Below are 72,089 nucleotides of genomic sequence, written 5' to 3'. Positions count from 1 at the left end.
GTCCAAGTGCATTGCATTGCCCGGGGCCCATTAATGCTCTTAAGATGGCACTGGCCAGGAGCAGGAATGAGGGACCAGAAAAGATGAGGATTGGGGCTGCCCTGTGCAAAAACCAACTGCACAGAGCAGGTAAGTATAACATGTATGGACACACAGTATAACATGTAAGGACACACAGTATAACACGTTCTGTATGGACACACAGAACTGTAGCTTGGCTCGGGTGCTGCCATAGCAAGCCTTGCTGTGGGGGCACTCGATAGGAGGGAGTCTCAGCCAATCAGGAGGGAGGGTCCTGGACAGCCGAGGGACTTATGGACATCGCTAGACAGAGATGGGGCTCAGGTAAGTATTAGGGGGTGCTGGGGGGCTGCTACACACAAAAGGCTTTTTATCTTAATGCACAGAATGCGTTAGGATAAAAAACCTTCTGACTTTACAACTCCTTTAATTGTTAGTCTCACAACCAATATTGATGTCTCAATAGCAGTAGGATAGAAACAATGTTTCTCTTGATAATTGCTAGAGATTATCTAACTAAATGAAGATTTTAAAGAAAAACTCCACTTTTGTTGGGAAAAAAAAACATTCCCTGAGCGATATCGATTCGTGGGAAAATTCATCATCAGATACGGAAAGTGATGACAGCGACGATTCTGATGTCTTTCTGGCACATCGCTCCGTTGGAAATTCTGAAGAATCATTTGATATACTTCCCAAATTCCACAAGCTATGTGCCAGAAAGAGACATCAGAATCATCGCTGTCGTCACTTTCCGTACCGGATGACAAATTTTCCCATGAATCGCTATCGCTGAGTTCTTCAAGTAACTCTGTTTCGCTGTCGCTGTTTTCCAGATCGTCTAAAAGCGCTTTTGCGCAAAAAGAACGCTTTTTGGACGCCATGGTCGGTCAAATTTTTCCAGGCACAAAGAACTGGAAAAGCACAGGCAGGGCACTGGGAAAGTCACCAGGTGAATCCTGTGGTTAAATGCCATGATACAGTGTAATCCGTTAGGATCACAACTTTGTATCATGTAATTTGTGTATTTACACTTTTGAATTTGCCGCCTTCCCCCCCCCCCCCCCCCACATCACAACGCTCGCAGGGAAGGGAACCGGAAGGCAGGTGCCGGCAATCGGCCGTGCACAGAATGGGGAGAGAAGGTGAGGACGGCGGGGAGGATGGCAGGGGATCGCAGGGAAGGTGAGTAACATTGCGGGGTAATCCCGAGTGTGGCTCGGGGTTACCCCTTTTTCCTGAAAGTTAACCGCAAGCCACACTCGGGAATACCGCCAGGGAGATTAAAGGCAACTCCACTTTTGTGAAAAAAGGGGCATTTGCGTCTTGGCTACTTTTTCGTTGGTTACTAATGGTTAGATACTTCTAAAGGGATGCCAACACTGCAGTTTTTCTCATCAGGACACTGAAAGTGCACCAGGTGATTATAATGAACCATATTCTCCCTTTCAGAATCAGTATCCAAAGCAACAAAGTTTCCTTTGCAAAAAATCCTTGCAATGTACAGTTCTTTTTTTTTTAACAAAAGTGAAATTACTCTTTTAAGCCCCATTTAAACTAGCTTGATTTTTCCTGCATCTGCTGTCACGCTGAAATGCATGATAATGGAAATCACAATGTTCTCTATGATGTCTGTTCACATCAATGTAACATGCTTCAGTGTGATTTTTGAAAAGGTTCATGTGCTTCTTGGGTGCATTTTTGGCCCTATAGAACTCAATAGGAGCCCATATAAAGTGCAATGAAAAACCCATGTGCATTTTTGGTGTGTTTTTTTGGGTTAACAACCAGTCCTCTCCTCCTACAAAAAAAGAATAAAGCATGAAAATGCATCAAAAACACATAAAAATGCGTTACAAAAATGCATGATTGTGCAGGAGCTTTGTGTATGAAGCTAGGCTAAGTCTTTGCAGCATTGTCGATCTCCAGGCAGGTGGTCCATCTACTTTCCGAAATTTCCTAAAGAATATGTTCTTTCATTCCTGCTATGAAATACAAAGGAACATTACCTTGCTCGGTTAGAAGAGGACTTTGCACTAACAAAGTATTTGTGTAATTACTGGCATGTTAAAAACTTGGCACAAAAACTTGCTACAGCCATGTGCCAAAAAAATTAAAACAGCGCCATGTGTCACAAACATTAACGCACGTGTAACATCACATACTCACTCTTCCATTGGTGGATGTACAACTCTGCTTGCATTTCAGTACTTGTAACATAGCTCCCAAGTGTCCCTGATTTCGGGGGACTGCCCCTGATTTAGAAAAAAGTCCCTCTGTCCCTCTTTCCTCCTCATTTGTCTCTCATTTTGGTTTGATCTATATACTTGTATATAAAATGCACTTTCTATATTTCAAAAAGTGTTTCCCAGTACTAAAACTTTCATCCAGTATAAAGGAATAGTAGTGGTAAAAAAACATCTGTGGGTTTAACAAATCTTTTTTTTTTTGGCAAATTTCTCCTTTAACCACTTTACCACCGGAGGATTTTGCTGTCTTACGTCTGGGCCACTTTTTGCGATTCGGCACTGTGCGACTTTAACTGACAATTGTGCGGTCATGCAACGCCGTACCCAAACGAAATTTACGTCCTTTTTTCCCCACAAACAGAGCTTTCTTTTGGTGGTATTTGATCACCTGTACGATTTTTACTTTTTGTGCTATAAACAAAAAAAGAGCGACAATTTAGAAAAAATAATAATATCTTTCACATTTTTTATATGAAATTCCCCCCCAAAAAAAATTTAAAAATCAAAATTTTTTTATCATTTTAGGCCAATTTGTTTTCTGCTACATATTTTTGGTAAAAAAAAAAATTGCAATAAGCGTATTTTGATTGGTTTGCGCAAAAGTTATTGCGTTTACTAACTAAGGGAAAGATTTCTGTCGTTTTTGGTGGGTTTTTTTTAACGAGTAATGGCGGGGATCTGCGATTTTTTTTGCAGGACTGCGACATTGCAGCGGACAGATCGGACCCTTGACTGACATTTTTGACACTTTTGGGGGTACCAGTGACATTACTGCAGTAATCAGTGCTATAAATATGCACTGTTACTGTAAAAATGACAGTGGCAGGGAAGGGGTTAATTTTTATTGGTGATTAAGGGGTTAATGTATGCCTGGTGCTTACTGACGTGTGTGGGGGGAGGGGACTATGTGACACAAGGACAGATCGCAGGTTCAGCTATGCTGAACCCTGCAATCTGACCCTGCCTGTCACTTAGGAGATCCGCCCGCTTGTGTTTACACAAGCAAGCGGATCTCCACACTCGATTCCCCGACGATCGGGGAAGAGCAGCGGCGATCGCCGCTGCTCCTCCCCTGGCCCGACTCCCGCTGTGACTGAATACAGCGGGAGCGAGCCTCCGACGGCGGGCGCGCGCCACAGAGAGAGGGGAATGTCTGGCGACGTATCGAGCCACTTTGCCGCAGTAGAGCTCTAGTGAGCAGCGGCAAAGTGGTTAAGGGGGTGTGGCAGGGGGTGTGTCCTATGCCTACATGCTTTTGCTAGTAGGTGTCCCTTGTTCCCATCTCAAAAATTTGGGAGGTATGCTTGTATCTATATTGTTGAGGTAAGCTGCTGCCCTAGGAATATACTCCATGGCTAATAATTAATTGGCTCAGCTTTAGTTTTTGTCTATAGATGAACAGTGTGGAGAGGTGGATTTGTCATGCATTTCAATAAACCGCTGACCAAAGACATGTGAGGTGGCAGAGAGTCACAGAGCAGCAGATGTATCGCTGGGAGGATTCATGGAGTCTGCATACATTACTTCCTCACATGTCTCATTATAGATCAACAGTAAATTTCAGAAAATCTTCACCTGTATCATTCCATGAACTCCAGACAAGTGACTTTGCCTAGGTTGAGATGAGGCGATCCGGGAGAATTCCTCAAGGAACAATGTGAAAGGCTCTATCAGGGGCTGATCTGTTTAACCACTTGAGCCCTTTCATGACCGGGCCATTTTTTGCTATTTAGCACTGCGCTACTTTAACTGGTAATTTCTCGGTCATGCAATGCTGTACCCATATGAAATTTATATTATTTTTTTTCACACAAATAGAGCTTTTACTTTCGGCTTTAAAACATATCCAATAAAAAATAAAACAAATTCCTTTATAAATTTAAGCTAAAATGTATGTCTTTGGGAAAAAATACCAATACGTGTATATTAATTGGTTTGCGTGAAAGTTATAGTGTCTACAAATGATGGTATTTATGCTGGAATTATTATTTTTTATTATTATTATATAGGATTTATATAGAGCCAACAGTTTGCACAGCACTTTACAACGTTCGGGCAAACAGTACAGTTACAATGCAATTCAATACAGAAAGAATCAGAGGAATCTGCTCATTTAAAGCTTACAATCTAAAAGGGAGGTCAAGTGATACAACAGGTAATACCTGTGGGGGATGAGCTGATGGAGAAAATAAAAGTACAGCTGTGGGGGCAGGATAGGCTTCTCTAAAGAGAGATGAGTTTTCAGGGATTGCCTAAAAGTGGATAGAGTTGGAGATAGTCAGACAGATTGGGGTAGGGAATTCCAAAGGATAGAAGAGGCCCGGGAGAAGTCCTGGAGGCGATCATGGTAGGAGATAATAAGGGAACTAGAGAGCAGGAGGTGAAACAAAGAGAACAGTTTGGTTGGTATTTATGAGACTAGGTTAGTGATGGGGGGGGGGGGGCAGAGTTGTGGATGGCTTTGTAAGGTATTGTTAGTATTATGAATTTAATTTGTTGATTGAGTGTCAGTCAATGGATGGGCAGAGAGGGGTAGCAGAGGCTGAGCAGTTTGTAAGGATTAGGAGCTATGTGGTGTCATTGGTTAGGAAGGGGCATTTTGGAGATGTTGCGGGGGTTGAGGCAACAAGCTTTGCAAGGTGATTGGATGTGGGGCCAAAAGGAGAGTTTAGAGTCCCCGATAACACCTAGCATCCTGGCATGCGGCGATGGGTTGATGGTAGTGACATTGATCTTGACAGAGAAGTCAGGGGTAGGGGCACGTGGGGGAGGAAATATTATGAGCTTGGTTTTGGACAGGTTGCGTTTGAGGAAGTGGTGTGACATCCAGACTGATATGTGATGCATGAAAAGAATAATGGAGTGCGCTGAGGGGTAGAGAGATAGATTTGGGTGTCATCAGCCTAGAAATTATATTGAAAGCCATGGGAGGCTGACCCAGGGAGGAGGTGCAGATTAAAAATAGGAGAGGTCCAAGAACAAGAACGATGGAGAAAGGAAGAGGAGAGGGAAGTAGAATTGTAAGTGACACTAGAGGTGCAGTGGGATAGGTAGGATGAGAGCCAGCAAAGAACAAAGTCACGGAGATCAAAGGAGTGACGTTTTTTTTTTAGGAGGGTGTGGTCAACCGTATCAAAGGTCCAGAAGTAGGAGTACAGAATAGTGTCCATTGGCTTTTGTTGTTAGTAAGTCGTTTGTGAGTCTTAGGAGAGCTGTTTCTGTGGAGTGTTGGGGGCAAAATCCAGACTGAAGGGGATCAAGAAGTTTATTCCTAAGGAGGTGGTCACTAAGTTGGTTATAGACTAGGCGTTCAAGGAGTTGAGGAAAAGGGGAGCAAGGAGATGGGGCATAGATTGTTAAGATTGGTGAGGTCCAAGGAAGGATTTTTAAGTATGGGGGTGATTAGTGCATGTTTTAGAGCAGTGGTCCTCAACCCTGGACTACAGGGCCCACTAACAGGCCAGATTTGCAAGATAACTGAAATACATCCCAGGTGATATCATTTGCTGCTCAGTGATTGCAGTACTCTAGTCTGCATCTCCCCAAGGTAATACTTAAAATCTGGCCTGTTAGTGGGCCCTGAGGACCGGAGTTGAGGACCACTGTTTTAGAGAGTTGGGGAAGATGCCAGAAGAGAGGGAGAGATTGAAGATGTGGGTTAGAGAGTATAGATGTGATGGCTGCATTATTTTCTTTTTTAAGTTTGCTTTTCTTCTATTTTCATCTGGTGAACCAACCAGCAAGCTCTCCAGCAGACTGTATCAGTTTACACAGATGAGACAAACCACTTAAAACTGGCAGGGGTCATTAAAATGATCAGCTTTTTTTTTATTCATGTAAAGCCATTATCCCAAAAGGAAAAAAAAAACTGTAACCGATCATAAAGTTTGAGATGGAGTTTCATTCAGTACTTCCCATCGAATGCAATGGGGGATAATTTTTGCTACACCATGATGCAAAGCAGTGGGGCACTGGCATGTGGTGCACCCCATTTGCTGCCTTTAGATGGGAGATGAGAGTTAAAAACGCATCTCAACCATGCGTTTTTTTACCACTTCCCAACTGCAAGAGGCAGTACTGCCTATCAAACTCAGCAAGCCAAGTTAAATTTGCCACGCCATGGGTACAACCCCCTCCAGTTGGCTATTATAGGAGATGCCTAAAATTGGACTATATTGCTTTGAGTTTTACAGAAAATTACAGCAGCTGCAGATTGAAAAGGAAAGGTATTTTTTTTTTAATTTTCAGTATGGCTTGTAAAGCAATTATATATGCTATAATATATTTTTTTAATTTGCTGAATACTTTAGATTATTGCTCAGCATGAAAAGTAGTCAGGCTTCTTCAGACCATAAAACCACATGGACCTGCAGTCCCCTAGTATATCTGAGGATACTCAGTGGAAATTTTCCAAAAAAAAAAAAAAGAGGAATAGGGAAGGAACGAATGACTTTCTAGCCATACATAAAGAAGAATTTTGGTATAGATATTTTATAGATATTTATACATATTTATCTCCGGTCGCTTCTGGGTCCCGTGCCGAGGGGCTTGACCGTTTGGCATGGGCACCATTCAGAGAATGCTCTGTATTTTCTAAATTAATGCAAAGCGTTCTCTGATTGGATGTGGTGAAGACATCATGTGATACTATCTAGCATACCAAAAACATTTTTTAAATTGTCAAAAACTTACAAACTTAAGGTAGCTTTGGTGGTTTTTTAAGGTGTGCAGCAGGCTCTAGATGGCCACTTAAGGGCTACATAAACTCCTTTAATGTATCCTGGACCTGTTCTTGTGCCAACACAACATCTCATTAGTCTCATTATTGTAATTTATTTTCAAAGAAGGATGCAAGAGTTTTTATTTTTCTTGTTTTTTTTTTTTTTTGAGGCAATAGGTAAAAGAAGCTGTTCCTATGTAATTGATAAGGCAAAATTGGCCATTTGAGTAGAGAAGGAGAAAGAATTCAGGAGACAGCAGAGAACAAGAGGAGAAACAGGGCTGAGCTCCCAATGGAAGGGAGTCAGAACAATAGTACTATGAGTAAATATATAAGATGTAAGATAAGATTGCAAAGATATGTAAAATCCCAAGAATTTGTAGTTGCTTCTGTGGTTAACTTTCCTTTTGGTGTCAATGAGAATCCATATTTTGATAAAGCCAAAAGGGAATACTGAGAACTTCCATGCTGTGGCTTTGGCTTGCCTGGTCACTGTAAAGTTTTAATTTATACATATATGTAAAATATTGTTCAAGCTAATCAATCTTTCTAAGAATATTTTCCTTTCGACTCCATGTAAGATGACAAAAAATGATACATTAATCAATAAATAACTTGACTTTAGAATGTGAACGCCAGATATACAAACCAAGCTGTTATCTTGGAACCTTTGGTAGCTCAATTTGGTGTCTAGAAGCAGACTTGGAGATCCTGTTTGGAATAAATACTAACCAAACAGAACCATACAGAACTCAAGGACAATAATGGCGTTGTTAGTGAATGGAGACCAAGCCTGGGCTCGGTCCTCTTCATCTTTATCAACTTTTCTATTGCCAACATATTTATGAGGCTCATAATGCGGTTAATATAATATCTTATAAATAAATAGTTTGTATGTACTAAAACAATAAATAGCTGTGCACTATGAGCTTTAATCACAAATTCGAACCAAGAATTTTGTACGGCCTTAGAACAAAATAATTTCACTACATAAATGCATTGATAGCAACCATTACTCATCCTACCATTTAAATAAAGATTGATGAATATGTTTGCCAGGTGCATAGTAACTGAAGAACTTCGTTTTGGGCTATATAGAAACCCATTGAGGGAAGTAAATGTGCTCATATGTTTACTCTATATATGAGAAATTCTGCTTTACTAATATTTTATAAGAAAACAGTGTTCCCCACCAAATTGTGCCACCCTAGGTTACAGTATTTGTGCCCTCTCTGCAAATCTAAGCATCAGTGTTCCAAACAAAAAAGCAATATAATAATAATAACTACAATTGTATATAGAAGTTCTTAGTGTTGGAACCAATACAATTTTGCTGGGACCAGGTAAACGTTTTTTCTTGTTCTGTTTGGCTGTAGTAAGCTTATTAAAAAGACAAAATAATTAGTGCCTGTAAAAGCAGTATGAACTATTCAAGGGGTACCATCATCCAGAAAATACCAAAAAAAAACAACAAAAAGAATGGTGTGGCCTCTATTGATGGACTATCTCAGTACCCAAAAGACAAGGATTTCACACATAAATTTTTGTTTTAAAAAATTAAAAAGTGAATTTTAGTACAATCAGCCCATTACAACCCCAGCAGAAAAATATAAAAAAAACAGAATATCATAATAACAGCTACAGTACCAGGCTCAAGATTGGCTGCACCATTTTCCATGGAATGGAAAAAAATGACTAGCATCTAGAGATAGCATATGAATTCCAAATAGTGTGCAATGGAGAATGCGGTTGCGGCTTCTCCTCCTCATGTTTCGCAACATACGTTGAAGGACTATGAGCTAATAATTGTCTAATATAAAACATAAATAATTGTTACATACACTTGAACATCCAAATGTAAAAAAATATGCATATAATGAGATACCAATGCAATCAGCAAATTTAAGTCAACACTTGCCTATAACCAAGGGGAAGAAGCATCGAGAAGCTGGATAAGTGCACCAAGAAGAGGCACCAAGAACCCTCCTGGGGCAAGCATGGGAGGCACAAAGGGAGGGGAACAAGCAAGATATAGTGATAAGATTGTAATAAAATTCACTTTTTAATTTTTTTTAACAAAAATATATTTATGTGTAAAATCCCTGTCTTTGGGTACCGGTATAGCCCATCAATTGAGGCCACACCTCTCTTTTTGTTGTTTAGACAGAAAATTAAAAAAATGCCTCTGCTTTTCTGACATGACTATTATAACACATTTACACAAAAATACTTGATAATAGTAACCTACCATAATATATTATATATTATATATTACTATGCAATGTAATAGCGTAACAGATGAGGTAATTATTGGTGGAAGTCAAATGAAGGTCTGGGGAGCTGTATGATAGAATGTGTGCTGAACACCTGACCAATGTAATGCTAGCTTCATATTCCTTCCAAGATTGACAATCAACAGAAACTAGCGCTGGTAAGACTTGTTTTTCCCAACATTGTCACAAGAAGTCTTGTGATGTGATCACGCTCAACAAAGATCATTCCGTCCTTCTTTTGTTTGTTTATCCTGCATGGAATTGTCTAGCTATGTTCCAATAAAGGAGCCTACATTTCTGCAATATTGTTTATTGAAGATCCATGCTGCATCACATTTTAAAGCTAATGTTAATAAAGAATACTTTTACCTGGCAGGGGAGATACCATGATCACAAAGGTGGTTCTTCCAGGGCGAGGCTCAGCCATTGCACTCCGGCTGTGCTGACCCCTGCAATTTCCCCAAATGCGGGAAACTCGACTGCATAATATGTGGTAGTGGGGGACTGCGTCCGCGCTTTCCCCTGATCATAACAAAAAAAAAAATACTTTTCTAAGTATCTAAACGAAAAATGGCCCCAGTATGTATTGCTTCAAGGCAGCCAATCAGATTGATGTTCACTCTCCAACTGTTACTTTCTTGAAACATGAATCCCATTGGCTAATATATGGCTCTGATACAGTTTTTCATTTAGGTACTGGGAAAAAAAATAATAGTGCAAAACAGAAAGAGGAAACCTGTTCTGGTTTAACAACGGTTAGATAATTCCTTGTCCTAGTTCCCTCCATATGTATCTATTCTAAACCAACCAAGGTGGGAGCTGCACAGCTCAGGCATTTCCATCGCCACAGCTTGCCTCCTGCCCCTGGCAATTAACTGACAGGCCATAGTAGAGAGAGAGGAGGAATGTGATTGACCAATGTGAATTAGCTCTGCCCATTAAACATGGAAAAGTCAGAAGACCAAGCCAAGGACAGTGTGTAACAGGGGTAAAGATTAGGCCACCTGCAGCTCAGAGACCCAACAGGCTTCAGCCCCAGGACATGAGCCAGAGGAATATCAAAGCTACCAGCTGGAGGGATTGCACCAAGACCGGAAACTTTGAGCAAGAAAAAGACAGAGAAAACAAAGAGAGAGAAATTGTTCCTCCTGTTTGCCCTACTACAGAATATTTGTTGAAGGTTTCAAACCCGCAATGGACTCTTGAGGAATGAGGGAGAGAAAGATGATCCATCCGACAAGACTTAGCAAGCAAAATAGCCTAGAACATCTTGAGATTTGATAAAACAAGAGTGGTATGACCAATGTGAACATACCTTCCAGAAGCTAAAGTGGAATTTAACTCACAACCCTGTCTTAGCCAATGCCAATCCTGCTCGACTGTATGAAATGCATGCGGATGTGAGTAGAAAGGGACTTGGTGAAGTGCCGTATAAAGAGCATGATGGATATCTGAGACTTGTTAATGTGAGCCGGAATTTCACCCCCACCAAGAAGAAATATCTTACCCCACATGGTGACATTCTTGAATCTGAAATTGGGGGCTGTAGAAAAGCTGAAAGATTATCTGTATAGGGCAGAGTTCAAGGCCATGTTATATGCCACTGGACACTGTCATCGGCTTGAAATATTGACCTGGAGTTGAGAACAGGGATACTGATGACGTGTCCCAAAGTCCACACAAGGCTGAAGCTTCAGCAGGAAAATGGACTCAATGAACACCAGAAAGGATCCAAGATTTGTGTTAGGGAGTCAAGTATCAAACCCATGGAGTGACAGGGTCAAGGCCATCAGGGTTACTCCTGTGGGAGTCCTGAAGTTTTACTGTAAACTGACCGAAATGAGAGAGGGAGGCCTACCCACCCTTAGCAAGAAAGATCTAAGGAGGGATGTAGAAGAAGATCCCCTCTGTTGTCTGATTTTAAAAGCTCTAGAAAACTGCTGCCCAGAGCTTCTGCTGACTGAACAGCCAGAGGAAGCCTAGTTGATTCACAGAAAGTGGAATCCACTAGTTTACAAAAGTGCCCCTGCTGATGATCCAGAGAAAAAGTGTCAGCCGTTCTTTTCTGAAAAACACAGGGATACAGTGTTAGTGGCTGTGCATGATGAACACTGGGATCAGAGAGGACTTTAGCCTAGTCAGAAGTAATTTTTAGTGGCCTTGTATGAAAACAGAGGTGTAGAGCTATTGCCACTCATATTTTTGATGCGTACAGCAGATGCCTTTACCCACTAGAGCTGCCCCATTGGGCCATCTGTAGAGTCATAGTCCCATGGAGCTGGTGTGCATAGACTTCTTGTGCTTGGAGCCTGATACAACTGGACAAGGGAGCATCTTGGTGGTGACCACTCACTTCACCTGATGTGCAGAAGCTTTCCTGACAAAAGATCAAAACACTTCTACTGTAGCCAAAGCCCTAGTGGAAAGTTCTCTGTTTATTGTGGGTTACCTCAGAAGGTTAACTCAGACAAAGGCAGAGATTTTCAGACTCACACTTAAAGAGCTATTAAACACAAAAAGCAAAGAAACCTTTTATCCTGTGGATTACAAATATCCACAGGTTGGGTGCTCCATTATGGAGTTTAAGGGCCCCACCGCTAGCAGATTTTGTGTAGATTTACCCTCTGGCCGGTGCTTAGCCGGGCCCCATGGTCAGCCTCATGTTTTTTACTCTGAATTAGGGAAATTTGTGTTATATTGATTGTTATAATTTACTGCATGCAGTGTTTTTCTCCACTTGCCCAGTGTGTTTCAGGGAGGGTTTTTCGTTGGTGGCAAAAAAAAAACTAACAACAGACCTATTTAGCTTATTGTGTTATTGACTTGTTCTATTATTAACAATCTATTGCCTTTACTGCTGTTCATTTAATCTAGCCACTTCGGTTCATTAAGGGTTATTGCTGCTTTTTGTTTTTTAAAGCTGAATTCAACTCTATCTGAGCATCACAAACTGAAAATTCTATATGATTCATTTTTAATACATGCAGAGATGTATAGTAACGAAGTAGAACTACTTAAGTACTGTACTTAAGTACCGAAATGCGGTATCTGTACTTTCCTAGAGTAGAATTTTTTTCTCCTACTTCTACTTTTACTTCACTACATTTTTTCGATGATTTCGATACTTCTACTCAAGTGTTTTTTTTTTGTGCTGCATAGTTACTCGTTACTTTTAAAAAAATTACCACTGCCAGAACAGTAGATGGCAGGTTGCATAAAGCTCAAAAAAATGTGTATAATGTAATTTGTAAATCAGCGCATACGAAAATAAAGGCTGTGTATAATAAAAGCTGCTATACCAAATCTTTCCAATAAAAAGAAAATATGAAACAAACAAATAAATGGTGCTACAGCGCTTAAAGTGCATCAAGAAACTACTAACAAACACAGGTTAATCATTTGAATAAATCATTTGAAATAATAAAAAACATTATGATGTTCAAACTTTTGACTTCTTTCTTTAATAACTACATAACACAGTACTTGTACTTCTACTTTCAGTACTTGAGTAGAAATTTTTTTTCAAAACTACTGGTACTTTTTACTTTTAGTACTTAAGTAGCAAATTTTTTGAAAAAACTACTTGCAATACTTAAGTAAAAAAAATGTTGAATACTTTAGTACTTCCACTTAAGTAACTTTTTCTGCGAGCACTTCCACTTCTACTCAAGTCACTTTTTGATCAAGCACTTGTACTTTTACTCAAGTAGAAATTTCGAGTACTTTATACAAGTCTGAATACATGTAGTAGGGATACACCAATATAATTTTTTTAGGAACAAATGCGAATACCAATACTTTCAACCAAGTACTCGCCGATACCAATTATACCTATATTTATCGTGTGGTGCAGTGCAATTTGAGCCCATACAAAGTGAATAGGCTCAAATCGCAATGTAAAGAATCTCACGTGATTTGAACAGGAATGTGGCGCCATTCCTGTCCGAATCACATGCTGTTTCCTGCGCCGCTCATGTGTGAACCCAGGCTGAAGTCACTATGAGAAACCTGGGTTCATGCATGAGCCATGTGGGAAACCGCATGTGCTTTTGGACACAAATCGCACCGCGTTTCTTTGCAGTGTGATTTGGGCCCATTAATTTTGTATCGGTTTTAGTATCTGAGCATTAGCATAAGTACAAGTATTCATGTAAATGCTTAGTATAGCCGCTGATACCAGTGTCGATGCAACCCTAACTCAAAGCGAACTCACCCATCCATGTCTCCATGCTTTCTTTGGTAAGAAATCATTTTGAAAAACACCACCCTAGCATTTATAGTCATGGCCATCTTGAGTAACTGCAGATGATTCCTGTAGCATTTACTTCCTGGAATCCATCTGCCTTTAGGTCAAGTACGCAGGCAGGAGGGAGTGCTTAGCTGAGAAAGCTCCTGTCCCGCTCCTCCAGATGAAAGAAAAAAATGCACATGAAGACTCCTGGGATGTAAGACATCATTATAGCCTAGGCCAGAAACAGGGAAGCAACTGAAGAAATGTGAAAAAAATTGAAAACAAGTAAATACAATATACCTTTCTATCTATTTACTAATATTAGCAGCACAAAGATTAAAAAATAGGTAATGGTGATTGAGGGAGTTTAGTTCTGCTTTAAAAAGCCCATGCACCACCATCGGTGTGTTGCTGGATCCAATTTCCCCTCAACTCCTATTGGGGTAGGGCTACACTATCATGTGGCACTGGTAAGATGTTGGACTTCCCCCTCCCCCCCACAATATAAAAAAATAAAGTCATACATTTTAAATTCAGCCTGAACAATGGGATCTTATTGTGTATTTTTTTTTCCCGGCTGGGACTCCCTGTGGCTTCACAGCTGGCTTCCCACTGCACATGGCTGAGCCGTGCTGAACTTTGCTGCAGCCTCCTGGGACATTGTGGGCGGTGAGTGGCAACTTTGGCCAAAGTGGGAAGTGGGAACGGGTACCTGTGAAAACGAGGTACTCACTCCATAAAAAAAAAAAAAAAAATTGTTTTTATTAGTGGTAGTGGAGGGGAAGGAGGAGGAACAGAGGAACTTCCCATTGTAAGGCCCCTTGCACACTGCAGCTTAAAAATGCTCAGTACAGCTTTTTTTTTTATGAGCTAAAATACAGCCAATTAATTGTAATGTGCCTATGCACACAGGCGCGTAAATGAGCGCCGCGTATTCTTCAGTAAGAACAAAATAGAAAATTCTGCATTTTTGGACAGTAATTTATGCCTAATGCGCGCATTTGCGCGCAAATACGATCAAATGAACGCACACGATCCCATACTGTTGATGTGAAAAAAAAATTTGCATATTCAGAGGCGTAAATTTGCACGAATGAGACAATGAGACTAAAATTACGGCTGAAAAAGGAGATGCTCAAATAGGAGTATCGTGTGCAAGAGGCCTAAGTGAAATTCTACTTTATTCCAACCTACCTTTACAGTATTAACAAACGGTTTTAATAAAGCCTTTCTCAAATTTTTTTTTAACAAGAAGTGCTTACAATTGGGATCCATGTATGCTTCAAAAGCCTTTTTGATTAGATAACAACAGTAATTGCTAATTAATGTTATCTTAGTGTCCTGCTTTGGAATATTTATTGTTCTACAGTTAAACTCTGTTAGGATTTATTACTAACTTTGGTGAAATTTTCCTTTCATTCTTTTCTTCATGATAATGTTTTCACAGGGGCAGGGAACTTGGGAAATTCCCAGTGGGGACAAAGACAGCGGTAAATTACTAGGCTTCCCCTACTTTATTAATATATAGTACTTTTTTTTTGTCATATTGTGCAATTTAGTAAGAAAAGAAATGTAATGTAAACCATTGAACAGTATCTGCGGTGGCAATGAAATGTATGACACCATCATCAGTAGACCTCCAATATTGCAAAGCTTCACCAGCACACGCTTATGAGCTAGAGGGAAAATGTTATTGTCACAAAACTTGAATGTACTATTTATTGTTTTGTGACCACAAAAGGTTTGCCATTAGCTCATGATGGTGTGCTGGTAACTCTTTGCAACATGTAACTAGCTAGAGAGATTTCCTTTCACTTACTGTTTTGGTGACAATGTCCTTCTGAAAATACATTTGAGCTAGAGATTAAATTCAGGGCACTGGTATTTGGTCACTGAATGAGAAGACCCTTCTAATTTAGATTTTTTCTTAGATAGTAAGGAAGGTAGGTAGGGACCATAGGGTGAGTACCTGGATAGAGAACTGGCTCCAGGGGAGAGTCCAGAGGGTGGTGAATAATGGGGAGTACTCGGATTGGGCGGGTGTGGAAAGTGGGGTCCCCCAGGGTTCTGTCCTTGGACCAATCCTGTTTAATTTATTCATAAATGATTTAGAGGAGGGGATATCGAGTAAAATCGCAGTATTTGCAGATGATACTAAACTAAGCATGCCAATATCTTCTATGCAGGATGTGGAAACCTTACAAGCGGACCTGAACAAAATAATGGGGTGGGCAACTACATGGCAGATGAGGTTTAATGTTGAAAAATGTAAAGTAATGCACTTGGGTGCCAGAAATCAGAAAGCAAGCTACTCACTAGGGGGGGAACCTCTGGGTGAGTCTAGGATGGAAAAGGACCTGGGGGCAGGGCCGGTGCTTCCACTAGGCAAACTAGGCAGCCGCCTAGGGCGCATTGCCACCTAGGGGCGCAGCCACGAGTCAACACTCTCTCTCAATCATAAATGATCCTTGTGAGCTGAGGGGAGGGATGGCAGTGGGGGAGGAAGAAGGGACAGAGGAAGATGCCATGTGTCTTGGGCAGTGGCGGAACTACCAGGCCCTGGCTTTCCACCACTGTTGGGGGGCACAAGTAGCTGGTCTTGCCTAGGGCGTAAAATAGTCCAGCAACGGCCCTGCCTGGGGGTACTGGTAGACAACAGGCTTTCAAAAAAGTTTTAAGGTGCAAAGCACCAGTTCCCTGCGCTCAGAGAGGTGTAATTTCTAGTCCACCTCATTAATGTCTTTCCACTGTTTCTGGAGCTGTGGATGCAACAACCCAGGAAAAAATGCTGCGGCCTTGCTGCCCTTTACACGACCAGGGAAGTCTGGAAATACTGTAAACAACAAACAAACACAGGGGCGCACATGCCTAGTGCATTATCCTTTGGTTGGTTTATTTAAAAGTAAGAAGATTAAAAATACTCACAAACGAGTTTCTTGGTTAAAAGCATATCACTTAAGGAACGCAGTCCTCAGTAGTAGGATCCGAGGGTAAGTTGTCCCTTGAGTTTGTAGTGGCTAACGCGTTTCAAGGCTTAGCCTCTTCCTCAGAGCCGCTTTTAACCAGAAACTCGTTTGTGAGTATTTTTAATCTTCTTACTTTTAAATAAACCAACCAAAGCATAATGCACTAGGCCTGTGCGCCCCTGTGTTTGTTTGTTGTTTACAGACAACAGGCTTGGCAGTGGCATGCAATGCCAAGCCGCTGCAAGCAAAGCCAACAGAATACTGGGATGCATAAAAAAGGGGATTCACTCCAGAAATAAAGAGATTATTCTCCCGCTCTACAAGACTCTGGTCCGGCCACATCTGGAGTATGCTGTCCAGTTCTGGGCAGCGGTCCTCAGGAAGGATGTGCTGGAACTGGAAAGAGTCCAGAGAAGGGCAACAAAAATAATTAGGGGAATGGAGGACATCAGCTATGAGGAAAGACTACAAGCACTGAACCTATTCTATCTGGAGAAGAGACGATTGAGGGGGGATACAATATCAATGTACAAATATTGTACTGGCGACCCTAGCATAAGGAACAAACTATTCAGAGAAAGAGAATACAATAAGACATGTGGCCACTCACTAAAACTAGAGGAAAGGCGGTTTAACCTTAAAGTACGTAAGGGGTTCTTCACTGTAAGAGTGGTAAGGATGTGGAATTCTCTTCCACAAGCAGTGATATCAGCAGGGAGCATCGATAGTTTCAAAAAACTATTAGATGGGCACCTTAAAGACCACAACATACAGGGGTATACAATGTACGGTTAACAGCAAACACACACACACATCATAGGTTGAACTGGATGGACTGATGTCTTTTTTCAACCTCACAAACTATGTAACTATGTATGATCAAGTAACTAGGATTTTAGATAGGTGGCACAGAGAAATGTTTTCTGCAGAAAAGATTTGTATTTCAGATTTTCTGATACTCATTATTTATGAAATCTAGCAAAACTATTAACATGGCCACATGATCACAATAAAAAACTCTCTCATTGACTTTTACATCTTCATTTCATTTTATTCCTTCTCCTTCTTTTATCAAACTGCTAAACTGCAAAACTGCAATCTTTTATTTATTATTTTCTGTGGAGCACAATCTGCACTTCCGCCTCTCTACCCTGCCCAAGGCCTTTAGGGATACCCATGTGACACACCCCAGGAGTCTTTGGAGTTATGCAGAACACACTGCGCATGCACAGGGGGCCGGCTGCTAGGACTCAGAGGGGAATAAACCGATGTGCGGTGGCTTTTGAGGAATCATAGCAGGACAACACTGGATATGCTGGATTGGTGAGATTGTTATTTCAGCTCATTCCAGCAGACAGGTTAAGAGTTAGGATTAAAACTAACTACTTGGGGGGGGGGGTGAAGTTCCCCTTTAAATAAATGCCCGATTTATGCATTAAAGTATTTTTAGTATGAGTAATGTCATGGATCATATGCATTAGCAAACAATAAATGACACGTCCTGAATTTGCTGCCAATATTGTAGTATAATTCAGCAAATTTTGTGAAGCATATAAATAAAAGCAGAGTGCCTCATCTAGCTCTTAGGTCTCATTTGAAATGTGCTGTTCTAAACCTGTGTTGTAAGCCCCCGTTCACACTAAGGCGACCTGTGAGGCGACCTGGTCGCCTCACAGGTCGCCGTAGGTCGCCTTCCATAGGGAAGCTGCGGACCCGTTCTAATAGGAGCTACACAAGTCGCTCGGACTTAGAAAAGGGTCCGGAGCTTCTTTGGGGCGACCCGGAGGCGACCGCCATAGACTTAAATGTTATGAAGTCCGTGGCGGCCGCTCCGAGGTCGCCACCCGAAGTCGGATCGCCCCTATGTGAACGGGGCCTAAGAGTGTGCTCAACTATTAAAGTAACCTTTTTTTTACAATATATATATATATATATTGTATATATATATATCACCCATTAGCCAAAAAGAACAAAAAGCAGATGTTAGCCAACAAACAAGACTTTGAGAGCCGGTTCACACTACCACAACCAGAAAGTCGCCCCATGACTTGAAGAGACTTGTTTAGAGACTTGTTTAGAGACTTGTTTAGAGACTTGGAAGAGACTTGGAAGAGACGTGGAAGAGACTTGTGCACTACTTTGAAGAGACAGGCGACTTTGTCTGTGGGGAATGCCTGGCTAATCTCTCTCTTCTTCCTGGAAAGTCTGATAACAAGTCGTGTCAATTAAGATAAGGAGGCGACTCCCATTGAAGTATATGGGACAGTCGGATCACAGGTCGCCTCAAAGTAGTACAGGACCCTTTTCTGAAGTCGGAGCGACTTCAGTAGTGCCAATTAAGACGGCACTGATTGATTAACATTGCTTTTGTTATGTCAAGCGACCTGGGGCTACACAAGTCGTCTCACAAGTCGTGCTAGTGTGAATGGGCTCTTACACCAATCAATATCAGTCTATTATTGCAGACATCAAGTGGAGACATAGTAGCAACGTACAGTTTCAGGTATCCCCGCCCTTTGTCAAGTTCAGGATACATTTTTTGTAGCCACCTGTGCCTTGTTGATGTCTACAACATTAGACTATTATTCTTTGGTCCAATTTGAGTGGCGTTGCATCTTTTTTGGTACTATATTTATATATTATATAAATGCTGTTTCAGCTACCTTAACAATGTTTTGCTATGGGACAAAAAAGAACATAATACCTTTCCCTTCCCTCCTATCTGCCTCATTCAATTAGAGGACACTTTTTAAGAGAAAAATGCAAGCTATTAATGGTGGCCAATGCAGAAGAGCAGCTACTTGGTGTGACACCACTTGGAGGATCGTGGCTGTCACTGTAGTAGCTCAGTCATTTGCAGCTTCTACAGAGGTAGATCAGTAATCACATATGCACACTTACATTGTGCCAAACAGGCCTAATCTAAGTATGCAAATACTGTATATCATACCTGGAGTTCAGCTTTAAAGTATATGCCCACAAAAAAACCCTATACTCTCCTTTTAAAAAGATTTAGTCATGAGATAACATATTAAGTTTTCTTTATGCATTATTAGCTAGGTGACTCATTTGTTCTGCTAGTGATCTCATTTTGAACCTATTAAACTTATTACTAACTTAATTATATCTTCCATGTCTGGGCATTGATGGGCATACATGAATCACCAGCTCTGTGTTCACGTCAAACAACCTTTGTCAAAAGCCCCTTTTGGTATTTTGAGAAGAATATGCTCACAATTACAACTATACTTTTACAGTTATTTATATATAAAAAAAGGTTCTCCGGTTCTACAGAAGATGAGTTCCTTCTATAGCAAGAAGCAAATAACGGTAGTGTAGATATTATATCTTTTGAATCTCCACGATGCAGTGTTCAGGTTTATATGGGATTACAGTTTTGTGAAAATTAACTACAGAAAAACACAAAGAGGGCCATGGCTGGACCAAGAAGCCAGTGAGACACTGAGACTTATGCCCCATACACACGTGCAGATTATCTGCAGACTTTTGTCTGCAGACTTACCAAAACCATATAATATGAGGTCAAACCTAAACACTTTCAATTTGTATGCAATCCGGCAGGCCCTTGCACTACATAGAAAAGGTAAGTCTGCAGACAAAAGTCTGCAGATAATCTGCACGTGTGTATGGGGCATAAGAGCTCCCATTCCAGCACCTGACTCAATACACTAAGGAACTGCTCACAGCCAATGAAACAATCCAATTGACAACCACAAGAACCAGGATCATAAGGTAGCATAGCCAGACTCGGATAGCGAAGAGCCACTAAAACTGAAAGTAACCCAAGACGGAGTTCCCCCAGATCCTTATCACTGCAAAAACCCCATATGGATCTTGTCTTCTGAAATTGTGGTGACTATGATCCTTCTACTAAGCCTACCCTACTCCCCCACCCATCTCCCTCTCTCATTCCTTCCTCCTATTTCCCCCTGTTCAGTGTTGCACCAAAGCTATGACAATTTCTCTTCCTTAAACCTAGACCAGCCAATGGTATATAATACCAATATGCCTCAGTCTGTTATTAATTTGCTACTGGTTCTTTGTTATCTTTGGAGCTCTTCCTAGCCACACTACACTAAAACAATGGTATTGCAGAAATATGCATAGGACAAATTGGCCAAAATATTGGATGCCTTTACAGGTGATGTTTTACCATGTACGCAACCTCAAGATAACTCTCCCAATACTCATCCATAAATTCCATATATTCAGCCACCTCTAAAATCTTTAAGTAAATTCAGCAAGAAAATATACCATGAGACTGTGGACACCTGTTGACACTGTGGAGAGGCTGGTGGGCACTATGTTGCATATCTTCTGGAATTGTAAGAAACTGGACGGGTATTGGTCTCAGGTTGGACAGACTATTCGGCAGTTTACAGATTTTGACCTGTGCTCGGATCCCATCAGATACCTTTTGCACCACTCTGATCTCCCGAGACACAGATATAAAAAGTCTTTGCTCACTCACTTGGTAAATGAGGCCAAGGCCTGTATACCGGCATTAAGGAAGCAGGAGTCACCCCGTACTCACTCGTTATGGCTGTCCAAAGTGGTTGACATCTACTCCATGGAATCTACCACTGCTGCCCATTTTCCCTCCCCTTCACAAATTAATTTTTTCTTCGCAACCTTGTTTCCTGTTTTAATAAAGAGCTCAAACAGGATGTGGAAGACATTATTTTATCCCTGATACTTTTCAGGTCTTTAGCATTAATGTGAATTGTATAACTGGTTATTGTATTTTTTTTATCTCATTTTGGCATTCGTGGACTGCCTTTCTATGCCCTTAGGCTCTGTTCACATGTAGGCGTTTTGGGGCGTTTTTGGGGAGTTTTTCTGCTCCAGGATCAGCTCTCAAAACGCCCAACAAGGCAATTCCTATTCATTTCAATGGCCCCTGTTCACATTGACGCTGTGAGCAAAACGCCCAACGCTCAAAAAAGTACATGAGCTTCTTTTTGGGCAGATTACAGGTGTTTTACATTGGTCTCTATTCAATCTGAAAACGCCTGCACAAAAAACGCCTGTAAATCGTGGTAAAATCGTGGTAAAATCACGGTAAAAAACGCGCGAAAACGCTACGCTCAGGTGTGAATGTAGCCTTATGTACTGCCGCCATTTACTCCTGTCTGTATGCTAAATTTATAAATAAAGGATAAAAATAAATAAACAAATTCAGCAAAATCCAAACTTTTTAATAAAATTAAATTTTTAGGTCACCCCAAGGTTTCCCATTTACCAATGCAGTTTCTGCTTACCTGCCAGGAATACACATTAAAAAACTTTAGGTATCGATCTAGCAATACAGTAGACCGATCTTTTTAGACATAACTTCCAGTCTCTTTACGACCAGATTGTAAGCTATTTGTGCAGATAGGACAGCCCTAAATGCTTCTGGTCTGGCCATAAAGGATATTCCGAAATGATTAATCTACCTCATATCTTGTTTGTTTCAAACATTTATGGTCATATAAACAGCCCAGAATCCAATTTCTAGGTACTAACTAGTCCTAAAACTAACAGAAGCATGGGTTTCGCAGGCATTAAAAAATACTATGAAACCTCATTACTCAAAAAGACTGTGGAATAAACCTATAAGAAATCTAAGAAAAAAATCTGTGGATGGAAAGGAAGCTCTTTGGAGCCAAAAAGTTAACACAATGCTCTGGAGACATAAGTCACTTTGAATCTGGCGAACACCTGCTTCCACAACTAACATTACACGTAGAATTTGGGATCTGGTATGGACATGCCATAACTGGCAGCAAAATTCCTTCATATCAGTCAACAATTATTTTAGACAAATCGTATTTCACGTTGTGAGAGCTGCCTGTCAGTTGCTGGCCATCTCTTTCCACAACTTCCCGGATCCTATTCATGCTGCGCAGCTTCTCCTCTGCTGTTTACTTTCAGTTTCTAAGGACTATATATCCCATGGTACCGTTCTGCCGGTGTTCTAAAATATAATCGGACACGTGAAAATTCCGGACCCTCGTCACTTCCGGTGATGCTCGTCACTTCCGGTGACGCTACATCACCACCAGCTGGTGCGACAGCTGGTGTGAGCCCCGGTGCACATGCGCACAAGACATTTTCCAGGTCCGATGAAATTTTAAGACTTAGCGAACAGCTGACTGAGAGGAGGCGGGGCTGAGGCACCGGTATGTGCGGTCCACCAACTCCACTTCCGGGTCTATGCATTCCAGACATAGATCTTTTTTTTGTTGTTTTATTTTCTATCATTCCACACATTTACACACATTCCCTTACCCTTTACTTCAATGGAACGGAAAGGTGGACACTCTTTTTTTTTTTAGCACATACCAACACACTGTGCAGGGGTCCAGAAGCACTGCATTTCCCATGATGCATTTCCCTTTTCTGCTTAATATAAATACTAATTATGATTACGATGAATATTAAACATTTCATTATTTCTCTCGATGTGTGTAAGGGAATGTGTGTAAATGTGTGGAATGATAGAAAAGAAAACAACAAAAAAAGATCTATGTCTGGAACGCATAGACCCGGAAGTGGAGTTGGTGGACCGCACATACCCGGTGCCTCAGCCCTGCCTCCTCTCAGTCAGCTGTTCGCTAAGTCTTAAAATTTCATCTGACCTGGAAAATGTCTTGTGCGCATGCGCACCGGAGCTCGCACCAGCTGTCGCACCAGCTGGTGGTGAGGTAGCGTCACCGGAAGTGACGAGGGTCCGGAATTTTCACGGGTCCGATTAAATTTTAGAACAGGGGCAAGCAGTGATTCCTATACTATCTCTGCCTCCTGAAACTCCTCCTCCCAGGACCACTGTAGTTTAGAAGGCGGGCTCTGTGAAATGTGTAACCCAGCAGTTCTTACCCATAGGGCATAGTTAAACATGTGTCACAGAATTCAAGAAGTAAATGTGTGAAGATCTTTACAAAGTAAGTTTACAAACTTCAAGACAATTCAGATTACTTACTTGCCTACCCACCACAGTATATAGCCCCCCCTGCAATTGTGGATCCTGGTACATGGGGCCCAGGGATCATGGGAAGCTGGTGTTTAATTTGATGCTTTTATTATTTGTTATTATTTGCTTTCTGGTGAGTGTTTCTGAGAAAACACACCTGTCATTGGAATTATTTTGAACACACGGAAGTCTTTCTTCAACCACATCACAGATTTATTAATTTCAGAACTTTATTTGTACATCACTTATAAAGATTTTTATTTGTATGCTGTAGTTGAGCGCTGCACACCATTTTCTGTTTTATTTGTATTCACCCCCCTTTACTCTGATACCCCTAACTAAAATCTAGTGGAACCAATTACCTTCAGAAATCACCTAATTAGTAAATAGAGTCCACCTATGTGTTATTTAATCTCAATATAAATACAGCTGTTCTGTGAAGCCGTCAGAGGTTTGTTAGAGAACCTTAGTGAACAAACAGCATCACGAAGGCCAAGGAACATACCAGACAGGTTAGGGATAAAGTTGTGGAGAAGTTTAAAGCAGGGTTAGGTTATACAAAAATATCTCAAGTTTTGAACATCTCACGGAGCACTGTTCAATTCATGATCCAAAAATGGAAAGAGTATGGCACAACTGCAAACCTACCAAGACATGGATGTCCACCTAAACTCTCAGGCCGGGCAAGGAGACCATTAATCACAGAAGCAAACAAGAGCTCCATGGTAACTCGAGAGGAGCTGCAGAGATCCACAGCTCAGGTGGGAGAATCTGTCCACAGGATAACTATTAGTTGTGCACTCCACAAATCTGGTCTATAAGGAAGAGTGGCAAGAAGAAAGCCATTGTTGAAAGAAAGCCATAGGAAGTCCCATTTACAGTTTGCAAGAAGCTATGTAGGGGACACAGCAAATGTTGAGGTGTACTGGCCAGATGAGACCAAAATTTAACTTTTTGTTCTAAAAGCAAAACGCTATGTGTGGCAGAAAACTAAAACTAACACACTAAAACTAAGCACATCACCCTGAACACACTATCCCCACCGTGAAACATGGTGGTGGCGTCATTAAGTTGTGGGGATGCTTTTCTTCAGTAGGGACATGGAAGCTGGTAAGAGTTGATGGGAAGATGGACAAAGCCACATACAGGGCAATCTTAGAAGAGAACCTGTTAGAGTCTGAAAAAGACTTGAGACTGGAGCGGAGGTTCACCTTCCAGCAGGACAACGACCCTAAACATACAGCCAGAGCTACAATGGAATGGTTTAGATCAAAGCATATTCATGTGTTACAATGGCCCAGTCAAATTCAGACCTAAATCCAATTGAGAATCTGTGGCAAGACTTGACAATTTCTGTTCAAAGATGCTCTCTATCCAATCTGACAGAGCTTGAACTATTTTGCTAAGAAGAATAAACAAAAATGTCCCTCTCTAGATGTGCAAATCTGGTAGAGACATCCCCAAAAAGACCCGCAACTGTAATTGCAGTGAAAGGTGGTTCTACAAAGTATGGGTGTACTTATCCTGTTCTTTGTACTTTTAAAGATATGTTTGTTTTGATGTAATAAAATCTTTTTCAATTTTATTAAATTGTCTTTATAAATTTTTTGTATGACACCACTAAAGTCCTGCTTATTGCCCCTCCCCCTCCATTGCTTCTTGGGGTTCCCTGTGTCGCGAGTGCAGTGACCCATTGACTATCGGGTGGATGGGCGTCTTCCACCTTTTTTAGCTGGGTCATTTTTTGCATTCGCCTCACGGTAACTCCTTGAAGCATTTCTTTAAAGGTTCTACAAAGTATTGACTCAGGGGGGCTGAATACAAATGCACGACACAACTTTTTTCAGATATTTATTTTTAAAAATTTTCAAAACCATTTATGATTTTCCTTTCTCTTCACTTGTGTTGGTCTATGACATAAAATCCCAATAAAATACATTTACGTTTTTGATTGTAACATGGCAAAATGTGGAAAATTTCAAGGGGTACGAATACTTTTTCAAGGCACTGTAATATATGGTGTTCAACATTAAAGGTTCATGATATAATTTGTACAATATTAAAGGTGTATAACATATGGTGTTTAATATTTAAGGTACATAATATATGGTGTTTGATATTAAAGGTATATAATATACAGTGTTCAATATTAAAGATACATCATTCATGGTGTTCAATATTAAAGCGGAGTTCCGGCCACAGAATCGTTTTTTTTAAATACTTCCCAAAACAGTTATCCACCGCCCTTCATACATCCGCTAATCCGGTTTTATACATTTAAATAATAGATTGACAATCATTAAATCTTACTTTATAAAATGTTTGCAGAGCACCGCCATCTTTTTGCTGGTCACCCGAAGCCGCTGTGTGCAAATATATGCCCTGCTTCCTCTTTCTAGATGGAGGGGGCCGATGAATGCAGCGCGAAATCTCGCGCATGCCCAGTACTATGCGATCGGCATAGTATAGGGACGCCTATCATCGCGTTATTTCCTGTTTGCAAATAACGTGATGAGAGGAGCGGCCAGCCACCTTCATCACTGCCCATTGCGGGACAGGAAGTGACAGCGCGGGCCGCGGCAGAGGAGGGAGGAAGTTGAAGGAAAGGTGAGTATATTTTCTTCTGAAACAAGGTAAGTAAAAAAATAAAAATAAAAAACGGGAATATCCAATTCTTTTACAGATGACAATAAGGAAGCGGATGCCACAAAATCTAAAGTAACGATTTTGTGGCCGGAACTCCGCTTTAAGGGTATATAATTTACGGTGTTCAATATAAAGGTACATAATAAATCGTGGTCAATAATAGAAGGAATATAATATACTCTGTTCAGTATAAGAGCCCATTCAGACTAGCGCGACTTGTCAGGCGACTTGTCAGCCTGACAAGTCGCGATCGATCGCGGCCCATTGAGTAGTACAGGACCCGTTCTAATTGGAGCGACACAAGTCGCTCCGACTTAGAAAAAGGGTCCTGTACTACTTTGGGGCGACCTCAGAGCGACTTGCATAGACTTCCATTATGTGAAGTCTCTGCAAGTCGCGGTGCACAGCGGTGCACGCGACTTCACAGGTCGCCCCCCAAAGTCGTGTCGCGCTAGTCTGAATGGGCTCTTAAACTTATACTTTACTATTACAGTAATCCCCCGCTCCATCGCGGTTCAGTTTTTGCGGTCCCGGTAATTTGCGGGTTTTTTTGTAATGTTATTTTACTATATAAATCATTAAAAATTGAATATTTTTGTGTTTTCCATAGCTCTTGCTGTGTCTCTCAGTATCTTTTAGGTGTTTAAATGAGTTTCTATTGTTTTAAAAGTGTGTTTAAAGACCTTAAAATGCTTTTACACGTACAGTGACAGTAAAATAAACATGCCTACAATGCATTTTAATAGGGTTTTCTATTTCACGGATTTTCACTTTTCGCGGCTGGGTCCGGAACGTAAATCCCGCAATGGAGGGGGGTTTACTGTATATTATATATATTATATTAGTTCAATTATACTGTTTTTAAAAGAAACCGAACAAGTCAATACAAACTACAACGAAGTTTAGTTATCAAAGTAAACATAAAATGTGTGATTCATGATTTAAGTAGGAAATGAAAGGAAAACCACAAATGTCTAATATTTATTCTTTATCATAATATTCACTTTGTTTACTTCTTTGCTCACAGATTGTCTCTTCTAATCATGTAATTTCCGGGGGGGTGCAAAGTCTAGAACTGCCTAGATATTTTTTTCTTTGATGTCGGACCAAATCAATTAGTTTAGCAATAAAACAAGCAAGATAACACACAGGATGTAAGTAAATCATCATCCATGTCAGCTCTGCCAAAAGTATTTTTTTTATCGTTTATTGTAAAATGAAATTTTTTTCCTTTCAACTCACATGACACAATAGAGTGTGGGAGTGCAAAAATGTTGTCATTGGAAATTTGCTTTCACTGTTTCACTATTAGAATGGTGAACCTTTTCATAGTTTATTTCAGTAGATTACTTTACAGAAATTCTTACAATGGTTTCCGTATTATGTATAATCCTCACCTAGTGTATACAGTATTGACCAGTTAAAGAAGTGGGACACTTAAGGGTAAATATTTTACACATTTTGGCTTACTATTCTTTTCTTGTGTAAATTAAGAACATAATTGTAGAAGATGTTTAACTTTAGAATGGATAACTTCAGTTTGGGTATATACTGTAATCTAAAAACAATAATGTATTATATTGCAGCTTACCAATTATTGGTTAGCCAATTTGTTTAGCTTAGCCTGTTAAAGTTTTTTGAAGCACAACAGACTTTCTCGCTTGATCACCAGGTGGAAAGAAAGGAAAAAGCCTAAAAAAAGAAAACGAATGCAACCACCACTTTAAAGTGTTAAGTGAGCTGTAATAAATAAAACTTTTGTTTTTGGGTTTGTTAAAACTGTACTTTGAAGATTAATGAATTCAACAGGATGCTTTTGACCTTATCGGCATTAAATGGAGCCTTTTCTAAAGAATTAAAAAAAAAATGGAGCCTTTTCTAAAAAAGTGTCCCTGCATCAGAATTTTCTATGTTCAATGAGGGTTGTATCAATTGCAAAGCAAAAGTGGGCATAATGTTTTTATTTACTTACATAGGTCATTCAAATTTCATATATTGGTAGAGTAACTCCTCCTTTATAGTGACGACTCGTCTTCTTCATTTTCATTGCAGGTAAATAATGAATTCCGAGCAGAAGCAATGTGCTGTCATTAAGTTCTTGATGAAGGAGGGATGCAGACTGTACAACATCCACAGAAGGCTACAGAATGTTTATGAAGATGACACCATTGATAAGAGCAATGTCTTGTCATTGGTGACTCATGTCAACTGTGTCATATCTGTAAACTCTCTGTATATATGATTATAAATTGCAGAAAAGGTATACTGACTCGGTCACATTGGTTAGAAACAGATATTTAAAACTTTTTGGCATACAGTATTTTGACTTTTGATGTCAATGTGTCAGAGATAAACTGTTTGCATTACAAAATAGCAGCCAATCAGACTTGTATTCTCCACCTGTCGTCTTTATGTGCAGTATTAAATATGACTGGCTGTGATAAGGCAGTGACTGATAAAGTGATTAGTTAAAGCTGGAGGTCTGAGAGAGACTGTGTATAACACCTTCCCACCAAGCCTATAGCAGAATGAGGGCTGGGCGGTGGCTTTACCATTCTGACTGGACATCATATGACGTCCTTCACATCACACCGTGCAGGGCGGATCGTGCACCGCGGGGCTCGTGGTGAGCTGTGTACCTCGGATACAGCGCATCACCGTTTAGGGTAAAGAGTTGATGACGTAGGCTCTTTGCCATGTGATCAACTGTGTCCAATCAAAGCTGCTCACATGTAAACAAATGCTGGTTATCTGCATTTCCTTTCCTCAGTGCTGTCAGTGTCTGAGAAAAGGAAAGTGGATAACTGGCTTTTCTGTTACAGGGGACATTTATACTGGTAGTCCGGGCACTGATCATCAGTGCATTGATAATCAGTGCAACTCCATCAGTGCAACATATAAGTGTCCATTAATGCAGCATATCAGTGCCCATCTGTGCAGCATAATCAGTGCCCATCAATGCAGCCTCATCAGTGCCCATCAATGCAACTCCATCAGTGCAACATATAAGTGTCCATTAATGCAGCATATCAGTGCCCATCTGTGCAGCATATCAGTGCCGCCTTATTAGTGCAGCCTCATCAGTGCCCATCAGTGCAGCTTATCAGTGCAGCTTATCAGTACCCATCAGTGCCCATCAATGCAGCCTCACCAGTGTCCATCAATGCAGCTTCATCAGTGCCCATCAATGCAGCCTCATCAGTGTCCATCAATTTAGCCTCATCAGTGCTCATCAATATAACCCCATCAGTGTCCATCAATGCAGCCTCATCAGTACCCATCAATGCAGCCGCATGAGTGCCCATCAATGCAAACTCATCAGTGCCCATCAATGCAGCCTCATCAGTACCCATTAATGCAGCCGCATGAGTGCCCATCAATGCAGCTTCATCAGTGCCCATCAATGCAGCCTCATCAGTGTCCTTCAATTTAGCCTCATCAGTGCTCATCAATATAACCCCATCAGTGTCCATCAATGCAGCCTCATCAGTACCCATTAATGCAGCCGCATGAGTGCCCATCAATGCAAACTCATCAGTGTCCATCAATGCAGCCTCATCAGCGCATATCAGTGAAGAAGAAAAATTACTTATTTGCAAAATTGTATACCAGAAACAAAGAACAAAGAAAGGCTTTTTTAGTTTGTTTAGCAAAAAATAAAAAAAATTGTGGTGATTAAACACCACCAAGAGAAAGCTCTATCTGTCTCAAAAATTTCATATTGGTACAGTGTTGTCATTTCAAGTGTGACAGCACTGAAAGCTGAAAATTGGCCTTGGCAGGAAGGGGGTGAACGTGCCCTGTATTGAAGTGGTTAAAGTAGTTACTAAAGGCTTTGTGGTTTTTACCTTTAAATGATACTAAACTCTGGTTTAAAAAAATATATACACTGTATACTCAAGAATGTAGAGTATTCTTAATTTAAAAAGTCCCTTCTATTGCTCTAAGTCTCTTCCAGATCTCCAAATTTCCTGTATTTTTGTTGCTGTGATGATTTCCTATTAGAAGGTGGCTACACTTGTTCTCTATGGTCCCAGTGTATGCAGGAACATAGTCACATTCTCTTGTTTGCTCCTTAGATGGACTAGGGACTTGCCTGGGTCCTCTACACTCTACACTGTTTCCTGAACTGTTTGGGTTGCAGTCCAGGTTGGGTGCTGTTTTGGGTTCCAGAACGGACAGTAAAAGTTGGGGAGCATTTGACTCCTGCAGCTGTCTGGAAGGATTGGCGGGGTTTGCCAAGCATGTGTGTTTGAATTGGTGCAATGAGCGCACGTGTACAGGAGCCTCCTTTACAGTAGACTAGGCAAAGGAGACACGCAAACAGGCAGTTGGGTGCAGCCATCTGGGAACCAGTCAGGCAACCAAAAGGTGAAACCGAAACCGAAAGGTGAATTTTCAAGGAAGCAGACTATGAATTATATGTAAGTCTGGACATCCTGAACTAAAATGGAAAAAAAAAATGGGTTTAGTATCACTTTAATTTCTGTCAAACAAATGGATATGTATTTGTTTTTATTACTTTGTTTTTATATACTTTAAGATCATAACACCCATAGAAAAACAAACACATAAGCCACAACTTTAACAGTTACATACTGCCAACGTTCACAATTACTATGCAAAAAAAAAATGCCTTCAGGTTCGGGGAAAGCCGTGAGGTGCATAATGATTTCCAGTAAACCTTACAATGTATTATTTCTTGTGAAATTAAACTCTGTAGATGTCTGTTTACATGTGTGTGTATATACAGTGCCTTGTGAAAGTATTCGGCCCCCTTGACCTTTTCGACCTTTTGCCACATTTCAGGCTTCAAACATAAAGATATAAAACTGTAATTTTTTGTGAAGAATCAACAACAAGTGGGACACAATCATGAAGTGGAATGAAATTTATTGGATATTTCCAACTTTGTTAACAAATAAAAAACTGAAAAATTGGGCATGCAAAATTATTCAGCCCCTTTACTTTCAGTGCAGCAAACTCTCTCCAGAAGTTCAGTGAGGATCTCTGAATGATCCAATGTTGACCCAAATGACTAATGATGATAAATAGAATCCACCGGTGTGTAATCAAGTCTCCGTATAAATGCACCTGCACTGTGATAGTCTCAGAGGTCCGTTTAAAGCGCAGAGAGCATCATGAAGAACAAGGAACACACCAGGCAGGTCCGAGATACTGTTGTGGAGAAGTTTAAAGCCAGATTTGGATACAAAAAGATTTCCCAAGCTTTAAACTCCCTAAGGAGCACTGTGCAAGCGATAATATTGAAATGGAAGGAGTATCAGACCACTGCAAATCTACGAATACCTGGCCGTCCCTCTAAACTTTCAGCTCATACAAGGAGAAGACTGATCAGAGATGCAGCCAAGAGGCCCATGATCACTCTGGATGAACTGCAGAGATCTATAGCTGAGGTGGGAGACTCTGTCCATAGGACAACAATCAGTCGTTTACTGCACAAATCTGGCCTTTATGGAAGAGTGGCAAGAAGAAAGACATTTCTTAAAGATATCCATAAAAAGTGTCGTTCAAAGTTTGCCACAAGCCACCTGGGAGACACCAAACATGTGGAAGAAGGTGCTCTGGTCAGATGAAACCAAAATCGAACTTTTTGGCAACAATGCAAAACGTTATGTTTGGCGTAAAAGCAACACAGCTCATCACCCTGAACACACTATCCCCGCTGTCAAACATGGTGGTGGCAGCATCATGGGTTGGGCCTGCTTTTCTTCAGCAGGGACAGGGAAGATGGTTAAAATTGATGGGAAGATGGATGGAGCCAAATACAGGACCATTCTGGAAGAAAACCTGATGGAGTCTGCAAAAGACCTGAGACTGGGATGGAGATTTGTCTTCCAAAAAGACAATGATCAAAAACATAAAGCAAAATCTACAATGGAATGGTTCACAAATAAACATATCCAGGTGTTAGAATGGCCAAGTCAAAGTCCAGACCTGAATCCAATCGAGAATTTGTGGAAAGAACTGAAAATTGCTGTTCAAAAACGCTCTCCATCCAACCTCACTGAGCTCGAGCTGTTTTGCAAGGAGGAATGGGCAAAAATTTCAGTCTCTCGATGTGAAAAACTGATAGAGACATACCCCAAGCGACTTTCAGCTGTAATCGCAGCAAAAGGTGGGGCTACAAAGTATTAACTTAAGGGGGCTGAATAATTTTGCACGCCCAATTTTTCAGTTTTTTATTTGTTAAAAAAGTTTGAAATATCCAATAAATTTCGTTCCACTTAATGATTGTGTCCCACTTGTTGATTCTTCACAAAAAATACAGTTTTATATCTTTATGTTTGAAGCCTGAAATGTGGCAAAAGGTCGCAAAGTTCAAGGGGGCCGAATACTTTCGCAAGGCGCTGTATATATATAAATATATATATATGTCCATACAGTGAAGGACAAAAGTTTTTGATCCCCTGCTGATTTTGTACGTTTGCCTACTGACAAAGAAATTATCAGACAATAATTGTAATAATAGGTTTATTTTAACAGTAAGAGACAGAATAACAACAAAAAAATTCAGAAAAGTGTTAAAAAAAGTTATCAATTGATTTGCATTTTAATGAGTGAAATAAGTATTTGACCCCTTCCCAAAACGTGACTTAGTACTTGGTGGCAAAACTCTTATTGGCAATCACAAAAGTCAGACGTTTCTTGTAGTTGGCCACCAGGTTTGCACACATCTCAGGAGGGATTTTGTCCCACTCCTCTTTTCAGATCCTCTTCAAGTCATTAAGGTTTCGAGGCTGACGTTTTGTAACTCGAACCTTCAGCTACTTCCACATATTTTCTATGGGATTATGGGATTAAGGTCTGGGGACTGGCTAGGCCACTCCAGGACCTTAACCACTTGGCGACCGCCCACCGCAGATTTACTGTGGCAGGCAGCCGTTCCTGGGCAAACCGACATAGTACTACGTCGCTCGCTCAGGAGACTCTAGGGGGCGGGTGCGCTCCCGCCCCCGCTCGTCAGCTGGGGAGCCAGTGCGTGTGACAGGCGGCTCCGATGGCCGTGGGCCACTCACGATCTCCCCCCGATGACAGAGAAGGACGGACGGCTGATGTAAACAAAGCCGTCTGTCATTCTCCCTTAGATGATCACAGAGGCCATGTGATCCTGGTATATAGGATTGCATGTCTCTGTGATAATCTCACAAGCCACGCCCCTCTACAGTTAGAATCACGCCCCTAGGCTTACATTTAACCCCTTGATCACTAATAGTATTAACCTCTTCCCTGCCAATGGCATTATTACAGTAACAGTGCATATTTTTAGCACTGATTACTATAGTAATGTCACTGGTCCCCCAAAAGTTTCAAAAATGTCAGTTAGAGGTCCGATCTGTCCGCCGCAATGTCGCAGTCCCGCAAAAAATCGCAGATCACCGCCATTACTAGTAAAAAAAAGAAAAACAATAAAAATTACATAAATCTCTCCGGTAGTTAGTCGACGCGATAACTTTTGCGCAAACCAATCAAAATACGCTTATTGCGATTTTTTTTTTACCAAAAATATGTAGCAGAAAACAAATTGGCCTAAAATGTTAAAAAATTTAGATTTTAATTTTTTTTTTGGGAATGTTATATAGCAGAATGTGAAAAATATTGTTTTTTTTTTTTCAAAATTGTCGCTTCTTCTTGAGCCACTCCTTTGTTGCCTTGGTCATGTGTTTTGGATCATTGTCATGCTGGAATACCCATCCAGGACCCATTTTCAATGTCCTGATTGAGGGAAGTCCCCGCCCATGTTTGAAGGTGGGGATGGTGTTCTTGGGGTCAAAGGCAGCATTCCTCCTGCTCCAAACACAGCGAGTTGAATTGATGCCAAATAGCCCAATTTTGGTCTCATCTCATTCAGATGTTCATTAGCAAGCTTAAGACGGGCCTGTACATATGTTTTATTGAGCAGGGGGACCTTGCGGGCGCTGCAGGATTTCAGTCCTTTATGGCGTAGTGTGTTACCAATTGTTTTCTTGGTGACTATGGTCCCAGCTGCCTTGAGATCATTGACAAGATTATCCTGTGTAGTTCTGGGCTGATTCCTCACCATTCTCATGATCATTGAAACTCCACGAGGTGAGATCTTGCATGGAGCCCCAAATGGAACCGCCAAATTCTCTGAAACGCCTTTGGAGATGGCTTATGGTGGAGAAATTAACCTTCACTTCACGGGCAACAGCTCTGGTGGACATTCTTGCAGTCAGCATGCCAATTCCATGCTCCCTCAAAACTTGCAACATCTGTGGCATTGTGCTGTGTGATAAAACTGCACATTTTAGAGTGCCCTTTTATTGTGGCCAGCCTAAGGCACACCTGTACAATAATCATGCTGTCTAATCAGCATCTTGATATGCCACACCTGTGCAGTGGATGGATAATCTCGGCAAAGGAGAAGTGCTCACTAACACAGATTTATCCAGATTTGTGAACAATTTTTGATAGAAATAGGCCTTTTGTGTATATCGAAAAAGTCTTAGATCTTTGAGTTCAAAGCCATTGTTGTCATCATTATGAAGTCAGACAAAATTCGATATTTAAAACCCAACTCCAGGAAATAGAGTCTGATGTGCATCAATGATATTACCTCTCAGTCTTATTCCAAACACCTCTTCCTGTAATCCTGCAGTGTAATGGATCAAAGTCACAGTCTACTCTATGAACAGAGCTGGCTTCTGACCCTGGAAATATGGGTCAGAAGATCACCAAAGGGTAATAGTATCCCATATGGCGCCCTGTGTGTCCCAGGGAGCCAAGGAGCTGTGCAGGTACCTGTTGCCAAAAGACCTAGTGCCTTTTGGCAACAGGTACCTGCACGGCTCGTTGGCTCCCTGGGACACAGAGGTCGCCCTTTGGGATACTATTACCCTTTGGTGATATTCATCATCAGTTGCTGGGGATCTCTGGCTGTGAAGGCTCCTATTCCCTCAGTTAAAAGTGGCTAGTTTTTCCAGCTAATAACTAAAGTGGCTATGGGACCCACATAGATTACCTCCTTACAGTTTCTCTATAATATTGAGATGAGGATCTAGTATGTGATATGTGTACACAGATATAAATGCATATGGTGTCTATATGGCTCACATGTTACAGTTCCCCTAATGGATCCACGGATTTGGCCCGGGTACATGATCTTGAATGACAGATATAAATAAAGACAGACTTACAGCTTGGTCTTGATAAAGCTAAGTGCTGCGAAACGCGTCAACCTACTGGCTGTAATATTTCTCAACATTGGAACCCGTTCACCCCACTGCACTTTGTGGGATATATAGGATCACCGTATCTCCCCATTAGGAGAGGGTGCTTGCTGTCTTATACCTTGTTGATTGGGGTTTTTAGCATATATTTTTGTGATATATGTCTTGTTGTATACTTGCCTTGGACATTTTATTATGTCCCCATGTGTAGCGACTACTTTGTTGCCATTGTTTTTTAATATTATGTGAATAAAAAATGTATTACATTTTTATTATTGTGTCTCAATACACTGCCTGTAAAGTCCGCCTTAATAGGCAGAACTGGGGTTCTGCAAACCTTTATGCACTTTAAGCCTTATCAACCATTTTAAGGGCTGATCCTGAAAGCAGCCAATCAATTCCCTACTTTCATTACTTTAGCTTTCACTTGATTTACCATCTCCATTTTTCTACCTTGTCTCTTCCAGTTTATGAATCAACCATTAGAGTGAGAATATGTAGCCAAATATATGCAAGAAATGCAATCGATTAAAATATTGCTTGTGATAATTAGGCAGAAAGTCCCCTACACACAGCGATTAAGGAACATATAGTACAGTATATTAGTTAATAATGAAGCAAGTGGTGCCTAATACAGGAATGTGGTGTACAACACCTGTAGGTGCTCACTTTATGTGGAACAGAGGAAAAGAGAATGGGTGACCAAGACTGAGACAGAGTGCCGTAGGGCCCAGTTGGACAATATTAATGGCATTATTGGTATCATTGCTGTTATGGTGCTTTGTCACTTTCACCAAAGACTGTTCAGACATTAACATCCAAGTATGGAGCTTCAACAGATTTAGGATACATTGGGGTTGACTTAATAAAGGCAAATACTGTAGGCTGTTTACTTTGCAAAAGGATTTGCATTTTCCATGGCTTTTCCCTTCGCTCAAGGAAATATGGGGATGCTGTGCTGACTTTCTGCATCCAACCATATAAGCAAACATATTTTTTTTGTTCTTTACATGTAATTGGGTACTCTTTGCATTTCACTACAGTCACTAAGCTAATTAAAAATTCTATTGGCCTTTAATAAATCAACTGAATTACCTGCATTCAGAGTGCTAGCACCATCCTCCTTGTTACACTTTAAGATTAGGTCTACTTTGACTAACTAGTAATATTAATTAACTTTCATTGCCAGAAGTATTTCCAACAAAAGGGAAGATCTATCTGGTCGTGTTTCCGTTAAATACCAATGCTATAATTATTTGTGTCCAAATTAAAGAAAGCACTATTATTATGTTAGCAATCTAGATGGGCACAATAAAATACAAAACAGCAATATTTCTAACAAGATTTAATTTAACAGCAAAAAATCTATTTACCAAAAACAGCTTGTACAATATATTACTTTTTTTACATTTTTCCAGTTATATACTGTATAAACCATATAAAATTCCAAGCTTATCCAGATGTGATCACTTTAGGATGGTTGGCATTATCTTTATGTATCTTTATAGTCCTTATGTACTTCATTGGGTTTGTTCCTTTGAAAGTAGTCCTTCCACGCTCAGGGCCGGGACAAGGGGTGGGTAGGAGCGTCGGCTGCCCTGGGCACAATGGTTTATTTCAGGTATGGGGGGCGGCTTGACCCCAAACCTAAGGCAAGGGGGGGCGCAGTTTGGCATCTTGCCCTGGGCGCTGGATGACCTTGTCCCACCACTGTCCACGCTTACCGGGTTGCACTTAGTAGCTTCTGTCCTGGGTTGTAACATTTTTTGTGTCCATAACCCCCCCAGTATCCAGTTTTTGTCCATCCTCATACACTCTTGCTATCCTGTTTTCTGGTAATTATTTTTTACCCCTAATCTTGCTTTCTTTGCTTTTGTGGTTATATGGTCCTTGGCGTCTAGGTTTTTGCATTGTGCCTTCATGTTTTATTTGTGTTATAGTGGTTTTAAATATAACTGTAAATGTATAGGATGTGTTGTCTGCAGTTATGCTGCATCCCCTGTATATTAATCATTTTATGTGCAGGGCATGCATGCCTCCACGTGATCCCTGTCATACAAACTGTTATTATGTGGTGTGATTCATTATAGATTTATAAGTGCACATACCGGTAATACCATCATAGAATGTCTGATGTCTGAAAAATCCTTTGAGTAGTTTACAATTGTCTTTTGTAACATGATCATGTCTGGTTGACAATTAAGATAATTTTGACATATGATGACAATTGTTATTCCACGTGGTGGTTATGAATTAATAACGTGACTTATAAGACTGAATGAAAATGCCTTATGAGACTGTGGAGATGAATTTATAATTGTGTTGTTTTCTGACACTTCTGACACTTATTTGAATATGAGACCATAAAAGTTGTAATGATGCAATGGTGAACTATCTTAATAATTTTTTTAATATCCATATATTATCCAAATATTTTTCATATATTTACAATCATTTGCTGATTGGAGGAGAAGAAAGCGGAGACAGAGCTACAAATACTTTTTACCAGAATGACTAACCAGGTGAGATGAGGATTCTCAAGCTTTATTTGCAGTTCTTCATTACAATATACAGTGGGTACGGAAAGTATTCAGACCCCCTTAAATTTTTCACTCTTTCTTATATTGCAGCCATTTGCTAAAATCAAAAAAGTTCATTCTTCTTCCTCATGAATGTACACATAGCACCCCATACTGACAGAAAAACACAGAATTGTTGACATTGTTGCAGATTTATTAAAACAGAAAAACTGAAATATCACATGGTCCTAAGTATTCAGACCCTTTGCTGTGACACTCATATATTTACCTCAGGTGCTTTACATTTCTTCTGATCATCCTTGAGATGGTTCTACACCTTCATTTGAGTCCAGCTGTGTTTGATTTTACTGATTGGACTTGATTAGGAAAGCCACACACCTGTCTATATAAGACCTTCCAGATCACAATGCATGTCAGAGCAAATGAGAATCATGAGGTCAAAGGAACTGCCTGAAGAGCTCAGAGACAGAATTGTGGCAAGGCACAGATCTGGCCAAGGTTACAAAAAGATTTCTGCTGCACTTAAGGTTCCTAAGAGCACAGTGGCCTCCATAATACTCAAATGGAAGACGTTTGGGATGACCAGAACCCTTGCTAGAGCTGGCCGTCCGGCCAAACTGAGCTATCGGGGGAGAAGAGCCTTGGTGAGAGAGGTAAAGAAGAACCCAAAGATCACTGTGGCTGAGCTCCAGAGATGCAGTCAGGAGATGGGAGAAAGTTGTAGAAAGTCAACCATCACTGCAGCCCTCCACCAGTCGGGGCTTTATGGCAAAGTGGCCCGACGGAAGCCTCTCCTCAGTGTAAGACACATGAAAGCCCGCATGGAGTTTGCTAAAAAACACCTGAAGGACTCCAAGATGGTGAGAAATAAGATTCTCTGGTCTGATGAGACCAAAATAGAACTTTTTGGCCTTAATTCTAAGCGGTATGTGTGGAGAAAACCAGGCACTGCTCATCACCTGTCCAATACAGTCCCAACAGTGAAGCATGGTGGTGGCAGCATCATGCTGTGGGGGTGTTTTTCAGCTGCAGGGACAGGACGACTGGTTGCAATCGAGGGAAAGATGAATGCGGCCAAGTACAGGGATATCCTGGACAAAAACCTTCTCCAGAGTGCTCTGGACCTCAGACTGGGCCGAAGGTTTACCTTCCAACAAGACAATGACCTTAAGCACACAGCTAAAATAACGAAGGAGTGGCTTCACAACAACTCCGTGACTGTTCTTGAATGGCCCAGCCAGAGCCCTGACTTAAACCCAATTGAGCATCTCTGGAGAGACCTAAAAATGGCTGTCCGCCAACGTTTACCATCCAACCTGACAGAACTGGAGAGGATCTGCAAGGAGGAATGGCAGAGGATCCCCAAATCCAGGTGTGAAAGACTTGTTGCATCTTTCCCAAAAAGACTCCTGGCTGTATTAGATCAAAAGGGGGCTTCTACTAAATACTGAGCAAAGGGTCTGAATACTTAGGACCATGTGATATTTCAGTTTTTCTTTTTTAATAAATCTGCAACAATGTCAACAATTCTGTGTTTTTCTGTCAGTATGGGGTGCTATGTGTACATTCATGAGGAAGAAGAATGAACTTTAACGATTTTAGCAAATGGCTGCAATATAACAAAGAGTGAAAAATTTAAGGGGGTCTGAATACTTTCCGTACCCACTGTATGTGTGATGTCACTTGCAGAACTGCACATAAAGTCTGGGACCTTGTCCTGTTACTCCAGTATGGGCTGCCTATGGCTCTTCCTGCCTGCCCTTCATTCCATCTTACAAAAAAGTGGTAGTTACTGGCACATGCTGAGATTTTACATGTATTGTGGTGAATGTAGAAGCACTATATACAGTACTAGTGGAGAAATAAAAACTAACATTAACAATTTCTGTTCCCTAGCAATTGGTTAGCTTGTTTGTCCTAGGATGCAGCATTCATGATCCACGGGGACTGATCGTTTATGGTTGATTGATCTAGGTGAGAATTCTGTCCATGTGTGAAAATCCTTAGCAATTCATTTTTACTGAATACTGGAATGGTGGTTGAATTGGTTGGGGGATAGTAAGGAATATCATATGATCCCATGACCATAGCTACATCTATGCTCGGTATCTGATTTTCTATTAACCACTTCTGGACCGGAAGATTTTCCCCCTTAATGACCATGCCATATTTTGCGATTCGGCACTGCGTTACTTTAATGGACAATTGCGCGGTCGTGCGACGCTGTACCCAAATAAAATTGATGTAATTTTCTTTTCCACATATAGAGCTTTCTTTTGGTGGTATTTGATCACCTCTGCGATTTTTATTTTTTGCGCTATAAACAAAAAAAGAGCGACAATTCTGAAAAAAAAAAAATATTTTTCACTTACTGCTATATAACATTCTCAAAAAAAAAAAATTTAAAAATCAAAATTTTTTAACCTTTTTTGGCCAATTTGTTTTCTGCTACATATTTTTGGAAAAAAATATTTTGATCGGTTTGCGTAAAAGTTATTGCGTCTACTAACTACGGGAAAGATTTAACTCATTTTTATTGTTTTTTCATTTTTTTTTACTAATAATGGCGGCGATCTGCGATTTTTAGCGGGACTTCGACATTGCGGCGGACAGATCTGGCCCCTAACTGACATTTTTACACTTTTAGGGGGACCAGTGACATTACTAAAGTATTCAGTGCTAAAAATATGCACTGTTACTGTAATAATGGCACTGGCAGGCAAGGGGTTAAATGTGAGCCTAGGGGAGTGATTCTAACTGTGGGGGGTGTGGCTTGTGAAATGATCACAGAGACCTGTGATCCTACATAGAAGGATCACAGGAGCTCTATGATCATTCCAGAGAGAAGAACGGTCAGCTGTGTTTACAACAGCTGACCGTTCTTCTCTCTCAGCGGGGAGCGATCGCCGGTGGCATGCGGCAATCGGAGCCGCCTGCCCTGTGTATCGGTGTCCCGCTGCCGAGTGCGGGTGTGAGCGTACCGCCGGGGGAACGCCCCCCCCCCCCCCTCTCTAGCTGCAGGCGTGTGACCAACGTAGACCTACGTCGGTTCACGCAGGAGGGCCGGCCTGCCTATTCGGTGGGTGGTCCGGAAACGGTTAAATCTGCCAGAGAATATTCTGGTGAGCTGTGATCTTACATAAACCTCTAACTCAAGTAAAATACAGAAAATGTCATTCTAATATGTGAACATGAATCAAATACATTTCTAATGAGGATTTAAATGTTGCTTCTTCAGTGACCCCTCATAACCTGTTTACTGATGGCTCACCAGGCTTCAATCCAAATTTCTGAGACATTGTTTGTTAAAAAAAAATGTTTTATTGGTTTATTGGTTAACCACTCTACAACCGCTCACAGTAATACTACTGCGGCAGAGTGGTTCGTTATCGTCCAGCCACGTAGTATTAACGTCGTTGGACACTCCCCCTTCTGGGCGGCGCTTGCGCGCCGCCGGAGGCTCGCTCCCGCTGTTTTCATTCACAGCGGGAGTCGGGCCAGGGGAGGAGCAGCGGCGATCGCCGCTGCTCTTACCCGATCGTCGGGGATCGAGTCTGGAGATCCGCCCGCCTGTGTGTAAACACAGCGGGCGGATCTCCATAGTGACAGGGAGTGACAGATCGGACTGTTCAGCATAGCTGGACATCCGATCTGTCCATGACTCACACAGTCACCTCCCCCCCTACACGTCAGTAAGCACCAGGCATACATTAACCCCTCCCTCTCCAATAAAATTAACCCCTTCCCTGCCAGTGTCATTTTTACAGTAACAGTGCATATATATAGCACTGATTACTGCAGTAATGTCACTGGTACCCCCAAAAGTGTCAAAAATGTCAGTCAAGGGTCCGATCTGTCCGCCGCAATGTCGCAGTCCCGCAAAAAAAAATCGCAGATCGCCGCCATTACGCGTTAAAAAAAAAACACCAAAAATGACAGAAATCTTTCCCTTTGTTAGTAAACGCAATAACTTTTGCGCAAACCAATCAAAATACGCTTATTGCGATTTTTTTTACCAAACATATGTAGCATAAAACAAATTGGCCAAAAATTTTTTAAAAAATTGGTTTTTACATCTTTTTTGGGGGGAATTTCATATAAAAAAATGTTAAAAATATTGTTATTTTTTCAAAATAAACGCTCTTTTTTTGTTTATAGCGCAAAAAGTAAAAATCGCACAGGTGATCAAATACCACCAAAAGAAAGCTCTGTTTGTGGGAAAAAAAGGACGTAAATTTCGTTTGGGTACGGCGTCGCACGACCGCGCAATTGTCAGTTGAAGTCGCACAGCGCCAAATCGCAAAAAGTGGCCTGGACGGAAGACAGCAAAATCCTCCGGTGGTAAAGTGGTTAATTTGTAATAAGTATTGGTAAACATCTATATTTAATACCAGATAAACTTTACACTACAGTAAAACCTTGGTTTGAGAGTAACTTGGTTTTGCAGGATTTTGCTTCTAATCCCCTTGTGGAGGCGGCCATTTGTGGATGGACATTTTATGATGACACAACCTATCACATTGCTATAATCTTTGTATATAGACTATAAACTGAAAGACTTGTGTAACGAATCATCTGAGTTTCCATTATTTCTTATGGGGAAATTCGCTTTGATATAAGAGTGCTTTGGATTACAAGCATGTTTCCGGAACGAATTATGCTTGCAATCCAAGGTTTTACTGTATATTATACATTACACTATTCCATATATTGTAATTTTCAGTTGGTTCTTACACATTTTCTTCCATAAATTAAATAACTCAAGAAGTATATTAGACTCATGAGCAAAGAAGAAATTAGTTTGTCCCTCTACCACCACTGGTGGGTGTCCACCTTAAAACATAGTAGAAATCCACTTTTGTGCAAAAGTTTCCTGCTATCGAATGTTTGGACCATGAAGCTTTTACAATGTTGCTATAGCTTGATATTCATGAAGCTGAGACAGATAAAATACTTGGGAGTTTGAAATGTAACTTTAAAAACAAGGTAAAAAATAAATGCAACAAGTAAATTTGTTGCTATAGACAACATCTCCAATTTAGTTTTACTAGTGCCATTACTGCATACATTTTAAAAATGGATTGTATTTATTATCCTCTATAGCCTTTACCCTTACTAGAACTATCCTTGATTTAATGTGTTTAGTCACTGCAACATCTAAGAAAGCCACTTGAGGCCTTATCAGTGGCAGATGATTTCCAAGAATGACTGTACCTACATGTGACATTACAATACACAGATATGAAAATATCAGCTGTGTCACGCTTTCACATCATCATCAGACATAATGTACACAGACACACCAGCCCGAGAAAATGCAATAAGGTATTTTATACACACAGATAAAAAATAACTAGCAGAAATGAAAAGTTTTTTTTTTTTATCTTCGAGAAAACTGGTCGTCAAATTTTAAACTGCATTAAATTATTTCTAGACATTAAGCACTTTAGTACCGCTCACTGTGCTGCTACTGCGGCACAGTGGCAGCCCTGGGTCCAGCAAGGTAGACCTACGTTGCTGGACTCCTAGCTGTCTCGGCGGGAGTCGGGCCGGAGGAGGAGAGGCGGCGATCACCGTCTCTCTCTTCCCCGATCGTCGGGGAAAGTGTGAGAAGATCCGCCCGCTTTTGTAAACAAAGCAGGCGGATCTTCTCTATGACAGACAGGGAGAGATCACAGGATTCAGCATAGTTGAACCTGCGCTCTGTGTCTGTGTCACAGAACCCCCTCCCCCCACACACGTCAGTAAGCATGAGGCATGCATTTAACCCCTTGATCACCAACAGTGTTAACCCCTTCCCTGCCAGTGTCATTATAACTGTAACAGTGCATATTTTTTAGCACTGATTACTGTAGTAATGTCACTGGTCCCCCCAAAAGTGTCAAAAATGTCAGTTAGGGGTCCGATCTGTCTGCCGCAATGTTGCAGTCCCGCAAAAAAAAAAAAAAATCGCAGATTGCCGCCATTACTAGTGAAAAAAAAAACAATAAAAATGACAAATCTTTTCCGTAGTCAGTAAATGCGATAAATTTTGCGCAAACCAATCAAAATACGCTTATTGAATTTTTTTTTTACTGAAAATATGTAGCAGAAGACAAATTGGCCTAAAATAAAAAAATTTGATTTTTTTTTTTTTGGAATGTTACATATCAGACTGAAAATTATTGTTTTTTTTCCAAAATTGTCGCTCTTTTTTTCAAAAATTAAACAAAAAAAAAATCGCACAGGTGATCAAATACCACCAAAAGAAAGCTCTATTTGTGGGCAAAAAAAAGGACATTGTCGAATTGCAAAATATGGTCTGGTCAGGAAGGAGGTAAAATATTCCGGTCTTAAAGTGGATAAAAATACGCTCATTGAGAATTTTTTTTGTCAAAAACATGTAGCTAAATACATTTTGGCCTAAATATTTGTAAAAAATGTAATATATTGGATATTTTTTAACAGTCAAAGTAGAAAATGTCAATTTTTTGCAAAATTTTTGCTCTTTTTTTTATTAATATCTAAAAAAATAAAAAGCGCAGAGGTGATCAAATGCCCCCAAAAGAAAGCTCTGTTTGTGTGAAAAAATGGACGTAAATTTTGTTTGTGTACAGCATTGTATGACCGCGCAATTGTCAGGTAAATTCGCGCAGTGCCAAGTTGAAAAGAGTGGCCTGATCATTGAGCAGCAAAATCTTCCGGGGCTAAAGTGGTTAATGATGTTTGTAATATACAGATTGTTTACCCCATTCCCCCAAATTCAATCTACTGCAAATCTTTTTTCACTGTGCAGCTTTATTTTGATCTACTTTCATCTCTACGTTTAACCAAAAGTGGCGTCTTTTAAAATTTTACAGAAGAACAATTCACAGCAAATTCAGAATACGGAAATTGCCCAGTACTCAATAAATCAAGCGATCTCATAAGATGTGCTCAGCCCTTTTAGTACTAACTTATAATGGTGTGGCAATTCCTTTTCCTTCTTTTGGATGATTACATTCAAGTAAAATTGCAAAATTCTACCACATTTTAATAAAACAGTGAGAGTGAGAGGAAATCCTGCAGACGTCTCTGGCATATGTCTGGTGTAATATTTAGGGTAAAGTCTAGAGCTACATCCTCTGAGGAAGTATATTGTGCTTGTAAAATGTGTCAATACCTTTTTAAAAAATGCCAGAATGGGCTTTCTTGGTTGGTCATACAGGAAATACTATATACAGCATAGTATTTGCTATATTGGGCTGTTTTTTTTTTTGCATTATGTTATAACATATATATATATATAAAAAAAAAAAAATGCAAGGTTGTCCAGACAATTTAGACCAGTGTATACATTTTTGGAGTATTGTATTCATTTTTTTTTACACTCATGGATTTTTTGTGGAAATAATACATATGTATATAACTAACAACAACTCAGGGTTTTGCAACCCTATAGAGACTTTTAATATCTTAACCACTTCTCTACCGGAAGATTTTCCCCCTTAAAGCGGTTGTATACTCACCTAAAAAAAAAAAAAAAACCCTGCAGGAGAAAGGCATAATGAGCTAGTATACATCACATACTAGCTCATTATAAAAAACATACCTTAAAACGAAGCCCCGACACGGTCACCTGATCACCGCTGAGGGAGCCATCATGTTCCCTCGGTGCCTCTTCCTGGTTCGGCGGCCCCGGCGCTGTGAGTGGCCGGAGCCGCGATGACGTCACTCCCACGAATGCGCGCGTGAGTTATTTTCTGGCAAGGATCCGGCAAAGAGCTGGTTTCAGCAGCTGCATGCAGGACAAATATCTCCTAAACTGTGCAGGTTTAGGAGATATTAATTATACCTACAGGTAAGCCTTATTATAGGCTCACCTGTAGGTAAAAGGTAAAAAGTGGAGTATACTACCACTTTAATGACCAGGCCATATTTTGCGATTCGGCACTGCGTTACTTTAACTGACAATTGCGCAGTCATGCAACGCTGTACCTAAATAAAATTGATGTCCTTTTTTTTCCCCACAAATAGAGCTTTCTTTTTGTGGTATTTGATCACACGTGCGATTTTTATTATTTGCGCTATAAACAAAAAAAGAACGACAATTCTAAAAAAAAAAAAAACAATATTTTTTACTTTCTGCTATAGAACATTCCCCCCAAAAAAATTAAAAATCAAAATTTTTTAACATTTTACGCCAATTTGTTTTCTGCTACATATTTTTGGTAAAAAAAAATTGTCATAAGCATATTTTGATTGGTTTGCGCAAAAGTTATTGCGTCTACTAACTATGGGAAAGATTTATGTCATTTTTATTGTTTTTTATTTTTTACTAGTAATGGCCGCGATCTGCAATTATTAGCTGGACTGTGACATTGCGGCAGACAGATTGGACCTCTAACTGACATTTTTGACACTTTTGGGGGGACCAGTGACATTACTACAGTAATCAGTGCTAAAAATATGTACTGTTACTGTAATAATGACACTGGCAGGGAAGGGGTTAACACTGTGGGTGATCAAGGGGTTAAATGTGAGCCTAGGGGAGTGATTCTAACTGTGGGGGTGGCGTGGCTTCTGAAATGATCATAGAGACCTGTGTTCCTATATACAAAGTAGAAGGATCACAGGAGCTCTGTGATCATTCCAGGGAGGGATCGCGGGTGTCAGGCAGCAATCAGAGCCGCCTGCCCCGTACATCGGCTTCCCCACTCCCGAGTAGGGACAGGAGCGCGCCGCCTGCAGCAGCGCTTGCCCCCTAGCTGCCACTGCACGACCGACCTAGTCCTGCCACAGTAAAAAGGCGGCAGGCGGTTGGCAACAGGTTAAATCTGAACTCCAGGAATTATTTGTATTGCAAACTTACATTGGTCCAGCTTGGCACAGTGTATCATGCATAGCTCATATCTGATAAATCACTGGGGAAACTGGAAACCACTGTACTGGTCAGGGCTACTACAGTGATAGCAGTGATCTTCCACTTCCTGCTCAGGTTCTATGCGAGTGACTGCCCCACTGCGAACTGATCACAAAGGGTTGCTCGCCTAACACCGCCACCGTTCATTGAACAACTTGCTGATTGGGTGAAATGGAGATTGTGACATTACCAACTTCATTTGCACCCTGTCCACTAGGAGTACAACATGTAGTCATGGAAAAAAAAGAATTTCTGTGGGTGGCTGTAGTGCTTACCAAGCAACCTCTTTTGGTCAGTATGCACCTGAAGATCCTGGCTTTCACTGTAGTAGCGCTGACTACTACATTGATTCACAGCTTTTCCAGTGGTCCATTGGGTATGAGTAGTACATACTTACTTTGCGCCAAGCTGGACCAATGTAAGTATGCAATACAAATAATTCCTGGAGGGCCTAATAAAACGACATCATTGAAATGTAACAAAATGTATATTACAGTATAGGCACTCTGATAATACATGATTATATATATAGGGCAGCACATTACAGAAACACCTTGATAAGGCACATTTTCTAGTTTGTCTGTATGGTGCAATCAAGACCTCCAAATGTTAGCCATGCAGTAGCTTACAGACAGATTCCTTGAGTTGGCTAGCGGCATGCTTGGATAAGTAATTGTTGTAATATTTTTTTTACCTGGACATCCCCTCACGCTGGGACCTTTGATGTGTATGGTAAAGGGAGAATACGTCTTTTTTCGGTGATTCATCAAGAAAGTACCTGAAATTGCTGGAAACAGGAACATGACATTTATAAGATGATAGGGGAATTATTCTTGTGTGGTTCAAAGTAGTTTAGATTTCTGCCTTAAATAAACAAGGCAAAGTTACAGTCTCTTTAATGTTCACCCCAACCCACCTATATGTACCTTCTTCACACTTCATTACTGCTCCTTTCCTCCAACCATAAAACCCTGTGCAAGCAGGGCATAATGGGACATCACATACTCCACCATACTCCATCATACTCCACCATATTCCACCATACTCCATCATACTCCGCCATACTCCACCATATTCCACCATACTCCACCATACTCCATCATACTCCACCATACTCCACCATACTCCACCATACTCCGCCATATTCCGCCATACTCCACCATACTCCACCATACTCCATCATACTCCATCATACTCCACCATATTCCACCATACTCCACCATACTCCACCATACTCCATCATACTCCATCATACTCCATCATACTCCACCATACGCCACCATGCGCCACCATACGCCATCATACTCCATCATACTCCACCATACTCCACCATACTCCATCATACTCCATCATACTCCACCATATTCCACCATACTCCACCATACTCCACCATACTCCATCATACTCCATCATACTCCATCATACTCCACCATACGCCACCATGCGCCACCATACGCCATCATACTCCATCATACTCCACCATACTCCACCATACTCCACCATACTCCATCATACTCCACCATATTCCACCATACTCCACCATACTCCACCATACTCCACCATACTCCACCATATTCCACCATACTCCACCATACGCCACCATACTCCATCATACTCCATCATACTCCACCAGACTCCACCAGACTCCACCATACTCCACCATACTCCACCATACTCCACCATACTCCACCATACTCCATCATACTCCACCATACTCCACCATATTCCACCATACTCCATCATACGCCACCATACGCCACCATACGCCACCATACTCCATCATACTCCACCATACTCCATCATACTCCACCATACTCCACCATACTCCACCATACTCCACCATACTCCACCATACTCCATCATACTCCACCATACTCCATCATACTCCACCATACTCCACCATACTCCACCATATTCCACCATACTCCACCATATTCCGCCATACTCCGCCATACTCCACCATATCTGGAAGAACTGGGTATTTTGCAGCAGTTCCAACAGAGCAACAGAGTAGCCGGAAAACAAAGGGAGGGTCAGTAAAAGTGGGGGCTTGGTTAAGAAAACTCTCACTTTGTCCTGGACGGGCAAGATAACAGAGTCTCTCTCTAAAAATATTACCACTCTAGACCAACACATTGACTGTTGTCATCCAGAATCTGGTTCGGGTTCTGCTCTACCATGGGGAATTCTGCCTTTTTGCAATCCCAGGAAACTAATGCTGGATTTCATTTGTCCGAATACTTTGAAGTCAGAATTCACTGCAAAGGCCCTTGAACCAATCAGCTGGCTTAAAAGGTCAATAATGAGGGCTTTGCTATGTGCCAGCCCCCTCACTACAATGGATTGGTACAGACAGAGTAGTCATAGTATTAGTGTATTGGGAGCTGCTGTAGGGAAGAATAGGGAGAACTGACAAACTACACAGGGAAATATTTAGGACAGTTAGGAAATGGTACTTTAAATTGGATTGTTAGCTCTTTGGGCAATCGATTATTTTGCTGATTTTCTTGTTTGTCTTTGATTTTATTTTGTGGTTGATTTACGGTCAGGTGTCACTGCCCATAGCAACCTTTTTTTTTTTCATTTGCTGCAAGGCTTCCCTTTAAAATAAAAATTGGTTTCAGGGGTTAATTTATGTTGTGGGTATATTAAATTTTATTGTATGTTAATAGAGCTTTTTTTTTTTTTAGCTGAACGTTCTTTTTTTTCTGCAAGACTTACCTTTAAAAAGTAAGCTTTTGTTTTGGGGGTGTTTTTTGGGGGTTTTCTTGATTCCTAATTTATTTTTTATGGGCTTTTTTATAGTTCTTAAAATTCAGCATAATTTATCTATTATTCATATTCACTTCACCCGCCTATCCCAATACTAGAAAAAAAGTAGGCCTATTCTCATTGAATAAAACTGTGCTTCTTCTGGCTGTTTTATACCTTTAAAATATTTTAATTGTTGTAGTAAAGCACCAGCCTGTGCTCTTTGTCTTGAGTTAATTTGGCCTAGGCTTGCTATTTAACATTGTCCATGTTATTTAAATGATTTGTGTGTTTTCAAGGGTGCCCTCAAAACCACTTGAAAATAGACTGTACTGCATTTTTAAAACTTTTTTTGCATTGGTACATGTCCCCCATAGCAGGTCCTAACAACCCCATGCCCTTTTCTTAACAGTAGTTTGGCTATTAGCCTTGATAATGGACAATAAAAAAAAAAAAATAAGATTCGCTCTCATAGACTTCAGTGAAGTTCAATGTTCTAGTTTTGTGGATTTTAAACAGGATTTGACGAACCATCCCTAAACTGTGCCAGGGAAGATGCATTTTCCCTACTTGTCAGCCTTCAAGAGTTTTTAGCTTCACACCTTGATCACAATAAAATAATAATTCCCCACTAAACTGTTTGTTAAAATTCTTACCCCAGCACTTGCAGTTTACAAATTTCGATGCTGCTGACTCCTGCTCTCTCAGTGCTGCTTCTCTAAACTTCCTGTCTTCACAGGAAAGAGTTAACAGTGAACAGTGCTGTCTCCAACCAGTCTGTTAGCTTGGAGGGGAAGGCAGGGGAATGCCTCGTAATCCTAGACTACAGGACTGTGTGTTTCTAATGATGCACACAGTGTAGGGTGACAGAACACCTGCATGCAAGGGTGGCTGCATAGGACAATGCAAGAGAAAGGAGCCACCCTGTATAGGAAACTTGGGACAATGATAATGGCACCAACTATAACAAGAATATAGGCAGGGATTAAAAGAAGCTGCATACTCAGTAAGCGCCGGTTCACATATATGCGATGACAGACATTGCATGTGATTCGGAGCGCATTGCTCTGCAAATCACATGCGATGTCTGTGCTATGCGAATACATTCATACAGATTGTGTGACTGATTTTGCATCGGATTGGGACACAACTCACACAGGACCCTTTTTTGGAATCGCTTGGGTGTTCACACCTATGCGATCCGATTCATGTCCGAACTGACAGTTTGCAATGTAATATGCAAACTGATCTGGGGGTGTCATTAACTTTGTATTGACACCCCCAGCGATTCGCATATGGCAGTGTGAACTGCCTCTGAGTTGAACACGATGCGGGAACCCACAGTGGATTCGCAGGGTTCCCGCATCGCATATACAGTATGTGAACCGGGACTAAGTGATTAAATCAGCTGCTGAAAGTGCTTATTAATATCACAGTAATGTGAGTCTTCATACCTTAGCCACACAAACCAGTGTTGCAATGACATAAATAGACGGAACTATCTCTCATTTGTTACTGTACTAAACAAAAAACAAGCTGCGCTACGTGATTAAACCAAAAAATTAATAAATCCCTGTAATTGTGACTGCAAATTATTAACACAAATATAAGTATGTAATTGTACTGTTTGCGCTGTTTGCCTTAAAGGAGGTGTCAGTGATGCACCAAACGGGCTTCACCTTATGAAACTTGATCAGAATAATTTATTAACAATATTACTGTGTCATACCACAGTTTTATGGTATTTGACTCATAAATCATGCCGCACTGACATAAATTGGAAATCAAACCAAGTCTAATAAAAAACTGTACATTTACTGACTAATGTAACACCAGATTTGTTTTGTATCATGTGGGGTGTATTCCTCTGGTGGTGCACATTTCCTTGTTGGGCTATGCACTAAAGACCTTTATCTAAAAATGGGAACAGATAAACCCACAACAGAAAATACTTGTAGGAGATGGTTTAAATCACTCACCCAATCAACAGCAGCTGGGGTAAAAATATTCTCTACATATATACAGCTTTGGTTGTACATTTTACAAGTAGCAGTGTAGTGAAAACAGAAGTACAATAAAACCTTGGATTGAGAGTAACTTGGTCTGAAATCGTTGTGCAAGACAGGCAAAATTTTTAAATAAATTTTGACTTGATAAACAAGCAATTCCTTGATATACAAGTAGCATCATGTCACAACTGAGTATAAAAGAGAAGAGAGGCGCCTCTAAGTGTAGCAATATGGTTACCTTTAATGAAGGTTCAACATTTAGCAACTCACATGGTTGATGATTAAAGAGGAACATCTAAGTATGCAGGCATCCGAGGTAAAGCTGTCCACGTAGACTGACCTCCGCTCCGCCATTGACGTCATCCCTTCCACACTGCGCTCCACGAGCCCTTTAACCACTTGCCGATCGCCGTAAGTAGATTTACTGCGGCGGTCAGCCCCTAACAGGCAAAGTGACGTAAATAAACGTCACTAGCCTGTGAGGCTCTGGGGAGCGAGCGCGCGCCGCCGCCGGCGTGCTCCCGCGCGGTCACAGACTCCCCGCGCGTGTGACCGGCGGACCCGATGTCCGCCGCTCACTCTGCAATCGGTGGGGGAGAGGGAGAAAGTCAGGCAGCTTGTGTAAACAAGCTGCCTGTCATTCTCCCCTGTGTAGAGACACCGATCATACGGTTCTACTATGTAGGACCGTTGATCAGTGTAACTACAGCTCAACAGACAGCCAATCACAGTTAGAATCACGCCCCTAGGGACACACACAGCCCCTCCCTCTCAAATAAAGTTAACCCCTTCACTGCCAGTGTATTTTTACAGTAACAGTGCATATATATAGCACTGATTACTGTAGAAATGTCACTGGTAACCCCAAAAGTGTCAGTCAAGGGTCCGATCTGTCCGCCGCAATGTCGCAGTACCGCAAAAAAAAAACGCAGATCGCCACCATTATGCGTTAAAAAAAACCCACCAAAAATGACAAAAATCTTTCCCTTTGTTAGTAAACGCAATAACTTTTGCGCAAACCAATCAAAATACGCTTTTTGCGATTTTTTTTACCAAACATAGGTAGCATAAAACAAATTGGCCGAAAATGTTAAAAAATTTTGATTTTTACTTTTTTTTTTGGGGAATTTCATATAAAAAAATGGGAAAAATATTGTTATTTTTGCAAAATTGACACTCTTTTTTTGTTTATAGCGGGTGATCAAAAAATCGCACAGGTGATCAAATACCACCAAAAGAAAGCTCTGTTTGTGGAAAAAAAAGGACGTTAAATTCGTTTAGGTACAGCGTCGCACGACCACGCAATTGTCCGTTAAAGTCACGCAGTGCCGAATCGCAAAATACCCCCTGGTCGTTTAGCAGCCAAATCCTCCGGGGCTTAAGTGGTTAATCATCGCTTTCAGATCGCTCTACTGCAGGGTAGTCTTCCCGGTCATGATTGCAGACTGACGGCAGTGAGAGCCAGCGGTGCAGAGGACGTTCTATGTGAACAGTTTTACCCCGGATGCCTGCATACTCAGATGTGCCTCTTTAATCATCAACCATGTGAGTTGCTCAATGTTGTACCTTCATTAAATGGGAACCATATTGCTACACTTAGAGGCGCCTCTCCTCTTTTATACTCTGTAGTTCCTTCTGGATTTCGCTTCTAATCCCCTTGTGGAGGCGGCCATTTGTGGATGGACATTTTATGGTTACACAACCTATCATATTACTATAATCTTTTTATATGGACTATAAACTGAAGGACTTATGAATAAATGGTTGTGGAACGAATCATCTGAGTTTCCATAATTTCTTATGGGGAAATTTGCTTTGATATACAAGTGCTTTGGATTACAAGCACGTTTCTGGAATGAATTATGCTTGGTTTTACTGTATATCTTAGACAAAGCAGATAGCTAAGATAGTACACTTGTTTCACCATGATACCTTTCCCATATATTCCTTGTGATTACCTCACATTGCTAAATGCTTACAGAAATTTTCGGTGTAGGTGTAAATTAGCAATGCAGTCAGTGGCCTATTATACCCCTGTTAGATGCAAGTATAAATGTGTATATTTTCAGTGAGTAAACTAGGTTTGGGGATGGAATCTTAATGGCCAACTGCAGTTTATTGTTTTAGCACCTTAAAGTCAAATTCTGCTCCAGTCTTACCCTTTAAAGTCCGGCTTAACCCAAAATTGAGTCCCTCCAGCTAGGTTCCTTGCTGATTCCCTTTTCTCCTGTGGATATCACTAATCCAACACCACTTGTAAGCCTCACTGCCCAGTCTATTTCAGTCCAATGGCTCCAACCTAATTTCTCTTCAGGATCCTAATGGGACCCCTCCATTGGCAGGGCACTGGATATTATCCACATTACACAAGCAGTGATGTGAACACCAAGGAAGAAAGACCTCTCCAAGAAGCAAAAAGTGAGGGTAAGGATCCAGTGCAGGATGATCATGTGACTATGGGTTCAGGTAGGTGATAACGGGATTTAAAGAGGTTTATTGTCAACCCAGCGATCAGTTAGAGGTGGGTGGGAGAGAAGGCTGGGTGGGGGATTACAATTAACCTAAAGTTGGGCTTTCAAGGTAAAATTCTTGCCTAACAGCAGACGCAAGATAACAACTATTACAGTTATTACTCTGAAAGGCTTCTTCTGTGCTCCTCTGGCATTCATTTTGTATCTTGTGTCAGGGGCCTGACTTTAGTTTAATCAATTGTCATCCTGTTGTCTATTGAGAGAGACTTTACTGGTGACTGCGGCAGTCTCATTATGCAATAGAATAGATGTTGGTGGAAGTTAGCCGTGGAAAGTCAGTCCCTGAAACTAAAATATAACATTTTTTGTTTCTGGCAAATAAAGGTAATAGCAAGCATTCTGTGATATTTTCTCATAGGTAGCTTTGATACACAGAACACAAGAACACTTAAAGTGTTACTAAACCTACAACAGTAAAATCAGTCTGCATATGCAATAAAGCATGGTTGTTATACTTATTGTGGAACCTAAGGGGTTAATCCTGCGCATTCTGTAAAAAGGCTGTTTGATCCTGTCTTCTCTGATCCTCCCCTTCCTCCACTTCCAATCCATCTCCTGATAGCACAGAGCCCTAGGAGTCACTCTGCACATGCTCAGTTTGGTGTGTATTGCTAGAGAGTTTTTTTTTTTATTTATTTGGGAGGGTACATGTGATCAGCACAGGGCCAATCAGCGCTATCCAGATAGAGGGTCAGGGGTCATTCAGCCTCATAGGACAGTCAGAGGAAAATGAAAACTCCTCCTACAAGCTTTAACCAGTGCTCAGCTAGGCACTGATAGAAATCACAGGACTGCTAAATACTGCTGATGAGAAAAGATATTTAACAACTTAGTAAAATAACTGCATGTCCATGTTCTGTGTACTGTGTGAGACCAGATATAGTGAATCCAGGGCCCTGGGTTTAGCAATACTTTAAAGGAAGCTGCATAGATTGCAACTTCCCCTATTTACTTTCTATGACTTCCACATGCATAGAAAAAGTCTACATGATCTTTCAAACTCACAATTATTGAAAAGATCACGGGTTGCAGTAAGCAAATATGGTTGCCCAAAACTATCACAGTTCTTTTTTTACACAATTTTGCACTAGCTGTCCACTTCTAACTAGACATACACTATATTGCCAAAAGTATTGGGACGGCTGCCTTTACACGCACACAAACTTTATTGGCATCCTAGTCTTAGCCTGCAGGGTTCAATATTGTGTTAGTCCACCATTTACAGCTATAACAACTTCAACTCTTCTGGGAAGGATATCCACAAGGTTTAGGAGTGCATATTTGGGAGTGTTTGGCCATTCTTCCAGAAGCGCATTTGTGAGGTCAGGCACTGATGTTGGATAAGAAGGCCTGCCTTGCAGTCTCCGCTCTAATTCATCCAAAAGGTGTTCTATCGGGTTGAGGTCAGGACTCTGTGCAGGCCAGTCAAGTTCCTCCACCCCAAACTTGCTCATCTGTGTCTTTATGGATCTTGCTTTGTGCACTGGTCCAAATCCTTTGGTGGAGGGGGGATTATGGTGTGGGGTTATTTTTCAGGGCTTGGGCTTGCCCCCTTAGTTCCAGTGAAGGGTACTCTTAAGGCGTCAGCATACCAAGACATTTTGGACAATTTCATGCTCCAAACTTCTTGGGAAGAGTTTGGGGATGGCCCCTTCCTGTTCCAACATGACTGTGCACCAGTGCACAAACAAGGTTCATAAAGACGTGGATGAGTGAGTCTTGGTATGCTGACGCCTTAAGAGTTCCCATTAATGGAACGAAGGGGCCAAGCCCAACCCCTGAAAATCAAATCCACACCATAATCCCCCTCCATCAAACAATTTGGACCAAGGGTGGGCCAACTCAAGGGTGGGCCAACTAAATATTAAACCCTACAGACTAAGACTGGGATGCCAATAAAGTTCATGTGCATGTAAAGGCAGATGACTCAATACTTTTGGTAATATCGTGTATGCAATGCAATCAAAATAACAATTCTTACATGCTGAGGCCACTGTCACGGGGGATGGCCAACATTGCGTTGGCTTCCTAAACATTTTAGGATTCTGAAAGGATGAGACAGGCTCAAGAGCAGTCATTCTCAACCAGGGTTCCATTCCTCCAGCAGTTACTATGGGTTCTTTGAGCTGTGAGCTGGGAGATTGACCTCCTATTTGATAGTGCCTACATAGTTCTGGGACCAATGCCACTTGACAGACCAGCAGCATGACACCAATTATATATTGACCTGTCTGTAAGAGTGCCATTCTGACCACCACTGTAAGGGGTTTTTTTTTTCTAACTGACTGCCAACCTAAGGGGCATTTTTCCTGTTGACCCATAATAAATAATATTAATATTAATGTATTATCATCCCAAATCACATTTGTGAGCATTGTAAGAGAGGACCCAATTGTTCAAATAAACATCGTACAGAACAGATTCTTACTTCTGTTATCTACCAACCCTTCAAAGTGCTGAAACCACCCCTCCTCACCCCTTATAAACTATCTTTACAATACTAATTTCTAAAAGTTAGAGGCATAGGCATGCCTTTCAGCATACAGGCTTGTCATTAATACTTGAGATGCAGTGGGAAAGTGTCTATGCTCCAATGTTAAAGATAAGTAGGTCTTTGCATAAGCAGTGCATGTCTTGGGGGCTTGGAGCATTTTGCAGGGTTACTATGCTAATAGAGAGTTATGTACTGCTACTTTTATGGTGCAAGTGTTGGTTTTATACATAGTTTTCGTCACTACAGATCTACCTCAATCGGAAAAGGAGCCTCGCCTATGTACCTACAGTATAACATGAAAGAATTGTTTGGAAAATGAGTCAATACAGATATAAAAAAAAAAACGTTTTCCTTCAAAATATGACATATGTAAGGGTTAAAATGCATGCGGCCACACATATACAAAAGGTTGTCACAGCTCCCTTCCCGTCTTGCAGTGTGTTAACAGTCTGTAAAAGCTCTGTGGTATAAGACTGTAGATAGTTTCTTAGAATGTGGAAGCTAGTTCATAGAAAGATCTGACAGCTCTTTATCAGCCTCATACAGAGAACCCTGCCTCGACTTCCCTGAAAGCATACCATGACCTTTAAAATCAGAGTGAACGATGCATGTCTAGTCACTGCATGTTCATATAAGGCAATTCTTTTCATTCAATGCATAATGTTTTATACGATAGATAGATAGATAGATAGATAGATAGATAGATAGATAGATAGATAGATAGATAGATAGATAGATAGATAGATAGATAGATAGATAGATAGATAGATAGATAGATAGATAGATAGATAGATAGATAGATAGATAGATAGACAGAATTATTAAGTTCATTAGAAGCATGTCTAGCCACTGTGTGTTCATATAAAACCCCTTCCAATATATATTTTATAGATAGATAGATAGTTACTGCTTATGTCTCTGTCTCTTTCAGTGAATAGTTATCAATGGGGGTACTGAAACACTAGGAAAGCAAGTCTGACAAGGAAAAGGTGCCATGGCCTTGATAATTCTTGGCCATGGAAGTGAAGCAAGTTGCATTCAAGTCTCTCTAGAGCAGCCTTTCTCAACCTAATTGTTAGGTCACAGGGAACCCTTACTAAAACCAGTTTATCATTCAGCCCCATTTATATACATCTTGAAAGGCTATCTTATTATTTGGTGTTGTAGAGGGTATGAGTTTGATATATAAAGACAGAATAGTTTTTTTTTTTTATTGGATTAGATATATAAACCAATTCTTCTACTAGTGTAATAAGGGACTTAATAAAAAATGTTTATAGCTCCATATGGTTAATACTTGTAATCTATTCAGTATATTAAAGTGCATACGTAGCATACGTGGTAGGTGGTAGGTTAATAGCATTGTTATGCTCCATCTGCTTATCAGGGGAGCCTGATAGTTTAGTTATGCCTGTTACGTGTGTCCAAGTGTGAGTCACTTGGTCTGAGGGAGTGTCCCCACTGTATCCAATAGGGGAGCCTGTTAGACAGTGGAGGAAACCTGGTCATTGGCAAACAGGCGTTTGTGGCAGTCCCAGTGGGAGGGCACCACTGCAGTGCATCCTGGGATTGACCATAAAAGCCAAGGGCACATGTGACAGAGCATGTGACATGTGGTGAGCCAGGTGTGGAGCTGAGCCTGAAGGATCCTGGAAAGCTGACGAAGGAGCTGCTGGAAGAGTCATCTGGGAAAAACAGTGTCCGTTAAAACCAGGGAGCTTGCCAAGGGGTCTGCCCAGGAAAGAGGACCACTCCAGAGAAGTCATAGGATAGAAGGTCAGCTCACACAGTTAGCAAGAGTAAAGGGGGTGCCAAGTATAACCCTGAAGTGTATGGGTAAAGGGGGTGCCAAGCGGGCCCTGAAGAGTAAATCACTATACGGTTCGCTTATCAAGTACTTCACTACAGTGGCAAGGGGAAGCAGCATCCTTGCCCCACTCAACATAGCTAGAAGTCCTCAAGTTGTGCATAGTTCATCCAGTTGGAGTATCCCACTCATCCCTTCTCCCATCCCAAGTTCTAAAACAAAACAACAAAAAACCAAATCCCCTGGACTGTTTCCTGACTGAGCCAAGCATTTAAAGCACTAAGAATTGATAAGTTGTTGCTATGGGTAACCCAGGGGAATCCGCTTCAAGCAGCTCCCAAGGGAGTAGTGCTACATATGTATAATCAACACTTATTTTTTTTATTTTTGTATAATGTAAAGAAGTTTTAGAATCTATATCATCACTGAAGCTCCGCACATCCTGGCCGGTTTACAGCTACAAATAGCAAGAGAAGCGGGGTGAGACTCTCCAGGAGACCACCAGCGGATAGAGCAGCCGACCATGAACCAAAAAGCATCTGGTTCCACCCAAAAAAAAGCTACAGGTGCCGATCGGGCCTTCTCTAACAGCGCGCCCTTCCCCCCCCGGGACTCAGCCACAGACGGCCAAGATGGCGGTGACCCACGGCTCTGCAGCACGAGGCGGCCCCCCTCTCTCAAAGCAGGCTTCTCTCAGCCCGGGGTCACAGGCATCGGCAGCCATCCATCTGGAGGAGGTAAGGGATCCCTTCTCCTCCCAACCACAACGGGACACTTCCCGGCCTTCACAGGCTGAAGCCCTGCACTTCTCTCCCTATCATGGCTCCTCAGAGGGGGACATGGAGGGGGCAGCATCTCCAGCTTCACCCATGGACAGACAGATGGCGGACCTAGCTGAACTTGCCCTGAGTCAGGGGGGCTCCACATCCGCATCCCCCCCCCCCCCAGGCTCTTATTCAGGGGACTCTGTTTTAATAGCCAGATTTTTGGCCCTCCTACAACAGGAACTATCCAAAGCCTGTGCAATTATTACAGCAGATCTGAAAGGTAATTTTCAGGAAATAGGGGGCAGACTTGACTCCATTGAATCTAAAGTTGGTGGTAGAGTGAAAAAAGTTAATCACAAAATGATTGTTTCCCTGCAAGATCAGCTGGACCAGGCCCAAGCAAAAATCGAGGATCTGGAGAACAGATCTCGCCGCTACAATTTCTGAATTAGGGGGCTCCCGTTCCTAGTCCGTTACAAACTTGGAACCAGCCATCCATTCCCTTATGTCAGACCTTGTCCCTTACATTTCCCCCCATCATCTGGAATTGGACTGCTTCCACCGAGCCCTGACAGCCCCGAGACAAGATGGCCTACCTAGGGACATATTTGTCAAACCACCTTTCTACAGAATTAAGGAAAAAATTATGGCTGCGGCCCGCTACAAGCAAGATGTCATGCTACTTGGCCACCAGATCCAAATTTTTGCCGATAGCTCTCAAACGACCATCCAGAAGAGAAGATCCTTAAAACCGCTTCTAACCCACATTCTCAACCGTCAGATCAAATACAGATGGTCCTATCCCTTTCACCTTTCTTTTACCTACAAGGGGAAAACACATTCCTTCTCTACTTTCCACGATGGCAAAGATGTTCTGCTTGGCCATTGTATCATCACCAGAGAAGGCCCTCCGCCTAGATCCCCGCTGGAATCCCCTACAGCCTCAGCCAGACCACTATCACCTCTGTGGTCCCAACTGCAACGGAGGGCCCCAGCTCGTTCCCATACCCCACCCTGAAGCTTGGAGAAGTCTTTTTGGCCTTCAAATTTTTTTCCTTTTCTTCACCTGAGTGAACGATCCTTGATTGGGGGCTTCCATAGTTTTCGGGTTTCCCCGCGAACCCGTCTGTTGCCCCAATCAGTTTTGCTCCCAGTTCAAGTGAACTACCGCTGCCCTGGCGATACTGGACAGCTACAATGGAAGGGCAGAGGAGCAGTGGAGGACAAGCTCCATTTGGGGCCTGCAAGTGACCCACACCCTTTTTCCTTGGACTGCCCGCCACTGCCAGTCCTCATGTTTTGACATTTGTTTTTACAGTTTGATGGAACTCATTATTTTCAGAGTGTTCTTTTGGGAGCATCCTGTCATTGCTAGTGTTCCCCCCTGTGGGACCCGGTTCTTATTTTTGGGTCCCACAATGTGGGGCTCTCTTTAATATTTAAAAGGACTTAGAGCCTCCGGGACTGTTTTGCCCCACTCCATTCGGCTTACTGCTGAACCGGCTTGGAGCGAAGCGGTCTGGGATGTTTCTGCATGCCACTACACCCTTGCGACCTTGCTCATAGCTACCCGCGGTGAGCAACCTCGCAATGTCTTTTGGGGAGCTGGACCCCACAACCAGCCATGTTTGCATGTACATAATGCAATGTTGTGCGTTTCCTCGACTTCCCCTTCTCGCTTGCGATGGGGGGGAAGAGCGAGGGGAGCGCTCTCTCTCCTCGTCTTCTCTTTAATTTCTCCTTTCTTTCTTTCACTGTTCTAGTCCTACTTTGGTGTCCAGGTCCTCCAGGTCGTGATGGTATCGCTGATGTCCTTCCAGGTCGGGAAACCCCGCGGGCGGTGGCCCCCAGCAACCTCAAGCGCGTGCATCCTACCGAACCACGATGACACACCTTGCCCCTACTAACTTTAACATTTTGACTCGTTCAGGGCCTTAATGCTCCTGTGAAGCGCACTAAGGTGTTTCAATATTACTCTAAATTGGGCATAGATGTCCTTCTCTTACAGGAAACTCATTTTGCCCATTCCTCCTACCCAAATTTCTCAGTGCTAAATATCCCACCTGTTACCTGACCAACAGTACTGATAAGAAAAAGGGCGTTGCGATTTGTATAGCTAAAAGGGTCCCGTTCACACCCAGTAGTGTTATCCAAGATAAAGAGGGCAGATATGTGCTAGTTCACGGCAAAATAAATGAACACAAGGTCACATTTGTTTCCTACTATGCACCAAACATAGGCCAACTGGCTTTTTTCAGGACATGCTCCCGGTGGTGATGCCGCATGCAACAGGCCATGTCATTTTTGGGGGGGATAGTAACCTTCCATTGGACCAAATATTGGATAAATCAAATTCTTTACGAGTTTCCCTCAGACATTTCCCCAAACAGGGAGTCAAATTGGCACGCCTGTTGCATTCCTAGTGGATGTCTGGAGAAATGACCACCCCACCGCGAGGGATTTCACACATTATTCTCATGCCCATAAAACCTATGCTCGTATTGACCATCTACTCGCGCTGTCACCCCCCCTCCTCCCTGTTTTAAAGTCCCAGATATTGGTGACGCCCTGGTCGGACCACTCACCGGTCGCTATGACGATCTCCGAATTATGGACGAAGCCCAGACCCGTGGCCTGGAGACTAAATGCCTCCCTCCTAAATTACCCTATCATCTTTAAGCAAGTAGATGACACTCTACATCACTATTTCCATGATAATAGTAGTTCTGACATCTCCCCAGTGATTCGCTGAGCGGCCCATAAGGCGACGATCCGAGGTAAGCTTATTCAACTAGCCTCCCGGAAAAAAAGGGAACATACTCATACTTGACCACCCAGGCGGAGAAGTCTCTCCGGTGGTCGGGGAACCGCTATTACACGATGGGTCGTAAGTGTTATTGGCCATCAAAGGCATAAACTCGGCTAAAGCCCCAGGCCCGGATGGCTTCTCTGGCCACCAGTATAAAAAATTCAAAGAAACTCTTGCACCCCACCTTTGTTCATACTTCAATGTGTTTAGAGTAGGTACTCCCATCCCCAAATTTGAAAACAATGCTTTTATACATGTCATTCCTAAACCTGGCAACGACCATGGTGACTGCCTGAATTACCGTCCGATCTCCCTAATTAATTTGGACATGAAATTAATGACAAAAATTTTGGCCATGAGAATGGACTCGTTCTTAGGTGCCTATATTCATCTGGACCAGGTGGGCTTCGTCCCTAATAGGCAGGCTCATGACCAGACCAGACGGGCCATTGACATAATTTCTGCGCTGAAATCAAACTGGGATGGGAGCAGACAGCAACGTGCTATGCTACTTTCCCTCGACCTTCATAAGGCATTTGATTCTTTACCCTGGGACTATTTGTTGCAGACACTGGAAAATATGGCTTTGGGACTCACTTCCTCACACTAATACAAACCTTATATAAAGACCCTGTAGCGAGACTATCTGTCAAGGGTTACACTTCAGCCTACCTCAACATTCGTAGGGGAACGCGCTAGGGGTATCCACTGTCTCCCCTCCTATTTATTCTAGCTTTAGAACCATTGGCTATCAAGTTACGCCAAAACCCTTATATTCAGGGAGTCCCCAGTGGCGACAGAGTGCACAAGTGCAAACTCTTCGCCGATTACATTTTATTGTACAATTTATATGGGGGGATAAGAGGCCTCGGGTAAACAAGCAAACTCTCTTCACACTGAAATTGTGAGGGGGTCTGGGGGTCCCAACCTGGTAAAGTACTTTTACGCTGCTCAACTTACCCACTTGATTAGATTTCACTCTAAAGAACCACGGCCAATATGGATGCAGCTTGAAGCCGCTCATTTACCTGCTACCCCTGTTAACCATCCTGGGATCCTGTGCCCTACAATGTCCCTATCCTTGGGAATATGGGACAGACTGTCAAGGAAACATGGCTTCGGGTCCCCCCATACCCCGCTTGCTCCCCTATTGGGCAATCCGACGTTCCCTCCAGGCCTCTGTCCTTCTGCGTTTGAATGGTGGACGAATAAGGGATTTCTCCGGTTGGCTGACCTTTGCAATAGGAAGGGTCTGCTCCCTAGAGCAGTTTTGATCGACAAACATTCTCTCCCTGCTAGGGAATACTTCCATTACACACACATTTCTCATTATGTGGACTCAATGAAACGTCAGTGTGATGTAGTTTATTCCACCCCCATGGAGCACCTCTATGATAGATAAACAGACAGGATTTATTTCTTCGATCTATAATATATTGCACGATGATAAGCTTAAACTATCTTATATGACATGTTGGGAGACGGACCTGGGCGAGGAGCTCGATAGAAATGAGTAGAATACTTTGGCACAATTTAATTTGAAATCTTTAATAAACACGTCATTGATAGAGGCTAATTATAAAGTGTTCTTGAGGTGGTACATGGTCTCGGTCAGATTGGCTGCAGCACTCCGCAAGGCCTCCCCACAGTGCTTTAGAGGGTGTGGCCAACGGGGCACGGTCCTGCACATTTGGTGGACCAGTTCTAAGGTCAGACGATTCTGGATTAGAGTCTATAACTTCATATAGTCCCTCACTAATTTGGTTAAATCGCACCTGCAGGCGCTCCTCGGTAAACCTATTGAGAAAGCCCCGAAACACACAAAGCACCTAGTGACTTTCATTTTCACTGGAGCTAAGATAGTGATGGCCGTTCCTGGAGATCTCCGGTTGTGCCGATTGAGATGCTTAAGGCTAAACTGACCTGGATCATGATCAATGAGAGGATGGTGGCCATCCTCCAGGATAAAATACACCTCTTCGAGAAGACTTGGGACCCCTGGGTGAGATACCTGGCGGGCTCCAGCTGATGGGGGATACCCCCCTTACAGTGGGACCGAGTGGCTTACGTGGGCCACCTGAGCCCTCCTTTCGTGGACCTGGATGCCAACTCTCTGTCTCTTCCATTTCCTCTACTCTTCCTTGTTTTTTCTTTCCCCCTTTTTTTTTCTTCCTTCGCTTCTCTTTCCTTTCTGTCATTGTGCTCTTTTTACTACACAGTGACCTATGTTGATGCGGTTGCCTTGGGCCGTTACTGCCTCCTGCTACCACTTGTGGCCATTTTATGGATCTACCTTGTCAATGGTTCCTTGCCATTTATTCTGGTGGTTCTCCTATGCATGTGGTTGTCTAGTGGGCTGGGGACTGGGTGGCCGCTTCCTCCCTCGCAGCGCAGTGTGTTCCCTTGGGGGCGCTGATGGGGGTGGGGCCCGGTCTGGCTGGCATGGCTCCGGCCCACGACGAGAGCCACTGACCTGATATTTTTATTGTGTTTGCTATAGCCCTATATTCCTCTGTTGACTATGTTGTATATTTAAAGTTGTATGTCACTGCACACTGTGGGTGTTAACTGTATGCACCATGCGTGTTTCTTCTTCTTATAAAATCAATAAACATATTGAAATCTAGAATCTATATCATGTTTTATTGCTGTCTGTGTTCATGCTAGGCAAGTTCCCCTAGCTGTCCACTGTCACAGAAACAAAAAGTCATGAAAAATCAATTGACAGTTGTCATCAGAACAAACGATGAGTGTAATACTTCCAATAGGGACACTGTCTTGGTTACAACTGTCTATGGAGGGACTTTCTCTCACTTCCTGTTGCATCCACCAGAGAGGAAGTGAAATTAAATGTAATCAGTGGGATAATGATACACTGAGACGTTTTAAACCCTTCGGTACTCTATCCAGTTCGTTCTTTAATCCTTTTATTTCACAAGCCCTTTTTCTACAATTTTCTCTACAATGAAATGCAGATAAAGCTGTCAATCAAAAGAGACAATTACAGGGTTTAGAAGAAGCATTTGAACTGCCAAGAGTGCCTGAGTAGTTACCAAAATTATATCTTTTTTATTTCTAAAGAAGATTTTAAAAAGTTGACCATTGTATAAGCCCCTGGAAATGTTATAGTTTGTCCCAAGCCCATGTTACAGGTATTTTCCTAATTTATAACTAAGAGAATATGAAATAAAACAAAAAGATTTATGTATGCTATCATTACATGAATTAAAGTGGAGTTCCACCCTATTTTTATACTTACCTCCATCTTCTCGCTCCGGGTCACCTGAAAAAGAAATGGATAATCGCATATTTTTTTTTTTTTTTACTTACCTCGTAGCGAAGAAAAAATACTTACCTTACTTCCTTCTTCCTCCTTCCTCGGCCGCGGCCCATCGTCACTTCCTGGCTCTGCAATGATTCCTGGGAGCTGAACGTCATAGCTCCCAGGAATCATTGCGCCTGCACCGGCCCCGACGTCAGTTCCGGGCCGCGCGCGTCATCCCCTTCTAAACAGCTTCTGGGCATGCCCAGAAGCTGTAGAGGGATGACGCGCGTGACCCGGAAGTGACGTCGGGGCCGGCGCAGAGCATCGTGGGACCAAAGAAGGCGGAAGAAGACGCCGAAGGGGATCTCGCTGGCTTCAAGCTGCCCACATCTGAGATGGCAGCGCTGGACAAGACGTTTGCAAGGTAAGTATTTGTCCTAACAGGTAAGTGCAACCCGGGACAGATCAGAGGCTAGCCATTGTGGAATGTACTAGCCCTGACTGTCCCGGGGGTATTAAAAAAAAAAAAAAAATCCAGGGTGGAACTCCGCTTTAACTACATACAGATATCTGAATACAATATTTTTAAGGATAGTGAAAATTTACTGTAAAGTCAAGGCAGAGAAATATTAACTAGGCAAAAGATGAAGAAAAAAAAAGGGAGATATCAACCCTGTATTCATTGAAATAACATGGCAAACAATGATGATAGCTTTGGTTACAACTCCCAAATTAGATATACAACAGTATACCAAATTACCTTAAATTGAATTAAAAGTCAAACCTTTATTAGCCAATTATCTCTCAGAATCCCACAAATAACAATACAAACATACTGAAACACTTAAAATAAAGAACATCTATGTAATACTGAGCGGTTCGAATCTCGGCCGGTTCCTGCTGAACTGCTCCAGATTCAAACCAAGTATGGCCGGCCTTAGACGTCAAAATAGGTTCTGCCATGAGATGCAACACATAGGGAAATGCAGTAGTGAGTGTCATTAAGCTATAATATATTATTGCCTTATAAGATCACAAGCTCAGTTAAGAGGACCATGAATCAATAGTCATTAAAAAGAAGGGAAGAATTCTGATGTATATATATTTTCTAGATTCTTGTGTTTTTCCTTTCCAAACATTTGAGTCATGCAGTAAGAAATCATACCATGAACACTGCAAGAAATGTTTATGAAGCTTCAGCTGTAGAGAACTGCAATTATGTTACGGTAAATTTGCTAAAAATGAAAACGTGTGTTGCACATATAGAAACCTTTTTTTCAGCAATCCAATGTTTGTGGTGTGGGTATTGACATCTGCAATGTAAATTCATATATCAATGTGTTAGGTGAGCATGAGACTGGGCTCCCCTCTTCTCTATAGAAACTCAGTACACACTTGTTCCAGATGTGGCTGAAGTGCTAAATGACTGTTTGCTGCATTACTTTTGTTTTGCCTCATAAGTCAGCTGTACATTATTCCATTATTCTAGGCCAGAGACAGTGAACAGGCAGAGCAGCTCTTTTTTTGTGGTTATTTTTGTCAGGGCCGTAGATAATTTTTTTTTCCGGGGGGGGGGGGGGGGTGGAATTTAGCCTTGGGTACCCAGAGAACAATAATTGGTGCACCTGCCAGGCTGTGACAAATTGTGATGTGTATATATACAGTATATACAGCGCCCCCAGTGGGCACATCTGTTAGTGAAGCACATAGTAAACATGGCTAGTTTGTAAACGCAAACCAATTAAAATACGCTTTATGGGATTTTTTTTACCAAAAATATGTAGCAGAATACAAATTGGCCTAAACTGATAAAAAGAATAACATTTTTACATTTTTTTTATTGGGAATGTTTTATAGCAGAAAGTAAAAAATATGGTGTTTTTTTCGAAATTGTCGCTCTTTTGTTGTTTATAGCGCAGAGTTTAAAAACCGCAGAGGTGATCAAATACCACCAAAATAAAGCTCTATTTGTGGGAAAAAAAGAACATCAATTATATTTGGGTACAGCGTTGCACGGCTGTGCAATTTTCCGTTAAAGTATCGAAGTGCCGAATCGCAAAAAATGGCCCGGTCATTAAGGGGATAAAACCTTCCGGGGCTGAAGTGGTTAAAGAGGAGAAAAAGGAGTTATAAAGAATCAGAATATATGATAACAATACAATATGGAAAAGTAATTTTTAAGAAACTTCAAATTGACTCTGTCTGCTCTCGGAGGACTCCTTTAAGTGAAACACCCCAACAGCAGAGATAAACTCACATAAACAAACAACTTTAACCAACTTAAGGACCAAGCCTATTTCTGACACATAGTTACATAGTTACATAGTTAGTGAGGTTGAAAAAAGACACAAGTCCATCCAGTCCAACCCATGATGCGTGTGTGTTTGCTTTTAACCGTACATTGTGTACCCCTGTATGTTGTGGTCTTTAAGGTGTACATCTAATAGTTTTTTGAAACTATCTATGCTCCCCGCTGATACGACTGCTTGTGGAAGAGAATTCCACATCCTTACCGCTCTTACAGTGAAGAACCCCTTACGCACTTTAAGGTTAAACCGCCTTTCCTCAAGTTTTAGTGAGTGGCCACGTGTCTTATTGTATTCCCTTTCTCTGAATAGTTTGTTCCTTATGCTAGGGTCGCCAGTACAGTATTTGTACATTGATATCATATCCCCCCTCAATCGTCTCTTCTCCAGAGAGAATAGGTTCAGTGCTTGTAGTCTTTCCTCATAGCCGATGTCCTCCATTCCCCTAATTATTTTTGTTGCCCTCCTCTGGACTTTCTCCAGTTCCAGCACATCCTTCCTGCGGACCGGTGCCCAGAACTGGACAGCATACTCCAGATGTGGCCGGACCAGAGTCTTGTAGAGCGGGAGAATAATCTCTTTATTTCTGGAGTGAATCCCCCTTTTTATACATCCCAGTATTCTGTTGGCTTTGCTTGCGGCGGCTTGGCATTGCATGCCACTGCCAAGCCTGTTGTCTACCAGTACCCCCAAGTCCTTTTCCATCCTAGACTCACCCAGAGGTTCACCCCCTAGTGAATAGCTTGCTTTCTGGTTTCTGGCACCCAAGTGCATTACTTTACATTTTTCTACATTAAACCTCATCTGCCATGTGGTTGCCCACCCCGTTATTTTGTGGTTTACAAGTTAAAATCAGTATTTTTTGCTAGAAAATTACTTAGAACCCCCAAACATTATATATATATATTTTTTTAGCAAAGACTCTGGAGAATAAAATGGCGGTCATTGCAATATTTTTTGTCACGCGGTTTTTGCACAGCGGTCTTTCAAACGCCATTTTTTTGGAAGAATTACATTTTACTGCATTTAAAAAAAAACAAAACAGTAAAGTTAGCCAATTTTTTTGTATATTGTGAAAGATGATGTCACACTGAGTAAATAGATACCCAACATGTTACAGTTTAAAATTGCACACACCCGCGGAATGGCGACAGACTACACTCAATAAAAATCTCCATAGGTGACCCTTTAAAAATTTTTAACGGTTACCAGTTTAGAGTTACAGAAATCATTGCTCTCGCTCTGGCGATCACGGCGATACCTCACATGTGTGGTTTGAACAGCAATTTAATTTGCGGGCGCGACTTCCGTATATGTTGCAAGCTCACGGCGAGGGGGGCGGTTAAAATTTTTTTTTCCTATTTATTTATTTAATTAATTAATTTAATTGTTTTTTTTTAATTTTAGCACAGGTTTTTTAAAAAAAAAATAAATCTGATCACTTTTATTGCTGTCACAAGCAATGTAAACATCCCTTGTGAAAGCAATAGGCAGTGACCGGTACTCTTTATGGAGGAATCGGGGGGTCTAAATGACCCTAGACCCCCTCCACTACGCTTCAATGTATTCAAAATGCCGAAAACTGCATGTTTGAACACAGTCACTTTTTAAATTTGGCGCCTTTAGCAGCCGAGTAATCCGGACGGGACGTCATGGACGCCTCCTCTGGGTTACGTTATCGGAGACCCGGTCGAAGCCGAATCCGGCTTTAATCGGGACTCCAACCATCGCTGGCTGGTTGTTTGCGTCTCCCGGGGGGAAGAGAGACCCGGGCAGAGCTGCAGAAGGCGGCAAGGGGGGGGGGGGGGCGCTGGGGTAACAATCAAGCATCTCCTGCCCGAAAGCCGACCGCTGTCTCTACAAAATGGTACCGGGATGATGCCTCTGGCTGCAGGCATCACCCCGGTACAGCCCCTTATTGCAGCCGACGTAGGGCTACGTCGATTTGCGGTAAGTGGTTAAACAGTGAATAATAACCCACCGTTTGCACAAAATCACATAGTTCTACATGATTTTGCGCAGTCGGACCGCCCTGCCTCAGTAAATCTGCGTGGGGCGGTCGGTAAGTGTTTAAAGTGTAGCTCCACTTTTGTTAAGAAAAAAAACAATCCCCTCTGGGTGATCTAAGCACATTGCAGGGACTTTGATAAACGTTGTTGCAGATTCCTACTTTTTGTCATGCTGTAGAACTCCCTGTGTGTTTGACTGTGCTTATGTGCAGAAGTGAGTCGAATGGTTTCTTTATTATCAACCAGCTGCTACACATGCAAAGCTCTACTGAGGAAAATTGCAGGGCTTGCATTTCTTTAGATGTGGTTTCCTAAAGGGAGTATCTTACAAAAAATGACATTTGTGTTGCAGGGGATGCCTGAATCTGATTTGTATCTTAGGGCTGACTTCTGGGAAAACCAGTGAGCCAATCACACAAGCAGTAAATGACATATCTGTAGGGCATTCTGTATACATTTTGTGTACAGAACACCTCCAGGTAGCCATATTGCATTGCATTTCACAGAAAGTTATACAGCTGCTGATTGAAAAGAAAAGGTAATGCTTAATAACATTCAATTACAACATGACCTGTGTCACAATTGTATATGCTATATTATTTTTTTTCTTATTTGCAATTTTTTTTCCACGAAAATGGAGTTACTGGACTTCACTCCTTCAGCAGCTCAGAGATGTGGCAGAAGAAGCTGGCCAAGTGATCTGCTGTCACTTCAGAGGCCTTCAACTGTCAGAACGGGTATGTGGACAGCCAGGCCAGAGCCTATTAGCTCACAGCTTTTCTAGAGGTACCAGCTACATTGGGAAGCTCCTCTTCAATTGCCAGAGTACTCCAGTTTCAGTGGGGTGCCCACCTCCCATGTCCTTAAGCCTTGGATCCCTCTAGTTGTTCACCTGCGTTACTAGAGCTACCGTGGACTTTAGTTTGAGAGATGCTCTTTATGAGGATAATCACAAGTAGTGTTCTAAAATGTTTTACTGAAGTGCCATGTGGCCTCAGGTGGTCTACCTGAGGGCCTGAAACATTGAAGTTGCAACCCTTGGTCCTTATGAGAGCTGACTGAGGGAGGATGTCTGTGGATCCTGTCTGGTACTACTGAGGAAGGCTGCCGTGTGTGCTTTAGGAGCCTTGTGAGTACAGACCCCCACAGGGGATCCTTGGGACTTGTGCTGTTAGATCCCCCTCTGGGTGCTAGGAGTCAGTTACTGGGTGCATGCTAAAGGAGACACTGGCTAGTGTCTTGAAAAGGCATGGTTCACTGAGTTCCTTCAGCTACAAACGGACTTTCATCCCATACAGGCGCTGTATGGTCCGGCAGATGATCTGCTATACAGTCCTATTGATGAAGTTGTTATCACCTGTGAATAGATAATTTGGAGTATCCTACTAAATCCTTTCTCCTGTCCAAGTTCTCCATATAAAATACAAAAACAAATCCCCTAGACTGGACATTGAAGCTAACGAGCAGGAGAGTCTGTGCACCTGGCTGTGTGAAAATACCCTGTATCTGGCTGTGGAGTACCACTACACATAGAATGCATTAAGATAAAAAAACCTTCTGCCTTTACAACTCCTTTAATTGCCCCTTGTTCCTTTGTTTTATCCGGTGTATTTATTGTGTTTTCTTTGTACAACACTTTGGGAAGCTACCTTTAATGGTGCAATATAAAATAAAATGTATTATTTATTATTATTACACTCTACACTATCTATATATTTAAAATGTTTAATGTAAATTGATTGTAATGATCTGTAAAATGTTTTGTAAGTTATTTCTTCAAAATATTTAGCTTGTTACGTAAATGATGTAGATGACTGTTTTTCTCATGTGGGTTGTCACCTGGTGGTTTGTGTAGGCTAAAACCAAAAGCTTTCAGGAGTTCCACAAATGTAATAAACCAAGCTTACATGCAAATGGCACATGTGTCAATCTTTCCCGCAGAAAGGTACTTTCCAACAGTCATCTCAAATATTAACTTAAGGTCATTTTAAGTAGAGATGACTCTACAGAATGGAAACTTTTGACTGCAAAATAACTATTAAAGCTTTTTTAAGACCCCATTCACACTGCCGCGACCAGAAAGTCGCCTCATAAGGGGTGATTTGTTAGCGTGACTTTCAGCGCGACTTTGCGCGTATTCAGCGCGACTTGTATGATAGACGACTTTGTACGACTTTGTATTTGGCCAATCAGAATATGATGGTTCTGGGTCATGCTCAATCACTCAAAAAAAAGTTCATAAAAATTGTCGTTTTTGATAGAGAGCCAATTATTGAAAAAATTATTGAAAAAAAAATGAGATTTCTTTGGATTTGGGTCTAAAAAGTGTACCTGTGAAGTTTCAGCTCTGTAGCATGTCCAGAACCAGAAAAAAAAGATAATTTTTTCTTCGAATTTTTAGTAGCACAGGGATGGGGCTCCGCTCCACCTGGGCGTTTATCGGCATTTTTTGGGCGTCTTTGGAGGCAGGCATGACTTTTTTTGGATTTAGTGTCTGGGGGGTCTAAAAAGTGTACCTGTGAAGTTTCAGCTCTGTAGCATGTCCAGAACCATAAAAAAAAAAGATAAATTTTCTAATTGAGCGTCTTTGGAAGCAGGCATGACTTTTTTTGGATTTAGTGTCTGG

Source organism: Pelophylax lessonae, assembly GCF_965119305.1.
Source record: "Pelophylax lessonae genome assembly, chromosome: 4".
NCBI classification, from domain to species: domain Eukaryota; kingdom Metazoa; phylum Chordata; class Amphibia; order Anura; family Ranidae; genus Pelophylax; species Pelophylax lessonae.
This window is presented reverse-complemented; position numbering follows the sequence as displayed.